This window comes from Adiantum capillus-veneris, chromosome 8 (genome assembly GCF_014529385.1).
Source record: "Adiantum capillus-veneris isolate H3 chromosome 8, ASM1452938v2, whole genome shotgun sequence".
NCBI classification, from domain to species: domain Eukaryota; kingdom Viridiplantae; phylum Streptophyta; class Polypodiopsida; order Polypodiales; family Pteridaceae; genus Adiantum; species Adiantum capillus-veneris.
Genome location: NC_140938.1, coordinates 12612347 through 12684435, shown reverse-complemented (window position 1 = coordinate 12684435; position 72089 = coordinate 12612347). Strand labels below are relative to the sequence as shown.

At 43.5% G+C, this 72089-nt stretch overlaps 1 protein-coding gene across 5 annotated transcripts; it reads left to right on the top strand.

Annotated features, from left to right (window-relative positions):
* The first annotated feature begins 17060 nt into the window (after window positions 1-17060).
* Window positions 17061-71070, top strand: CPD (Cytochrome P450 superfamily protein). 5 transcript variants are annotated; one of them, XR_015188815.1, is made up of 12 exons: window positions 17070-17531; window positions 45868-46056; window positions 46629-46916; window positions 46990-47332; window positions 47568-47720; window positions 47924-48166; window positions 48252-48338; window positions 48725-48803; window positions 48888-48994; window positions 49194-49324; window positions 70381-70613; window positions 70699-71070. XR_015188815.1 is itself a non-coding variant. In XM_086517580.1 (11 exons), the coding sequence occupies exons 3-11, from the start codon at window positions 46729-46731 to the stop codon at window positions 70393-70395; spliced, it is 1302 nt and encodes a 433-aa protein (XP_086373706.1). In that variant the 5' UTR covers window positions 17061-17531; window positions 45868-46056; window positions 46629-46728; the 3' UTR covers window positions 70396-70684. The 5 variants fall into 5 exon arrangements, 4 of the variants coding, with proteins under 4 accessions (XP_086373706.1, XP_086373705.1, XP_086373704.1 ...); XM_086517580.1 differs by lacking the exon at window positions 70699-71070 and having other exon boundaries at window positions 17061-17531; window positions 49194-49280; window positions 70381-70684; XM_086517577.1 differs by lacking the exon at window positions 70699-71070 and having other exon boundaries at window positions 70381-70684.
* Window positions 71071-72089: the final 1019 nt, after the last annotated feature.

Here is a 72089-nt window from a genome sequence, read left to right as displayed (position 1 = left end):
GGGACTTGCGAATGTGTAGCCGCCTACGATGTGGTCCGGCCCAGTATAGCTACCGTACGGCATAGTAAATGAGGGTAGTAATCAGTATTTAGCCACGCCTTGTAACTATCATAACATTTTAAGGGTTCTATCCCGTAGATGGATGTTCATCTAGTAAAAGGGTGTGGAAATTTTAAAGCCAGAGTGTCGACAATCTATGGCATATTATAGCCTAATTCGATGCTGAAAAAACTACAAGCAAGTAGTGAAGTGTGTGTGTGTGTGTGTGTGTCTGTGCGTGTGCGTGCGTGTGTGTGTGTGTGTGTGTGTGTGTGTGTGTGTGTGTGTGTGTGTGTGTGTGTGTGTGTGTGTGTGTGTGTGTGTAAAGCATGTTTGCTTGGTATGGTTTTTGGTTTTTTCATGTTATGTTTGATTGTTTTTTTTTCTTTTTGTGTTGGCTTGTGTGGGGTTTCTGGGTTCTTGCTCCTATCCATCTACCTGGTTTTCTGCTCCTGGATATGTCTTATGTCGGGGCTCACAGTTTCTTCTTTTGTTTTCCTGGAGTTCCCTCACTAGCTCTAGTTTTTAGGAGCCATTTTTAGGTTGAAGCAGTCTCCTTGTGCTTGGTATGAGAAAGATGACACTCATTTGGTCAAACGAGGCTTTTGTAACAGTCCAACAGAAATCACTTTGTATGTACATCGTGAGGGTGATACAATCCTCATTGTTGTTCTATATTTGGATGATTTGCTGATCAGTTCCAAATGAGACACATATTGTTGAATTTAAGGCTGATTTGAATGCTACCTTCAAGATGAAAGATTTGGGGTTGTTGCATCATTACTTGGGTATACAGGCTGAGCAGTGTGATGGTGGTATTGCCTTGTGTTAAACAAATTTGTACTTGAGGACTATAAACCTATTGCCTTTCCCATGGAAATAAGTTTGAAGTTGAGTCTTTATGATTTTGGTGATCCTGCCGAAGTCACTCTTTACCAAACTATTGCTAGATGCCTTATTTATGTATGCAATACGAGACCAGATATTCAGTTTGTAGTCTCACAAGTCGGCAAATTTATGCATAGCCAAGGTCTAAGCATGTCATAATAACTAATATCTAATTCTCCTAAATGATTTCTCATGTTAAACTGATCATTTAATATGGGGAAGTGTCAGGGGAGAAAAAGCTAGAATATTGGTTAAGCTGGCAGACTGGCCACAGTATGGATCCAAAGGAGGGAAAATAGGGATCCAAAGGGGGGGGCATCTGTAAAAGAGCAAGGTGCAACAATGGGCCTAAAAGACCCTAAGGTTCAACCCATTAAGACGTCCAAAATGCTAAGGTTCCAAAATTCAATAAGTCAATAAAGAGCTCTATTTCCGTGTACATGATTTTTATTAAAGATTCTCAAAATGAACCTAATGTTTTAGCAAAAGAAAATATACACACTCGTAAGGAATTAGAGTTATCCAATTTTCTCAAGGGGTTTCAAGATGTCTTTATTGACGACATCCCTTGTGAACTACCTCCTAGACGAGGCAATGATTATGCGGCAAGTGCATGAGTTAGTTGAGAAGGGCATGGTTAGGCCTAGCTCATCTTCATTTTTCTCACCCGTGTTACTAGTGAAAAGGAAAGACGGCACATATTGAATGTGTGTCAACTATAGAGCACTAAATAGGATCACTATCAAGAATAGGTTTCTCATTCCATGGGTAGAAGACCTATTTGATAAGTTACAAGGATCGACCTACTTCAGTAGGATTGACCTAAAAAGTGGCTACCATCAAATAAGGATAGTTGATCAAGACATTATAAAGACCGCATTGCGCACTACGTTTGGTCTTTACGAATACATTGTCATGCCTTTTGGCTTGACCAATGCACCAGCCACATTCAACTCCTTGATGGAGAATCTATTCAGGCCTCACCAAACCTTTATTGGAGTGTTCTTTGATGATATCATCATCTACTCTATTCATTAGACAAACACAAGAAACACCTCCAGGTAATATTTCAAGTTCTAAGAGAGAATAAACTTTTATGTTAATCGAAAGAAAGTGAATTTTTCCTACAAGAGATTCAGTATTTAGGTCACATTATTTCTCAAGATGGCATCCAAATGGATCCATCAAAATTAGAGGTAATAAAAGGATGGCCTAAACCAAGGAATCTTCATGAACTAAGAAGCTTTATAGGTATGGGTGCATACTATAGACGCTTCATAGAAAAGTTCTCACAAATTGCAGAACCATTACATGACCTAACAAAGAAAAATGTTAGGTATACATGGTCTGCCAAGGAGAACAATGCGAAAAGCTTAAAGAAAAGCTTATCTCTCAACTTGTGCTTACATTACCGGATCTCTGAAAGCCATTTGAGGTCCAATGTGACGCTTGTGGTGATTGCCTTGGAGCTGTTTTGCTCCAAGAACGGCACGACATAGCCTATGAAAGTCGAAGGCTCAACCCTGTTGAGCAAGCTCTAGGCATATATGAAAAGGAACTCCTCATAGTTCTACATGCCTTAGACTCATGGAAGCACTATTTATTTGGGACTCCTTTCATTCTGAGAACGGATCACCAAAGTCTTAAGTACTTCATGACGCAGAACAAGCTCTCTGACAAACAAATGAGGTGGGCAAATTTCCTTTCGCAATTTCATTTTCATATTGCTCACATTGCTGGCAAGCATAATCAGGTAGCCGATGCACTCTCAAGACGGCCGAGAGTGAATGCGGTTTCCATAGCAACTCACAATGATCTATCTTCTATGATAGATGAGTATGCTATTGATCTCGATTTTAGAGATGTGATTTCAGCCCTTGCACTAGGGAAGAAAGAGGAACCATTTACTTTACAAGATGGTTATCTTCTCTATGGCAATAGACTATGTGCTAGCCCACTACATGAGAAAATAATGTAGGAATCTCATGCTCCTCCTTATGCAGGGCATAGAGGGATTCAGTCTACCCTAAAAGGGGTTGAAATATATTTCTACTGGCCTACCATGAAAGCAAACATACAAGAGTATGTTTCTTAATGTATGGTATGCCAAAAGACAAATTTTGATAGAGGGAAGCAACCTGGATTGCTTCAACCTTTGCCAATCCCTAATTCACCATGGGAGAGCATATCCATGGATTTTATCTTTGGATTGCCTAAGTCTATCCATGGGAATACAGGAATATGGACGATAGTAGACAGGTTCAGTAAACAAGCTCATTTTATACCTGTCAAAAAGACTATCAAAGCCCATCAAATGGCAGCCCTCTTCATTTCACAAATCTTGAAGTACCATGGCTTGCCAATGTCCATATTGTCGGATAGAGATCCTAGAATGAACAGTAATTTATGGAAGGGTCTCTTTAAGAATTTAGGAACAAGGCTAAACTTCTCTTTGGCCTATCACCCGCAAACGGATGGCCAAAGTGAAATAGCTAACCTAACAATTCTCAATCTACTAAAAGCCTATGTAACGGAAGTAGATCAAAGATCCCAATGGGAGAAATACTTACCCTTAGTGGAGTATGCCTACAATAACAATGTACATGCTCCCACGAGAAAAACACCTTTTGAGGTAATTGAGGAAAGATCAATAAGTCCCCTGCTACTTAAGGTACACGGGAAGGTCTTCGCTGTAGATGAGTATAGCCAAGACCTACAAGAATCTTTCCAAAAGATTAAGGATGCTATCTCTATCTCACAACAAAGGCAAAAGGCTGCTGCTGATAAGCACAGAAGAGCCCAAGCCTTTAAAGAAAATGATTGGGTCTTACTCAAATTTCCCAAGGCTCGATTAAGGCACACGACGGGCAAGAATCCTACAGGACACCAAAAGTACTATGCTAAGTTAGCAAAAAGGTACTATGGTCCCTTCCGGATTCTTAGGCCAATCAATGAGATGGCCTATCAACTCAAGTTGCCCAGCCATTGGCTCATACACAATGATTTCCATGTGAGCCTTCTAAAGCCTTACAAAGGAGAGCCACCACAAGAACCAACTAATGAAGACCCACCGAAGATCGAGGACCAAGAAGAGGTGTTGCAGCCCGAGTCCATTCTCCGACATGAAGACAAGGTACTAAGAGGTGGTAAGACTATCCGACGATATCTTATTAAGTTTAAGAATTATCCTTTTGAAGATGCTAGATGGATGCAAGGCATACAACTAAAGGATAACCTAAACCTTGTCAATGCTTCCCTAGAGTAAGAAAATGTACAAATGTTTAAATGAACAAAGTTTTTGTCTTATAAGACTCTCCTTTTCTTTATTGTGCACAAAAATGAAGTAGTAAGCATGCTTAGATCAAGTTTGTGGAGATGACATCTCCCAAATACCAAGTAGAGCTTGTCACTCTACTATGAAGATTGATAAGACTAATGTGCAGACATGCTTGCGGCAGCTATGAGGCTCGACTTGTTGCAAAGTGTTATGCACAGCAAAAAGGAATATATTATGAAGAGACTTTTGCTCCCACTTGTTGTATGACTACTGTGCATTTTCTGTGTGCATTGGCAAATCATTTTGGTTGGGATGTACACCAATCAAACATTTTTATTGCTTTCTTGAATGGTGACATGTTTGAGGAAGTTTATGTAACACAACTCACGGTTTTGTCAAGAAAGGACAAGAGGATAAAGTGTGCAAATGTAGCAAAGCTTTCTATGGGTTGAAGAAATCTCATCGTGCTTGGTATGAGAAGGCTGACACTCATTTGGTCAAATGAGGCTTTCGTAACAGTCCAACAGAAAGCACATTGTATATAAAGCGTGAGAGTGATGTACTTCTCATTGTGGTTCTCTGCATGGATGATTTGTTGATCACTGGACCAAATTCATATTGTTGAATTTAAGACTGAATTGATTGCTATTTTCAAGATGAAAGATTTGGGGTTGTTGCATCATTACTTGGGTATACAGTTTAAGCAGTGTGATGGTGATATTGCCTTGTGTCAAAAAGTAACATAGAGACATTGCTATGTAAGTTTGGACTTGAGGATTGCAAACCTATTGCCACTCCCATGGAAAGAGGTTTGAAATTGATTCTTCATTATGGTGGTGATCCTGCAGATGTCACTCTTTATCGAACTGCTATTGGATGCCTCATTTATGTATGCAACACGAGGCCGAATATTTAGTTTGCAGTCTCACAGGTCAGCAAATTTATGCATAGCCCAGGGTCTAAGCCTTGGCAGGCTGTCATGAGGATTTTCCGCTACTTGAGTGGCACTTTAAATCTTGGCTTGTTTCATCCCAAGGGGGGGTCATTTCCGCCAGACTTACATGCTTTTACAAACTTAGATTGGGCTGGTTGTTTTGACATGCGAGTGTCCACAAGTCGTTTTTATTTCATGCTTGGCACTTCATGGATATCATGGTTGAACAAAGCAACCTACTGTGGCCACTTCTAGTTGTGAGGTTGAGTACATGGCAGTCTTCGCAGATATGGTTGAATGTGTATGGCTCAGACGCCTTATGATTGATTTGGGTGTTGGACAGGACACTGCCAACACTATCTACATTGACAATCAGAGCGCATTGGCAGTTGCAAGAAACCCAATTTTTCATGCTCACACGAAGCACATTGAGGTGCATTACCACTATGTCAAGGATCAACTTGGCTTATGTGCCAACACAGTACCACCTTGCAAATCTTTTCACAAAGGCATTGTCTCGTGAAAAGTTTGAAGCTTTTCGCAAAGCTTTGGGCTTACTCCCCTTTGTGGACTGATAATGTCCTCAGGGCATGGCACTTCCCTTTACTCTATGTGCCAACTCTTGTTCACTACATCACTCCAAGGGGGAATTGTTACCATATACATGTGGTAGTGATGTGTGCGAACACACTTAGGACTACTGGAGCATTTTTTCCCTCACTAGAAAGTTTTTTCCCCCGTGGATTGTATATGTGCCCATCACTCTAGGGCTATCTATCTTTCCATAGACACTAAGTAATACACTCTCTGTTGTGTGCCTTGAGCTTCCTTCGTCTTCTCCAAGGTGTGTGTGTGTTCCTGCAACTCTATTCCAACAATATCTTCAGGCACTCCTGCACAAAATTGTTGCTTTTTTTCGGTGAAGTTTATCTTTTGGTAGATTGTAGCTTTGAGATGTAAGTCCCAAAACTTGTCCATATACTTGCGGATAGACTCATTGGGAGATAGCTTCAAACTTCACTATGAGGTAAGTACTTTGTCTTTGGCATCGCTTACAGGAAATTGCTTCATTATGGAAACTCGTAGAGTTTCCATGTCTCTGAAGCTTTGTTATTACCTTGTAGACTAGCCCACCATTGTCTGACAGACTTTTGGAAATGCATAGCTACATGGCGTAGCTTAGAGGACCCCGTGAAGCCCTCATCTCCAAAGGCCACATCAAATTGTTAAAACTTTGTCTGTAGCACCAAAGGTGCCATCATAGGTGAAAAAATAGATGCTCTTTCCTCCCTCCTTGAACTTGTAAAGCTTTTAGGACCTTTTCCAAGCAGCATAGGAGTTGCGATGTCCTCTCCTCTTGTACTCTCTAGGAGAAAAACCGCTGCTTTCATCAAAACAGGAGGAAGATGGAGAAGAGGGTGACCTCTTTCTCACCTTTTTCTTCTTTTGATTCCTATCTTCCTGCTCAAAATGACGAGGAGAAGGACTATATGATAAACTTTTTCTCTTGGAAGGAGTTGGGGATCGTCTTGACTGCCGCCTTCGCACAGCCACATTTTCCAAAAAACTTGGAGATTCACTTCTTTCTCTTTCATAGAATTCTTTCTCTTGTCTCACCGGAGAGAGTCTTCTTTTGGAAGTCTCTACAAGAGGCTTCCTAGGCTCTCTCTCTCTTCTTGGGGAGTTTGGATAATGCCATGGGGTGTGAAGTTGTTGGGCAACTTCGGCGTGTAAAGCGGGGTTGCCCATGGCTTGTTGCAACCTAGTAACAAGATAGTTCACAAACACGGGGGCAACATTAATAGCACCTTCATGTGCAAAATCAAAGTCGTCAATATTCATTCTACCCTCTTTATTATTGTCAGCCATGCTAACTAAATTTATATATATGCTACTTTGTGCTTGGTAACCTCAAAACTTTAGTTGATACTCTTCTTAACTTTTGAAAATTAACTCTCAAGCAGTCACACCCATGGTTTAGAAACTGTTGATTGCAAAGAATAGAGAGAGTCTTACATTGCTCGGTTGATTATGGTTCCTATTGAGCTTGCTAGTAGCTCAATAATGGTTATGCTAAAGGCAAGCCTCAAAAGAATCCATTATTAGGTCTATAGTTTCCAACGGTGTACCTTGAACTTAGTTCATTCCAATTGGGATAATAAACCCCTATCCCACTTACCCTCTTGCAATGAACAACTCCAACCTTTCATGGACAACTCAAGGACCTCCCTTATTAAGCAAAAAAAAGACAAACCAATAGCATGTAACGGAATATGGCTAATAACATGGATTGTAGCGAAATTAAAGTAACAATAGTAAGCATTTTCTTAAGAGGATTCTTAATGAACATAAGGAGAGTACTTGATTGAAGGTAGTAAAATAAGCATTATGCCTAGTTAGCTTGGCGTGAACAATACTTGAAAAAGAGAGAGAGCATTAGAGAAATTGACAACAGTAGAGGACCATATTTTAGTTGGAGCTGGTCCCCCCTCCTAAAGGCTTTTGTATCATAGATTCTCCCTTGAAGAGAGACTTGGTATAATACATGCTTTGTGTTCCTTGAGACCTTGTTGATGCCATGAATATGGTAAGCTTCATGCACCAATATTATGGCCGTAACTAACTTACAAAAGCATTAAATTGTCCTCGGCCTCAATCCCAAGACCTCAAACACCTTCAAAGGTGGAGAGAGCTAGCATGAGTGAGGAAGATGAAGAGAAGAAGATGTATCCCTACGAGAAAGAAGTAGTCTATAATCACTCTTAGAGCATAGATTAGCATAGTGATAATGAAGATAGAGAGATTGATCAGCATTGATTTGAACATAACTCTTGGTTGGATTTGCATTCCATAGCCAAGGGATGTTGGTGTAGGCTCTCCACTTCTCAAGCTTGGAGAAGGAGATGACTTGTGTGCACAACACACAATGGGGGAGTGTGTGTGTGTGTGTGTGTGTAGCTTGTGGAGTATAAGAGAGAGAGAATTTGATTTTGCTACTTTACTCTTGCTACAAGCCTATTGGCTCAAGATTTGGGCTAGCCAATGAATGGCTCTAGTCATAACAAGCAAGGGGTGTAGCAGTTGGGACAATTGTCCTCCTTTCCCCCTTTGGAGAAAGATCTTAATTTATATAATTGTAGCATTTGTGCAAGTGTCCTCCTTCCCCCTTTAAGAAAAAGATCTTAATTATTTAATTCTAGCATTTGGACAAATGTCCTCCTTTCCCCCTTTAAGAGAAAGACCTTAATTATTTAATTGAATCTAAATTCTATGGGGACTGACATGTGGCCTTAATGCCTCTTAAGTCTTGGGCTTGCCTTGAGTGTGTGTGTGTGTGTGTGTGTGTGTGTGTGTGTGTGTGTGTGTGTGTGTGTGTGTGTGTGTGTGTGTGTGTGTGTGTGTGTGTGAGTGTTTTGTCTCATGCCCCTACCTTTAGGGCTCATCTTTGACTTGAACACCCCAAGCACCTTAGTCATTAAGCATGACAAGAACCTTAGGCATTAAGCACATCAAGCACCTTAGTCATTAAGCACGACAAGCACCTCAAGCACATGCCTAGCTTGCCTAAGGTCTAAGGACTTTTAACACTAACCTTTGGAGGTCTTCAATGAAGCTAACCCTAAGGTCTTTAAAGCTCCATCATATGCTCATTGCTCTTTGGTAGACCATCTCCTTTTTGGACCATCAATGACATGTAGCTTTCTCTCCCTTTGGTCCCGTGTTGAGGTAAGTCTAAAAGCACATATCTATATTCTAACTCTTGTTCCCATTCATTTTCCCACATTAAATGATCAGTTCAATATGAGAAAATCATTTGGGATATGTAGATATTAGATTTTATGACAGTTTCTCCACATCTTCAACCACGAGATCTTCCTACACACATTTCTCTCACAAAACCACAATGTTGACTCTTGATTGTGATGCTCATTTCCGTAATTCTTCATAATTGAGAGTCACTTAACAGCTCTTGGGGCCGTCACTCCTCAATAGCTCCTTATATCACACAAGCTTATGATATATTTAATGTATCCCAATATAAATGTCATATTTACAATGTGGGCCTATTTAAAAAACTTACACCTCCCTCTAATTTTAGGTTTTGTGCCTAGCTCACACCATGGAGCACCACCCCTAGCACAACTTGATTAGATAAATGCACTTGGACTAGAGAGACCTTTGCCACTTTTGGTCGATTCTTGCACATTGGAAACATCATCAATGATGTCAATATGAGCTCACCTCCTGAGCATGTATAATGGCCCTTGTACTTGGTTTATTTTTATTTAATTAATTAAGCCTACTTGTCTCTCTCTAATTATCATTAGCTTGTTCTAATTAACTACAACGAAACATCAATAGACACAACACCATTCAATATGGTCTTTGGCCTTAATGCTATATCACTCTTGGAATTCTTAATTTCTACGTGTAGATACAAAGTTAGAGTGGACTAGGCATGATGTGAGAAAGGATTAATTAGCTTGATGAAACATGGCTTAGAGCCATTGCAGGAATATATGCTCAAAAAAGATGCATGAAGGAATTCCATGGTGAGGATGTGAAAAGCAAATATTTTTCAATAAGTGGTCACGTCCTAGTATACACATTAAAAGAACATGCAAAGAAATTAAAAAAGCAAAAAAATGGACCTTTGTGATTCAATTTATATCACCAAGTGGTGCCATTAAACTTGCTACATTAGAGGGAGAAGAAATGCCTAGCTGAATTTGTGGTTGCAAGGTTAAGAAGTATCATCTAATGCTTGAAAATACACATGTTGCTAAAAAAATAGAAGGTTGAACAATGACGTTAACTTTGTGAAGCTTAAGAGGAGACCAAAATCTATATTCTCAATCACAAATATTTTGAACCATAGTAGCAATAATTCATGCAGTTAAAGTAACAAAGGACTGTCCAGGAGGAACGAATGTCAGAGTCAATGTTCAATTTCTAGACATATCTTCGGAAAGAGCATTAATGGATACTGGATCCAGAGAAAATGCCAATAGCTATTCCACTTATTGGCTACATGACTATAATCCTCTATATTATCTGCAAGTGAAGCTAAAAATAGCCAACAAGGGCATCATAGTTAGTTTAGGATGTGCAAATGCCAATATCAATGTTGATGGTTTTAATTGTTCACATTAATTTCACATCATGGCTTACCACAACATCAATGAACCAATCATTCTAAGAGTATCTTGGATGCACACATATCAAGCAACACCAATTGGTTGAAGGATATTTTATAGTTTGTTCACAATGGTCTTCCTTCAAGAAGTACCATAGATTAAAACAAATCACATATATGTCAGCACTATGGGTGAATACAGAATTCATAAGCTCTAAAAATATATGCAAACCACTAGTAGCAAGCATGTGGAGAACCAAGCAAATGTGGATTTTCAAATCATCACTTCAAAGCTCAACTATTTCTCTTTGGGTGCCAAAGATTACAACGAACGCTATAACAAGAGCCCTATCAAAGCCCAAGCAGCTAAATCGCAAATCACCTTGCAAGCCTACCAACCAACCACCACGCTAGCCAATCTACAAATGGATGCCTATAAACCGCGATAAGAAACAACTACAAGAACCCAAGGAACAATGGGTATGGCTGCCAAAGAAACGACAACCACAATCACCAGGTTAACCTCAAGGAAGTCACAATGGTACAATAGTGATATGGAGGAAAAAGAACTTTGAAAACTAGTAATGGTCATGAAAATCAATATCTTGACTACCAACATTAGTCATGGTATGGGTGAATACAAAATTCATAAGCTCTAAAAATATATGCAAACCACTAGTAGCAAGCATGTGGAGAACCAAGAAAATGTGGATTTTCAAATCATCACTTCAAAGCTCAACTATTTCTCTTTGGGTTCCAAAGATTACAACGAACGCTATAACAAGAGCCCTATCAAAGCCCAAGCAGCTAAATCGCAAATCACCTTGCAAGCCTACCAACCAACCATCACGCTAGCCAATCTACAAATGGATGCCTATAAACCGCGAGAAGAAACAACTACAAGAACCCAAGGAACAATGGGTATGGCTGCCAAAGAAACGACAACCACAATCACCAGGTTAACCTCAAGGAAGTCACAATGGTACAATAGTGATATGGAGGAAAAAGAACTTTGAAAACCATTAATGGTCTTGAAAATCAATATCTTGACTACCAACATTAGTCATGGTATGGAAACCCATGCCTAGTAATGCCAACATACCCCTTATTAGACCTGCCATAACGGAATGAGCATTGCACTTGAAAACTTTACTCTTCAGAAGACCAATCTCCAAGTAGGAAGTCTCACCATGGAACAACCCTAAGCACATTTCTCAAGACCCACTTCTTGCACCATATATCTTTGTAAATTGCATTGTTGTGAATCTCATGATATTGCCACATTACAAGGCCATGCATAGACATAACTTTTTTTCCATGCACAACACTCCATCTTTGAAATGTTGTCATCTAAAAGGACTTCAAATAGATGGGGGAAGGCATAAAATATAAGCAAAGCATGTGACAGATGAATAAGTGATCAAAATTATACATATTGTAAATGCATGTATTTAAATGATTTTTTTTCCAATTTTTCTCTTAATGTCGCATAAGAATGAGCCAAACAAGCCAAATCTTATTGAACATGGAGATCTCGATTGTTTACTATTTTAGGGAATAATCTATTTTTCTATTCAATAATAATCTGCGTTTTGATTTTTTGCTAATAATAACAAAATTCATTCAAAATTTAATAAAAATCACATGGAAGTTCGGAACTCAATTCTAGAAGCAAATACAAAATCTTCAAAACAAGAACTTTAAGCATGTCAAATTACAAAAAAAAATGGAAGTGTCAAATTTTGGGCCTATCCTAATTTGGCATGAAGGGTCGGAATTTCGGCATGCAATCATTGGAAATTAGAATGATGAGCCTTTTGAGCCATAAGTAGTATGAGCAGGGCAATGAAATCATTAAAATAGAATGTAAAAATCATCAGTCAAGCAAGTAGGTAACATATAGGTAAATAGGCACAACATAGAACATTTGTACACTCACACTTTGTGGGTGTGTGAGAGACAGAGCTTTGTGACCATGAGTGAATTGTGCATGTTTTCACACCATATGGAAGACCAGAGCCACCAGACCTTACTAGTAAGCTCCTCACACATTAATCCAGCATGTGCATGGTCAAGCACCACATGCAAAAGTGATAGAGTGCACACACATTCAACAAAAAATCACACAAAAACAATGCCCGTTTATGTTGCATGGAAGGCCTCTGGGACTCTCATTCACACAAGAATGTCACCAGGTGCTCACAACAAGGTCACCTACATGGTGGTATCATCAAATCTTGAAAAGCTGATGGTACATGGATCTTGATCCATGTGCTTCCAAACAGTTCAAGGTGAAAGGTTGTCAGCACATGCATGGAATGATGCTAGATGCATTTCCATAAGTGTCTCGATCTTAAAACCTATTATCAAAGCAAAAACCACAAATATGTATGGTGACCAACCAAAAACTAGTTGCCTACATGCTAGTATGATCACATTTTGAAACGTTGATGGTACATGGATCGTGATCCATGTGCCTCCAAATAGTGCAACGTGAAAGGTTGTCAGCAAATGCATGGAATGATGCTAGATGCATTTCCATAAGTGTTTTGCTCTTAAAACCTATTATCAGGGCAAAAATACAGATATGGGTAGTGAGCAACCTCTTAAAACCTATTATCAAGGCAAAAACTACAAATATGGGTAGTGAGCAACCAAAAACTAGACCTCCAAATGACTTACCATCCAAAATCGTGGGAATTTAGTGTCAAATTGCCTAAAATAGCATGGAGATTGCATGGTATAAACCCAAATGCAAAACACCACAAATGATGGATCACTGTCCATCATCCCTGGTAAACATTGGCAAATCATGCAACACTTAGCAAGCAATGATCAAACAAGCAGAAGAGCTGACTAACACTTCAAGACCACAAAAACACTAACAATGAACTAACAAAATGCTTTAGAGTTGGTGGGATTTCAGAAAGTTGGTATTAGTAGCGGGAGGACTCTCATTGCAATGGAATTCGAGTGTAATCTCCATCACAAAGTCAACTAGCCAAGGAGGCTAAGTGCCCCAAGAAGCACGCATCTCAAATAGTCATTTTCACTTGTAGAAAGTGCCAAGAGAGAAGGAGATAGTGCAAAAAATGCAAACTTATGGCCATAAAGCCAAAATTTGTACTAACTTATGTAATTTTTAGTTTGAACTTCACAATTAGGCTTATAATAGCATGAGAATTAGGTGTATAAGTCCTAGCCCAAGATGTGATCGATGTGGATTGCGATCCATGTCCCCAGCACTTTGTAAAAATTGACCAAGTTTGTGATATGGATTATCAATATAGGCCAATCCTAGCATCTTTTCACATTTAAAGTCTAAAACTCTAGGCAAAAGTCGATTCTTGACTAAAATCCTTGAAATTTGCAAAATCTCATCCAAAGTCCAAACCAGTGATCTAAACCAGTCCAAAATTTACTACCCATGTTGATCCAAACCCTATTTTCAAATGTTGATTTGGAAAAAAAATGATCAAATGATGGATCGCGATACATCACCCACAACCTCATTTTCACCTACCACCTTGTCCACTTGTCCCTAGGACTAGTTTAAGTCCACTAGTGAGGCTTGGTCAAGTTTGGGTTGAAATTGCTCAAGCTATGTTCAGTTTTGTCCTATGGTCAAGGTCATCGAAGCAAAAAATTAGATTCCAGTCACTTGGGTTGGACTGCTAGTTCGGGGCTATTCCAAAAACATGACTTGCTTGGTAGTTCCCTGATCGACTGTATGCCAAATGTGGTATTCTCACAAAAGCAAGAAAGTTGTTGACGAGCTTCCTATTTGGGATGTCTTTACGTGCAAATTGTTCATTGTAGGATGTGCTCGACATGGATGTAGCAAGGAGGCTCTTGATTGGTTCCACCAAATGTGAAATGATAGTTTCTTGCCAAATGAAGCCTTTTGGAATGCACTTTCAGGAGGGCTTGCCATATAATGCCTTGCTGAGAAAGATCTAGAGGACTGTTTTTGGCAAATGTGAGTTCCCAATTGCAGTCACTTCTACTAGAGTGCTCAATGCATGTAGTCACCCATTTTTAATTTCTTCATGAGCTTCCCATGTAGATATCTCTTGGATTGCTCCTTTTGCAAGATACGCCCAACTTGACTATTGCAAAGAAGCTCTGGGTTGTCTACCAACACATGTGAAGTGAAGGCATTTCTAAGGTTTGATCACCCGTGGATGCACCTTGAACGCCTTTGGCATTGTGAAAGATGTTGAAGTGGATAAGAGAATCTGTGTTGAGATTGCTAGTCAAAAGCTATTGCAGAAACATTTTGCCGGTATCGACATTTAGGTCACATGTGGTCTCCTCACAAAAGCATGACAAGTATTGAAATTTATGTCCAATATGTCTTCACTTAGAGCTTGTTCATTGCAAGATGTGCCCAACATGGCTATGGTGAGAGACAAAGATAATGGAATATAGAGAGATGTCAATAGAGAGACAAACATAGGTGCTTTTGTTATTGGCCATCTGCACCCGAGTCAATGGCCTGCAAGTGATACACGTGACTATGGCATGCGAGGATGCATGTGATATGGATTAATTTTTTGTACAAGCAACAACTACAATATATGATGTTTCAAACATCAATGCTAAACTAGTTAGAAAATGTAGGTGGAAGTAGTCAAGAATTCGAGCAATATAAAGAGGTAATTGCAGACACAAGGAAAAAGATAGATAGAGATAGTTAGATATACACATAGAGGCTTATCAGTATGACCACTACAAATCAAACTCTGACTTAATGTAAAAAAGCATAATAGAGACATATAGAGAGTATGCACACCTAATAGAACATACTAAAATGTTGACATCACTCTAAAATTTACAATTAGAAACTTGCCTATATTCATACAAAATGTTACGAATAAAATTTCACATAAGAATATATTTGTTAGAATGAAAATAATTAACCCTCTAACACTAGAGGAGAAGCATAAATGACCCTTCAACACCTAAGGAGAAAACAAGTATACGGGGGAAGGGCATGTTCCCTATGGTTTATAAAATCTGGGCGAGGACACTACCACCTCCCCACCATATGCACAAATGGTTCTTTCTTTCCTTTCTAGGCACAAACATGCAAGCACATATTGCATTGTTCTTCAATGACAATTATGACAAATTAGAATGAACCTCCCTTCCCAAAAAAAAAAACACTAAAAGTATTATCACAATAATATACATCTACATATCAATATTAGTTTAATCTTTTCCTATTAAAACTTTCATTTCAATATGAAACTTTTTCTATCGCTTAGAATATGTTACCACTAATATTCGTTAATTCAATTGTTCTTTTTAGTTGAACTTAACTGTTTACCTATCGCAAAGTGTTTTGTATGATGTTGCTTGATGTGTTCATCATTGCCGATCAATAAAACTAAATTATACATATCACTTATCGAAACCCATTGCTGCAACTAGCAATCAAGGCACACTAGTTCTTTTATGCTCAACCCTCTCTCCTTGATCTCATTTCTCCGCCATATCTCATACATCCTTGCATAATTCTCTCTCTCTCTCAAGAAAAAAAAGAAAAGAAAACACTCCACATTATCAATGAATGTCCACATTTAATATATATGCGTGACTCACACTCCAACATCACACTTCTTCCTAGGCTCACACGAATCGAAATAGTAGTAACAATGGATCTTGAACCCCGAACCTTCATGACATTATTGAAGCACCTTAGCGATTAATCGATTTACTTAATTGCTTGGTACTTTCTCAAATTCCAAGTATTTTTTGGAAGCTTGGAGCACAAACTTATTTCCAAGCAAGTGATGGCACCCTATCTTTGGTACTCATTAGGAGCCAACATATCAAGGTCACATTCCTTCTTGTTTGGTGGGGTGTTTCTTCCTCCACAACAACCAAATGTTTTAGTATAATTCAAGCACTCAAAGCAACGTGCATGGTGGAGATGCATAGCATGAGCTTTGATTCATTTGCTTTAGTTGTGAGCTTGTAAGATACTAGTTTGCATCATTGCCAATATCAACTTTTTGCATACAAAAGCTTTTGAGTTAACATCGTGGAGCTCAAAGCATCTTTTGGGCTTTGCAATCTTTGGAAGCACATTGTGAAGTTGGGGATTCTTTTGTAGGTATGTTGAAAAGTGAACGATCATACTACATAAAGGCACAGGGGAAAAGGCACCTTTATGAGGCAAAGGACCATGTGCAAACTCACCTCATTTCCCTCTCTCTCAATTTTTTTTTTGAAAAAACAAAAATTGTGCGCAGCTCTTTCAACATACATAAAGCCTCTCTCCCTCCCCACAATGAGAATTTCTCTTTCTATACATAGGAAAAAGCTTTAGGTTTATGGTTCTCTCCCTTTCAGTGTCTCTCTCTCATATCTACACAATATTTGCAAGTCCCTTTCATACACACAAACTAATCTCTCTCTCTCTATCTCTCTCTCGTGTGGCATTGGGCACATGTCCGGTTGTTGATTTTTTGTCTTTACTCTTTCACATAAATCTATACTCCCTTTTCTCATCTCTTTCTCCATCTTCAATTGTATGCATTAGGCTTCAACAGTTCAACTTATGCACTAACCTTGAGAAGATTGGATATGTGAGTGTGCCAATCTATGTTGGGATGAGACTCCATGATCTTGGCAATAGGCATAGTGAATGAGTAAAGTGTGCTTTGTTATTATCTGTGGTGGACTCACTGATTTCTACTAACACTCGTTCTATTGGTCTCTTTGTGATTTTGAGAGAGAGAGAGAGAGAGAGAGAGAGAGAGAGAGAGAGAGAGAGAGAGAGAGAGTGAGTGAATTGCACCTTGCACTAGAAAGCATGCAAAGCCTTCATAGGGTGCTCAACTCTTGCTAACCATAACCCAACTCCAATTTGCACTTGTTCTTCCAAAGTTAACATGATTGCTTGCATAGAGCCGCCCAAGCTTAAGGTTGCGAACTTCGAAGCGGTGTGGCCAAATTTCTAAACTTCGTTTTCCTCCCTTGTAATGGGTTGTTATGATGTTTGTGCGGTGGCCATGTAGCTAACTTAAAACTTTCAATCGAGGGGCGGGGACAACTAAAATCATGGGCGGACCGCTAATCGTAAGCGACCCAATTCTCACCAAGGACATTTTTCTAAACCAATGGGGAGTACTAGAAGCCAAGTGTTCGGACATTTTGACCTCACAGTAGTTTTTTCCACACTCGCTTCTCTCATCAGCTGCCCTGCATCCCAAACGTTCTCGACCACCAGGGTTGTCGCACATCAGGTAAGCCCTGCAGGTTATGTTGCGCACCTTCATTGTCATTTATACCCACAGACAGGCAGAGAGAGAGAGAGAGAGAGAGAGAGAGAGAGAGAGAGAGAGAGAGAGAGAGAGAGAGAGAGAGAGAGAGCAATTTGCGTTTTGGCTTTCTTAGCTGTCAATATTCGTAGTCACATTTCTTCATAAACCGGCACACACCAACTCACTCCACACAGTGCGGATGCACACATACACATAGTTAATGAATTTGAAAATTGCTGACCTTTGTGCTAGGCCTCAAGCTTTGATCTCCTTAGATTTGCTAGTAGTTTATCACTCATTGGCCCAAAATAAGACCGAGTCCCTTATGCAAAGCATTGACATTATGACATCCTGATTCCTCACTAATACCATTATTAGGACTGTGGGTGTAGCACTAGCTATCAACATTTACTCCTAAGAGGTTTGATGTCCTAGAATACTTGATTGCGTGAGACCTCAACAAATGGTACGATGGGACAAAGGCACATGTTGAAGTTGTATTAGCAGACATGCTGATTTTACATGATGGAGTGGTTGTTTGGCTTGTCCCTAGTTAATTCGTGGAGATTCTTCCTATCTTTAGTGGTGAGTATGCCCTATCCAGTTCTTCATCAATATGGTCGATATAATGCTTTTGTTTAGTGCTACACTTCATATGACTGCGATTCTTGTGCATTTTTGGAGTCATGACAGAACCTGAGTACACAGACCTTTGTGTTTCTCATGTTGTGTGTGTGTGTGTGCGCATTTACAAAAAAAAGTGTGTGTGTGCGCATGCATTGTGTTAAAAGGGCATGCATGATATTCGAGGGAATGTCTAGCCCCAATAGGAGCTATTCACTTGTCATCATAAGAAATCTCCCCAGGATTATGGATATCTTCGCATGCTTGTCATAAGATCTCAAATGTTGAGGCACTACTGTCGAGAATTAATTTAGTGAGTCACCAACAAAAAGAAAAAGAACAGTCTCCACCTTTTGAGCCATAGGAATCAGATCTTTGGAGCTCACCTCCATATGAGCAAAGGCAATGGTTGTAAGTATTGCTTAGGACTCACTTTACTGTTGAGGACACTTTCTTTAATAATGGACTTTCTCCCCATAGGAATTGATTATTGTAGTGTCTTTGAGCCTTCAAGGCTTCTTGATCAATGCGAGTCTTCATATTCCTTTTTCCAGCCTTCTTTTTCCTTTGGCATTTGAACTTGTTTAAGCCTTGGGGCGAGACCTCTTTTGGGTAATAGTCTTGGTCGTAGTTGTAAACTGTTCTTCTAGGTTCAACCAATGTGGAACCATGTGTAGTGTACAATATGTATTCGGTACATAAGGTACCTAGTAGTATGTGGATGGGGTTGTAAAGTAAGTAAAAACACGTACCTTTGTAGAAAATCATTATTTATAAAACACTTTAAGACTTTTTCAATATAAATCTAGAAATACATATGATGTCTACACTTATTTAGAGAGACTGTCACAAATTAGTGATGTGGCACACACAAGGGGTTAGAGTTTTAAAACTCCAACCTGACCAACTTGGACTTCCCGGCTAGACTTACACCACTCTGCAAGTTTTAGGCGCGAGACTTACACCACTTTGCTGCTTCATAGGTCTAGGGCATACATGTACGGCTAGTGTGCCTCCGGGCTGGCTACCCTTTGCATATGCGTTTTCTCTGCACTGTCCGACCGCCCACCTTGTCTGGCCACCCTCATATATTTCCTATATTTACAACCTAGGAAGTGTTATGGCACTCTTGTGAGCATGTACATAGGATGTGCATGTCTAGGCATTTTAGAATAGTTGCATACCCATTGATTGCACGTGAGCACTGCTAGTGTCTGCGAGGTGTAGGCACTGGGGAGTGTTCCCATTCTCTAGTATTAGTACCCGACTTAGGTAGTTTAGCATGTGAAGCATCTCTTGTTAGTAGGTTCATTAACTTATAATTGACATTGTAAGCCAAGTCGGGGGGTCCATCTAGAGATCTACTCGATCCAGCTTATTAGCACTATAAAGGTGACCCCAGGATCACCACTTGATCATCAAATGCAGTTTCCAACACCCTTGGGCACAAGCGCCCTAGAACCATCAGCCTACCCCTAGCGTTTTAGCCTCTCCCTTCAGCATGGCAATTTCCAGCCCGTCGCTACCAAGACCAGCACTTCAGCCCTGGTGTTTTTGTAACAGACTTGGACACTCCAAGTCAAGAATCAATCACCACAGCACCAAATAACCACTTCAAAACAATTCACAGATCACAATAGATTTGCATTGGCCCGACGGAGTTCCGTGCCTAGAGATATTGGCCCCAAAGACTGGCTCCCCTTTCGGTATTTCTTTATGTATTAAAATCAATGTCAAAGTACAAAGAGCGGTTAGGGTTTCACTCTCAGACTCTGCGTCCAGATGCTCTGAGAAGTGAGCCCCTCACCGCGTATTTAAAGATTACAAGGGATGCCCAAAAGCAGAGCCCCAAAAGCTTCCAGTTCAAAAGCAATTTCTCTCTCTCTCTCAAGAGAGCAAAATAAAGCAAACTCTCTCTCTCTCTCTCTCTCTCTCTCTCTCTCTCTCTCTCTCTCTCTCTCTCTCTCTCTCTCTCTCTCTCTCTCTCTCTAATTTCCTCTTGCGTAGCCAAAAGCAGGCAAAATTGCGTCGCTAGGCTGCTTATTCCACCTCCGTAAAATCCGGAAATCTGTACATTGCTGCCACGTGGCATTTGGCACCTGTTTTAGGGTTTCCAGCCACTTTAGGGTTTCAGCCAAAAGTTAGGGTTAGGTTTTCCAGAAATTAGGGTTTTTGCAAATTAGGGTTTTTGGCAGAAATTAGGGTTTTTGCTGTCGGTAGCCACATCATCACTTTGTGACATACCCCCCTCTTGATTGTAATCGACCGCGATTACGCCTGCAAAACCAACAAAAGCCATAAACCATCTTAGCAGACACTGACTGTTAGTACCTATGTACTAGGAACACACATCTAGCACATGTACCAAATCGACAGTCACATCACAGGACATCACTAGACATCACAGGACATCACATGACATTCAACATTCATTCGGATCTTAGACCATGATTTATCGGCAATGTAGCTAGCAATCGCATCTAGGTCCAATCGGGACCTCATCGATGTCCAATTGACTAACCCCTATTGCAACCATGTCTATTCGAGATCAATCAGACCAAAATGTTGCAGGCATTTCGTCTATCAGTTCCTGCACTTAAAAGAAGTCAAGAACAAATCAATATCATAATCAGGAATTCCATTTCATTAAAGTCATACAGCAGAATACTGTCAGCTTTCAGTATCCCTGAAGCTCAAAGAGACATCAGTGACTCTAGTGTCTAAATCAAGGCATCTGTTGACAAAGGAGCGGAGTGACTCCCCTCTTGTGCATCCCACTGCACCAGATCTCCGGGCAAGCTGAATTCTGGGTTCCGTTTGGAATAGACTATGCTAAACCAAAAGCATCGAGGTAAAGTTTCACAATCTGAGGAGTATCTGCTAGGTCCTCCTCTTCCATCCACTTCGCATCCAATGCAGGATAGTTCTTGAACTTAATTAAGAACCGCCTTCGGACTTTACCTTTATTCTTCGTATCCTTATGTGCCAAAATCTGTTCAGGAACAAGGATCTCCTCATTTTCTTCCACTTCGGGTTGCTCATCAGGCTCCCCATCATCAGGCACATCACCCTTAAAAGGTTTCAAGAGACTCACATGGAATGCATTGTGAATCCTCCAAGTATCTGGCAGTTTCAATCGGAAGGAGACATCATTTATCTTTTCAGTGATCTGGAAAGGTCCGTAGTATCACATACTGAGCTTTGGAAAAAGCCTCTCCTCTCCCTTTTTCTTTCTTAGGCGTGCTTCTCAAAACGTAAGAGCACCCAATCATCCTTCTTCAATTTCAAGTCGCGACGATGGTGATCCGCTGCCTTTTTCTGTCGTTCTTGAGACTTCTGCAAAGTCTCGCGAACCTTGGCAAAAGCCGTATCCAAATCTCGTGTATATTCATCCGCTTCAAAGATCTTATCTTTCGTGCTTAGGAAGGGTGGACCCTTCGCAGCACCTTCAACAATCTCAAATGGCGCCTTCCCCATCGAAGAGTGTATCGTGTTATTGTAGGCAAAGGAAAATTCCACTAAAGGTAGGTACTTTTCCCATTGAGTCTTCTGATCCGAGATATAAGACTTCAATAAATCTAGAACCATTGAATTTGCAATCTCAAATTTCCCATCAGTCTGCGGGTGGAACGATGACGAGAACTGCAACCGCGTGCCAATGTTCTTCCAAATTGCCTTCCAAAACAAACTCGTAAATCTGGGGTCTCTGTCGAAGACAATCGTCTCAGGCATGCCATGTGATTTGACGATCTGGGCCACAAACAGTCTCGCTAAGTGATCCAGCTTGAATGTTTTCTTCACTGGAATGAAATGAGCCTGTTTGCTAAATCTGTCAATAACAGTCTAGATACCATCGTGACCACTCTGTGTTCTCGGGAGATTAAAAATGAAATCCATTGCAATACTTTCCCAGGGGCGGGTGGGTATGAGTAAAGGTTGTAACAATCCCTATGCCTTATGCCTGTCAAACTTGACCTTCTGGCATACTAAGCAACTGCGCACGAACTCTTCCACATCCTTTTTGAGTCTCGGCCAAAAGAAGTATCTCTCTACCCCCTTCATGGTGGTAGCAATGCCGCGGTGACCCGTAAAAGATGGACAGTGGCATTCAGTCATAACCTTTTCCCTCAACGGCTGTGTAACGCACAACATGGTTTTTCTCATCAAGTAGCCTTCCCGAATGGAGTATCCTGCTACTGTCTCCCCATCCCGTATCCGTGTGAAAATATCCGCAAAATCTGTATCTGTGGTATATTGGTCGACCATATCCTCGAAGCTCCTATGATGTATCACGGAAATAGCCAGAACCAACGGCTTCCGAGACAAAGCATTTGCCACCACATTCTTCTGTCCTTGCACATGGACAATCTGGAAGTGGAATTGTGACAAGATGTTCGCCCACCGCATCTGCTTTTCCGAAAGCTGCTTTTGTAACAAGAAGTAGCGCAAACTCTGATGGTCTGTAAAGACAGTAAAATCCGCTCCGAGTAGGTAATGCCGCCACTGAGTAAGAGCATGGATAACCGCCAAAAGCTCTTTCTCATAAATCTGTGCTGTCATCTCCGGCCTAGAGAACAATCGGCTCTCGTAAGCAATGACATGGCCTTCTTGCATTAAGACCGCACGCAGAGTACGACCACAAGCATCACAATATACCTTAAATGACTTCTGCAAGTTCGGCAAAGTCAAAACTGGTCCCGTAGTCAATTTCTCTTTCAATGTCCGAAAGGCAGTCACCTCTGTGGATCCCCACGAGAAAGGGACTGCTTTATGTGTCAAGATATGCAAAGGGGAAGCAACCTCTGCAAACTTTCCTATGAACCGCCTGGAGTATGAACACAGTCCCAAGAAGCTTCTAACTTCATGGACATTCTTCAAATCGAGCCAAGTCTCTATCTTGGCCGGATCCATTTGCACTCTTGTTGCTGTTGAGACAATGTGTCCCACAAAGTGTATCTCTGGTAGGAAAAATTCACTTTTCTTTGCATTAATCACTAACTTGTGATCTCGTAATGCCCGAAAGACCTGAAGCAAATGATCTCTGTGTTCTGCCTCATTCTTGGAGAAAACAATGATGTCGTCAAAGAAAGTGCCAACAAATAGCTTGTACTCTCGAAAAATCCTGTCCATCATCCGGTTAAATGTCGCAGGAGCATTGGTTAAGCCAAAAGGCATCACCAAAAATTAAATATCCCAAAAGTAGTCCGAAAGGTTGTCTTGTAGACGTCTCCCGGCGCGATTCGGATATGATGATATCCACTCTTCAGGTCAATCCTGCTAAAGCACGAGGATCCTTGTAACCTGTCGAGTATATCATCGATCCTAGGAATCGGAAATCTGTGCTTGATGGTGATTTTGTTGAGAGCTCTATAATCGATGCACATCCTCCAAGATCCGTCTTTCTTCAAAACCAACAACACTGGAGAGCAATACGGTGAAGTACTAGGCTGGACAAGACCCTTTTCCAAGAAGTCTTTCACTTGGTTCATAATCTCTTCATTCTGTGCTCGGCTCACACGGTAAGGTGGCCGGTTCGGTGGTGTGCTTCCAGGTATCAGATCAATGGTATGATCTTCAGGACGAGCAGGTGGTAACTCACCTGGTAGGCCTTCTAAGAAGCAATCGGCGTGAGAGTGGAGAAAATCTTGGCGTTCTTTATCAAGTTTAGACATATCTGTCCTATCATTATCGCTCAATTCTTTCATAAAGATCGAGTAAACAAACAGACTGGATTTCATTAATTTTGAAATGGCCGAAGCTGATACAATAGGGACAGACTCGCCCTTCAGTTTAATATCAAGTACAATTGTTTTGTCCTTCTCTGTAGTCAAAGTCGCCTGCCTCGCCCGATACTCGACCACGGCGTTGTTCTTGTGGTACCAGGGAATCCCTAAGAGAACATCACAACCCTCCAAAGGCATTATGAAGAAGTTCTCGTGCCCCAAATACCCCTGACAATGCAACCGAAGTTTGCCAATGACAGGTGAAATGGCTACGTCCCTGTCGGGTGCCGGTAGAACTGCCTCCGCAAGTGGTCCCATCCAATCGGGAGTGATTTCGAGCCGCGCCGCCAATTCCGGTGAAATGAAGTTGGCCTTGGTTCCTCCATCAAAGAAGATCAGGGCCTCTTGATCTTTCACTTTGCCCCAAGCTCGGCAAAGTTCTGTACTCTCGTCCATGGTGTCGGGATTGGCACCCACAGAATCTGGAACCAGTCCTGTTTTCATCTTGCCTTTTCGTCCACGTTCCTCAACTGCTCTCAAACTCTCAAGCCTGTCGTCGTCCTTATCATTTTGTTCTTTCTATGCCTTTTTAGGGCACTTCGCGGAGATATGTCCATGTTCCCCGCATCCAAAGCACTTCCCCTCCTTGATGAATCGAGCTCGCTCCTGAGGAGTAATCTTGGGTCGTGCATCCTTTTTCTCTGGGTTGCTCTTTTTCTTTCTACTTTCATTCCCAGAAGTCTGTTCGGCTCGTTGTGTCATGGCCTCATATGTGGGGTAGGTCAGACTGCTAGAGTGAATGGCAAAGCCCCGCTATGCATGACTCATCAACTCCTGAATAGAATCTGACTTAGAAACGAGCTCCAGAATCTTTCACAGTAAGCATTGATTGTATCTTTCTTGGTCATCCGAAGATGGTTCCAAGCAACTTGTATATCTCGTTCATATTCTTGCATCAACCAAGAAGAAATAAAAAGCTTCTCAAATTTCAGCCATTTAATTGGTCTTGTTTAGAAGAAGCGTGAACCACCAAGTGCGAGCATTCCCCTTAAAGTAAGAGACTTTCTTGCTTTTATCTTCAAGAAAGTCATACTGGTTGGCTTTATAAAAATTCTTCTTGTTCGCATAAAAGTTTCCGTCATCAGAATCTGAGCTGTCTGTAGACGAGTCCTCAGTAGAACTGTCAGTTTCTGGGCCAGATTTAGCCTCCTTTGTCTTTTTCTTGCCCTTTCCGAAGAGTTGTTTCTTGCTTCGCTTTTGACCTTTTCTGTCTTCTTCGCTCGAATCTGAAGAGCTAGAAGAACTGTCAGAAGAAGTAGAAGAAGAACTGGGTACTCCTTCAAAGTGAACACGCTTCTTCTGTTTCTTTGCTTTGGTCAAATGTCGACTGACGACCCAAATATCCCGGGAAGTCAGTGCTTTTCTTCTGCTTTTTGCCGTGCTTTTTGGCTTTCCTTTGCACATCAAAAAGCTGAGCAATCCGTGCATCAACCACCTCTTGTAATTCCTTCTCTGAATATTTCTTATGAGCAGAAGGTTTCTTGAGAGCGGGTTTCGAAGGTGGTGTAGTGGTTTTCTGCCACTGCTCATGCACTTCTTGAAAAGAAGTCTCGCTCATATACTTTGCAAATTTTGGGTCCTTCGCAAAATTGAGCATCATCTTCGTTGCATCGCTGATCAATTTACGACGCTCCATCTCTCGTCGCTCCGCCCGAGTAGGCCGAGGCGGGCCATATTCTCTGCCGGAATCTTCGTTGTGATCCCTGCCCGCATCTCGAGATGCAGAGGGAGTCGACTGATCCTTGCGTGAAGCCATAGGTGCCGCGGAAAAAAAATTGGGGATTGGATTTCCCGTAGAAGAAAAATCGGCCGTGCTCTGATACCACTGTAACAGACTTGGACACTCCAAGTCAAGAATCAATCACCACAGCACCAAATAACCACTTCAAAACAATTCACAAATCACAATAGATTTGCACTGGCCCGGCGGAGTTCCGTGCCTAGAGATATTGGCCCCAAAGACTGGCGCCCCTTTCGGTATTTCTTTGTATTAAAATCAATGTCAAAGTACAAAGAGCGGTTAGGGTTTCACTCTCAGACTTTGCGTCCAGATGCTTTGAGAAGTGAGCCCCTCACCGCGTATTTAAAGATTACAAGGGATGCCCAAAAGCAGAGCCCCAAAAGCTTCCAGTTCAAAAGCAATTTCTCTCTCTCTCTCAAGAAAGCAAAATAAAGCAAATTCTCTCTCTCTCTCTCTCTCTCTCTCTCTCTCTCTCTCTCTCTCTCCAATTTCCTCTTGCGTAGCCAAAAGCAAGCAAAATTGCGTCGCTAGGCTGTTTTTTCCACCTCCGTAAAATCCGGAAATCCGTTCACTGCTGCCATGTGGCATTTGGTGCCTGTTTTAGGGTTTTCAGCCACTTTAGGGTTTCAGCCAGCAGTTAGGGTTAGGGTTTCCAGAAATTAGGGTTTCTGCAAATTAGGGTTTATGGCAGAAAAATTAGGGTTTGCAGGAATTTTAGGGTTTTTGGCAGAAATTAGGGTTTCTGTTGTCGGTAGCCACATCATCACTTTGTGACAGTTTTTATTACCAAGCCTCTGTCATCTGTCTGCAGATCCTCCCTTAGCGTTTTCAGCCTACAATAGTAGATTAGCCTCGCAGTATAAGATCAGCACCGCAAAGGAATTCAGCCCTCTTTCAGCACCAGCGTTTTCAAATTTCAACACTAGATCCATAGCGTTTTTGCATACCAGATCAGCCTTGTAGATTTCAGCCCATACTCTCATCAACACCCTTGACATCGACGATAGCAAATTAGCCCATAGCCTCGCCAATTTGCAGATTGAGATTCAGTTCTACTAGCGTTTTGCATTTTCAGCCCTTAGCCTCGCAGATCCAAGCATCCATAGCCAAATAGAGAGGAGGGCCCTTGGAGGGGGGTTTGGTGTCAGAGTTTTGGCATCTCAAGTGAACTGCCCAATGTAATCCCATTATTTAGTTTGGCTCTTAGGTATTTAATTTACTTATTTGTCAAAGTCTTGGGTAGGAAAATTTACTGAGGTTGCTATATGAGCAACCTCTTGCCTCCATTGTATACACTTTCAGTTATTCATTGCCAAGGTTGATTGGTTCCGGAGACTCTCTCTCTCTCTCTCTCTCTCTCTCTCTCTCTCTCTCTCTCGCGCGGGTCACTCCCCTTGGTCTCTACACTTCCGCACGTCTTTGACATGGTATCAGAGCAGTGTCGACATTGAAGACCTTGGCATGGAGGAGCGGTCTTGAAGAGGAATAGAGTCTACCCGTCGCCGGCATTCCACTCCATCTCCCTCTGTCGCTACCATCCCCATCTGCCCTTGTGTTGTGAAACGCAGCCAACAGCGACGCCGTCCTTCCCCTTTGTCGCAAGCGTTTCAGAACGCCAGTCCTTGGCTGCGCCTGGCCATCTCCAGAACTACCACCCCCCCCCCCCCCCCCCCCCAACAGGTCTACTGCGTTTTAAAATGCTGCTTCAGCCAAGCTAGGCAACGGCTCATCCTTGTACTGGCCAGTGTTTTGAAACACTGAAGGCCACATTCCTTGGAGGTTAACGCCCACTCCCTCCCTTCCCAAAGAACCTAGCGTTTTGAAACGCCATAGGTTGAGGTGATAGGGCAATTCTTTGGAGAGGAAGGCTTGTCATGGTGCCTTCGGGAGTAAGAAAGCGGCCTTGCAAATGAAAGCGAGTGGGGAGCTTGGAGTTTGGAGCGGCTTGAGAGGTGCGGAGCCACTTGGAGCCCAAGAGAGGAATAGTGTGTAGACTTTGCGGCTTGGGGATTTTTTGCGGCCTATTGGAGTGCGAGAAGGTACGAGATTACCAGGTTTTGCAACTTCAACATGGCACCCCCTTGCTCTAGCGCCCCTCTTGGAGCCCAAGAGAGGGATAGTGTGGAGACTTTGCGGCTTGGGGATTTTTTGCGGCCTATTGGAGTGTGAGAAGGTACGAGATTACCAGGTTTTGCAACTTCAACATGGCACCCCCTTGCTTGAGCGCCCTCGACAACATCAACCAAAAGCTATGGATAATGGATCGTCAACCATCCAATTAGCAACCTATGCACCGGCACAATTCTCAAGGAACCTGGCAAATTGTTTGGCTCAAGTTTGTGTAGTCAAAAGCAAATGGCAGAGTTTGCTAGAGGACAATGACAAAGGTCAGTTGGACAAGGATGGAAGTACAAGTACTCAGCTGCCTTGGTACCCACGAGGTACGACCACAATTGTTATAAATGTGACTTGATGCTTTGTTTGGCTCGGGAGTTTAAAGCCAAAGGCAAAAGCAAGAACTCATAGATAGACAATGACAAAGGCAAGTTGGACAGAGATTACGGTATTAAAGATTTGACAGAGGAGATCGGCATGGCACATGTGGCGGCGGCCACAGTGGCCTCGACGTCAGATTTCTAGTCAAATGACAGGTATCACCACTAGCTTCAGCCAAAGAGAGGCGTGTGAGTGGCAGAGAGGGGCAATGAATGCTCCCTATAATTAATTTGGACCCTTGTGTTGGAGTTCAAGTTATTGGTGGACCCGTAGGTCGGAGTTCAATACACATGCATCTGGCAGGGAACCAATCAGACGTCGAGAACACTATGGATGAGTGCACCAATCCATTGTTGTTGGTCAGATTATGGACAGGATGTGTTCCAACAGTTCATTATCTTGGAGTTTTATATTTTGGACATGATGTGTTCGCAGTTCATGAATGGGGATTATTGGCCGTAGTGTGGTCTACAGTTCAAAGTTTCTACAAAGGCAACCGATGCTCAAGATGGCATTACTTTCAGGTACAAAGTTGAGGAGAGAAACACCGAGGTGTATCCAGTCGATGGCCACTTTTGGGGTGTCCATGGTAGCTTCTTCATCGACTTGGTCTCACTATTGATGTCCACTATGAGCTGCAGAGAGGGTGTTAGAAATTTGGCATCTCAAGTGAATTGCCCAATGTGATCCGATTATTTAGTTTGGCTTTTAGGTATTTATTTTACTTATTTGTCAAAAGTCGTGGGTAGGGAAATTTATTGAGGTTGCTATATAAGCAACCCCTTGCCTACATTGTATACACGTTTAGTTATTCATTGCCAAGGTTGATTGGTTCAGGAGACTCTCTCTCTCTCTCTCTCTCTCTCTCTCTCGTGCTCACTCCCCTTGGTCTTTACGCTTCTGCATCGTCGACTTTTGACATTTCGGACTCTATCTGGTGTTACTCTTCTTCTCTCTCACTCATAGAATCTTTGTTACAGACTTGGGTACCCCAAGTCGGAAATCGGGCATGACACACAAGAGAATCGCTTAAATTACTTCACAACTTCAAAATTTGAGTCGACAGGGCCTTGCGTAGTTCCGTGCCCAGAGGTATTGGCTCCAAAATTTGGCGCCCCTTTCGGCATTTATTTTTATATTAATGCTTGAGCAAAGTACGACACTCGCGAGACCTTTGCTCTCAGACTTCGCGTCTGGATACTTTGAAGAGTGAGGCCCCTTGGGTATATTTATTCTTACAAGGGATGCCCCAAAAGCAGTAAACTTAAAAGCAAATTGTCCCAAAAGCATATGGTCCCAAAATCTGCCATAAAAAGCAGTCAGCGGAAACTACGGAATTTCGTAAAGTCTGCCACGTCATCAGTTGTGAGTGCATAACGCGGAAATCCGTATCGTTTGCCACGTCAGCCTGTCAGCGCAAATCCCAGGCTTGTCCGTACAACGTGCTGCCACGTCAACTTTCCTCTGTCCCGAGCAGTACTGCCATGTCATGATTTTGTGACATACCCCCCTCTTGAAAGAATTGTAATTGCCCTCGATTACGTCTGCAAAATCATACATAAGCCATAAACCAGTTCAGCAGACACTGACTCTTAAGTACCGATGCACTAGATGACACAAATTCAGTACTTATACAAAGACGACAGTCACATCACATTCAGATCATCTCACATAGAATCCATTAGGACTATGATTCCTGGCAACGTATTTAGCAATTGCATCTAGATCCGCACCGGACCTCATTGATGTTGGATTAACTAATTCCATATTGTGATCATGTCCATAGATTTCTCGAGACCGAAATGTTGCAGGCATTTTGTCAATCATTCCATCTTCACTCAAACCACTTATGTGCGAGTAACGTTTTCGGGAATCCCAATCCATCAATCAGACACTGAGTTCATACTGACCAGAGTGTTTCAATCATTCAATTCTAGTTGTGTGGCCATCTCATCCCTCGGGAACTTTTGATGCGCTCACGATAGTTCCATTCAATCATTTATCATGATTCAAAATTCATGATTCTTATCGTATCAGGTTCATTCTGGAGCTGTCATTGCTCCAAATTCATCATCCTCATCTCATTCTCGATCCTGTTATGTGTTCACAAATAGCAAGATCTTCCATAAAACATTAGTTTCATATGTAAATTAAAGTCATCTTTAAAAAAGTTCTACTTCAAAAATTATTCATTCATAAATTCACAAAGCAAAAATAATGCCAGTTCATGCGTAATTTTCTATCTACTATCCGTACTGGAATGAGTATCTCTTTGCCTAGTTCTATTTTCAATCTGGCAGTCATTCTCATTCTTGTGCCTTTTTGGGGCAGTGTGCAGAGATATGTCCTTGTTCCCCACATTCAAAACACTAGCCCGCTTTGAAATATTCGTCTTTCTGTTCTTCTGTCAGTCGAGGTCGTGTATCTCTCTGTCGTTTGCTTCTGCTATGACTTGTTGAAGGTTCATCTGATGGATAACAAATGCGTAGCAAAGCCTTGCTTAGCATGTCCCATCAACTGCTCTATGGACTTGAATTTTTGTAACAAGCAATAGTCTCGTATCTCTTGAGACAGTCCACAACAGAATGGCTCTCGATTTGCTGCTTGAAACCGATCTTCTTAAAGGATGAATCAGGTAGAAAAGCATCCTAGAATGTGTCACAGTAAGTATCCCCAACGTTTCTGCCTTGATCATCCGAAGATGATTCCAATGAGTAATCACGTCTCGTTCGTATTCTTGAGTGAGCCACGAAGAAATAAAGAGTCTCTTGAACTTCAACCACTTTGTCGGTTGATGCATGCTTTTTGCGACCCTCCCTCGAAAGCGCCTTCTGTTATGATCAGCAGCTAGAAACTACTCCAGACCAAGGAGGCTCCCACACGGGTGGAATCGCACTTATTGGCACCTTAGGATAAGGTGGGACACTGTTAGAAAGTGCCATGGGCAATAAACCTCATAAAGACCATCTTGGTGGCACCATCAAAAGAGAGACTAGCTATGGAGTATCTAGGACAATGGCAAGGAACGCTACCAAATGTCATCATATGAGCCAAGGTCTATTTTTCTTATGCAACCACCTATGCCTGCACCTTTAGAGAATATGGTACAACTCAAGCATCTCTGCAGATTCGATCGTCAACATCTTCAGGATGTGTTGCGCTATTTGAGGTGCCAATATGGGCATTAGAATTCATGATGGTATTGGTGGGTTAATGTGACAATAGGTGAGCAGGTGACACATTAATGCCAAGTGTGGTGCACTCAACACGGGAAGCTCGACAAGTAAGGAGGGAGCTGCCTCTGAACTGGGAGGGTTTTCGTGTCCTCGCCCCCGGCTTTGGAATTGACTCCAAGGGGGAGGCTGTCAACCATTTAAAAGGTGCCATTGTGCTCGAATTGTGATCATTAAGTCAGGGTTATGCATGGGAGATAACTATTGTAGAAGGAGGATGGGATTTAGATGTCCCTCTGAGGTCTTGAATTGCTGTAATATGGTAACCAATGGTGTTGATGTGGATGATTGGAATCCGTACCGGTGCTTTGGAAATATAAAGATGCAAGGAGTATCTTAGCTATACATAATTTGGTGCACCAGCATGTGGAAGCGGCAACTATTGCCAAGGGATTGGTATGGAGCACTTGAAGGGGGTTCTCAACTTGGGCAAGAACACATGCTTGATAAGGGGAAGCCTTATAAAAATAAACAAATAAAAAAGCGTTTTTGTTACAGAAAGGTGCCCCCCCCCCCCCCCCCCCCCTCTCTCTCTCTCTCTCTCATCCGGGTAGCCTTGGCACCAGCCCCGCCCATGTACCACATCTTACATCCCCCCATTTGTACAGGATGGAGCTAGAGAGCTTGATGCATTCTCATGATTGTACTACCTTGAGCATATAGACATGCATATACCCCTAGAGATAGAGCCCCATCCCTCCTCAGATACTCCATTACCTACATTCAGTTCAGTTTTGTATCAGTTTTGTTTCATTTGTCTTTCCGATAGACGGATGACATACACGCCATGTACATTTGATTTGTCTCATAGGCCGATTTCGGCCTGACATAGACGTTAAAAATCTTTCTTTCTTTCTTTCTTTCTTTCTCTCTCTCTCTCTCTTGCATCAACAGTGTCGTCCACCATGTAAGCGCATTGCCTTATCAAATTGCTGGAGGAAAGTAAGAGCTTTTGCCTTATCCTCAAAGCCATTGAAAGTTTCAAACTTCACAGCTGCACTACCTTCTTTGTATGCTTTTGGCTTTTCCAATGCTCCCAAATTGTCATAGGGAAGCATCTGCAACATGGGCACTGCAATAGGGATCATCGGCGCCCCATTGGCCATTGACATTCTGCGTCAGTGGTGTCATATGTGGCTATTGGTCGGAAATACCAGCCATACCAAAATTGCCTTGTGGCACCCCAAATTGGCCCGGATTGCACTGAAACCCATGCTGTATGCCAATATTTCCATACATGGGGTTTGGCATTATGCCTTGCATACCCCCAAACATTGTTCTTGGCATGTATTGTTGGTTTCCAGGTGCATAACCAGCCATGCTTTGAAACATCGATCCACCCCCAAAATACGCAAAATGTACTGTGGGTTGTGGAAAAACCTCTTGCATAGCCTGGAAACTGGTTCCCTGTCCATTTAATACAACATGCGGGCTTTGAAAGGTGGTTGGATGAACTGGTAAAGCTTGTGGAATAGGCATCCTAACCACCTGTTCGTGGACCGAAGGAACTTGTCTTGAAGCCCCACGTGACTTTGCAACATGCGAGTGCTCCCCGCCCTTCTCGGACGCACAAGGGACGTGGGCTTGAGCCTGAAGAGGCTCTACTGCATGAGACGGTTGCCTTGTCTGTTGTGGCACTGGCGGCGCTTGCAGATATTCCATAAACCTAGGATTCTACACCAACCGAGAGAACAAATCATAGCAGCAACCAACTGTCCTGAACGCATCCTCATCTAGTTGCCCAGTCATATACTCTTGACCTTGTGGAGCATTCAAATCAACAAGAGGTACAGACAGGGGTGGCCGTGAACTCTCACCAACCTCAAACATTGGAGGAATAGCCTGTTTGTCTTGTGAAGAGGAAACCTCTTTCCTGGCATTGTTTGTCTTGTCAGCCATAGTGTAATCCCGAGTTCCTATGATGTGTGTCTTCGCCGCAATCCAACCAAGGCTCACTCTTTGAGGAAAAAGTGATTCTGTCCGGCAATGGAACCGTGAAACCGGCCCGTAGGGCGGTAGACTTTAGCTTTCACCCGATCTTTACGTAAACTTTACGACACAAAGGAACTTCACGGGTAAACCTGTGATTGGAACTTAACACTTCAAATGAACACACGGCTTGGCAGCTAGATTGCTTCCAAGCAGGCAGCGACACCCTATAGGCCCCAAAGATTGGCGCCCCTTTCGGTATTTCTTTATTCTTATTAAACTTGAGATAAAACCTACGAGTTCCTATGAGCTGTCCCACTTTTACTGGGTTGAAAATGGCCAACTCTAGCCCGATTTTGGCAGCATAACCGTAGTAGGAGGCTTTACAGACACAATCCCCATGCCAAAGGTGACTTTCCTGGCGCATACGGACACTTTCCCAAACCTGGCAAGAATCTGCAGCACGCTGAATTCTCTGTTTTCTGCCCTGAAAATGCACCAGATCACTTGTACAGTGATCCCATCACCTCCCCGAAGGTCCTAAGGATATTAGGGATCAATTAGCATCGAAACCCTAAACTTGTAAAAATACACAGCAGGCTGTAATTCACTGTTTCGGGCTCCGTTTCGCGTGCCGGTCGCATCCGTAGCAAGCCCTCGAGCTCCTGCGCCTGTAGGGCTACTTGCCCTTTGAATTGGTCGAGATTTCTCGTGTGAAATCTCTCCGAATTCACCTGTGCCTGTGGGGAATTAGCAACTAGCTAATCCAGTACTTGTGCAAGAGGCTCTTGTCTCGGCAATCGCGCATGAACCCACACAACTGTACATACAAATGAAAAGCCCTCGAGCGGGGCATCACGTTTCTGTATTCAAAGGGGGAGAGGGATGCACGAGAGCGAAATCATCGTGCTACATAGAGCAAGGGAGAAGGCAAGCTTTCCATAAAAGCTATGATCACTTGCACCCACCCACCATCTGCAAATCTTCCCTTAGCGTTTTCTGTCAGCCACAAGCTCCTAGCGTGTTCAGCCTAGAATAGCTGATGAGCCTTGTAGTACAAGATCAGCACCACAATAGAATTCAGTCCTATTCAGTAGCACCAGCGTTTTTAGATTTCAACACCATACCCATAGGTTTTTTGCATTCCAGATCAGCCTTGCAGATTTCAGCCCATAGCCTCATCAACACCCTCGACATCGACCATAGCAAATTAGCCCATAGACTTGCCAGTTTGCAGATCCAGACTCAGTTCTACTAGCGTTTTGCATTTTCAGCCCTTAGTCTCGCAGATCCATAGCCAGGTCCCATCTTCGCATCTAGATCCATTGTATCAACATTTGTGCAATCTAAGAAAATACCTCTCTAGGAATAGAGAGGGGGGCTCTTGGAGGGGGTTTGGGACCCCATTTGGTGTTAGTCTTCTTTCTTTCTCTCACTCACGGAACCTTCACTCACAATATCATTCTCTTCTCTCTCGAGTCTGTTGCACATCTTTCTCATGAACTGAAAGGAATCTTGTGTATGTTTTAAGCACTCATACTGAGTTATCACTATAAATCACTTCTGTTGCACATTATTATTGCAGTTTCGTTTGTGTGTTGCTACTGATTTCTCACTTGGGTGTCAAGCTTGTAACAATGGTATCGGAGCTCAGTCACTTATTCTTCTACAGAGGATCTGATCCTTTTTTTGGCTAAATATATGAGTTTTAGCAGTGAATCTGGCAGAGACGACACACCTTTGACCACGTGTCTGCGGGGAGATGAAGAGCACTCCAATCCCTGCAGGGACCAAAGGAAATCAATGGAGATTGCAACGGAAGCAAGCCTTCTTCTGAGGACTTGGGAGATCATGGCAAGTTTTGGACAGGGGACCTCAACAAGACGGAGTACCAATGTCAACTGTAGGTTGACACGTGCGTGAAAAGAATGATCAAGTATTTCAATGACCCGAAATATGTGAAGTACCTAGAGAATCATCTTTATGATGAGGTTCACTCTAGATGGCTAGAAGCTGTCTACTCACCTCTCAGATCATCCATGAAGACAAAAAGCAAAGTCGGGTGCAGAAAAGCAGAAACTGTACTTGCAAGAAGAGTTTGACAAACCTCTTGAACAAAAGATCGGTCGGTTGATGAAAATCACAAAGCACTCCCGGAAGAAAAGAAAATTTGAGGGTTACCTTGGTTATTTGGGATGGAAATCGACTTTTGAGGTGGCTAGCAGATCCATGAAGCGTATTTGTTTCAGAGAGTGCTGACAGTTCCTCTTCCTCTAGTTCCAGCGAGGACGAGAAAAGGCGGAAGAAAAGCAAGTCCAAGAAAAAGTCTAGAAACCACAGAACACGATCTACCAGCTCAAAGGAAGAAACCTCGTCTTCTTCAGACAGTTCAAACAGTGAGCAGAAGAAAAAGAAGACTAAAGAGTTCAAGGATGGGTGTCAAGCAGTAAAGTTTGACACTTTTTCAGGCCTTAGGGATTCCCACCGAAATCTTTCATGCGTATAGTAGTTTGACATTGCTTTTTTAGGGGTAGGTTTCTCCGAAGCCTCTAAGGTACGAGAGGTGGCGTCTTTTCCGAAGGGTAATGCACAGACATGGTGGCCTACCCTGCTTTAGCACGAAAGACATGGGTAAAGTTCAAAAGGCTTTCCTTTGGCATGGTTGATGGAGGAGTATGAAGAGGATGTCATCATGGCTTGGAACCATCTGAGGATGACGAAAGACGATACTTTGGCAACATATTGTCAACGATTTTGGAACGCCTTTTTTGCTAATTGCTTCTTTTTGGAAGATGCCTTTTTTTGGAGCTAATGGAGTGAGTACTTCAAAGAGGGCAAGTGTTATGGCTGCAGTTAAATGGGACATGGCTTCTTGAAGTGTCCAAAGAAAGAACCAAGGGAACCAGTTGATAGCTCATCAGAGAGTTCCGAAGATTCAAAATGATGTTTCGGTCGACAGGAAATCAAGATAGCTACCATCAGGGTCCAGGGCACAAACAAAAGAACAGAAGGGTAAGCTAGGTCCATCAATAATTTGGTCAAGGGCAAGAACTTTCCGGCTCTCGATGCAAAGTGGATGGAGAAGGACTTCACAGATTCTCCTCAATTTTGAGCTGTATCTTTAGGATTTTGGATTTTGCTGTGCTATGCTTTCTAGAAGTAGATTTTATGTAAGTTTGTAAAATATATACGCTCGGCCCTTGGCCTTGGCAATTTGAGGGGTTGTGTACTTGAGGATACTCGATTGATCTTGTAAAAAAGATGGGAGCTATTTGCAAACTTTAGGCCTGGTGTATAGCTCGGAAATTTTGTTCAAGAACTTATTAAACATAAAGAATAATTAACAAAAAATTGAATTGCTTTTACAAATCCTTGTTAAAAAATTGGATAGAACCTATAGATAATAAGTCTTAAAACTTCATAACTTGTCTGATGTCCTTAATAGAACATGGTACATAATCGGGACTTGTTAGGCTTACTAAAACTCTGATTGGGTTACTATATACTTTCTCTGATTTGACTTCATAATTGGTAAGCGTGGTTGAGGAAGGTAACAACTGTTGATAACTTTGGTTATGCCACTTAAATCAACGGGGTAAATGGCCTTTTGATCCATATAATAATAAAAAATATTTTTCATGTTGTAAGACAAGTACATAACTTATCTGGATATTCCAAGACCATAATTCAAAAAAAAGTTTAACAAGTAACCCATTTTGATTAAATTTGAAAGAAAAACTATTGAAACTTTGGCTATGCCACTTGAATTAGAAGGGGGTGATGGCCTTTTGATCCACATAAAAGATATATATATATATATATATATTTCAGATGATAGTTTAAGTTAAAATATTTATAAGTAGGACAAGGATACAACTGATAGGTTCGTCGACACCTGTAATACGTATTCAAGGCTAATGAATTTGTTGTCTTGTTTATATGGATGCACGTGAGAATGCTATCTTTACTTAAAAGTTTTTTGGCTTAGCTGCTGTCCGTCTTCGAAGATCCCTGTTGATTAGAACGTGGATGACCTTCACAGCTCTTTATCTTTTGTATAGGATCATTGGAATGATGCCTCATTCTTATTATATTGTACGAAAATGAATCTAAGTCTAAAGCTAGTTGTCTTTTAAACGTTATGTTCTTTTGTGTATATGTATTTAGTTTAATATAGCGACACACATACACTTGCACTAGTTGAAACCGGCCTGTTTAATCCAAAAAGGGCGGTAGACCTTAGACTTAAACCTTATTTGCTTTCACCCATTTAAATTGTTGCCCACTTTACCTGTACTTTCAAGACACAACAAAGGGGAAAGGGATACAGGTTGCTAGATTGCACCTGTATGAGAAGACCGACACCAGATTGGCCCCTAAATAGGCGCCCCTTTCGGTATTTCTTTCTTCTTTAAAAGAGGGAATAAACGTTGTGGTTCCCTACAAGCTGCCCCGCACAACCTTGGCTGAATTTCAACTGTTCTGGCCCGATTTCGGCAGCATAATTGTACTAGGACCCTTCACAGTCAGTATTCCCACGCATTGGATGACTTTCCCGACGCATACGGACACTTCGCAAAACCTGGCGAGAATGTGCATTTGCCTGAGTCTTTTCCAAGGCCACTTTGACCTTCTTGTACATTTCATCCATGTCCTGAACATACTTATCTGCTTCAAATATCTTGTCCTTTGTATGCAGTATGGGAGGAACTTTCTTGCCACCTTCAACTATCTCAAAAGGTGCCTTGCCAGTTGATGAATGCACTGTATTATTGTATGCATACTCCACCAATGGCTACTCCCACTTTCCTTTATGCTCTGACACGTAGCACTTTAGCAGATCTAGGACACTAGAATTTGCCTCTTCTGACTGCCCATCTGTTTGAGGATGAAATGACGAAGAGAATTTGAGCGTGGTGCCCATATTCTCAAACAAGCCTCTCTAGAACAAACTTGTCATGCGTGGATCACGGTCGCTAACAATCGACTGTGGCATGCCATGATACTTGAAAATATTGCTCATAAACAAGCGTGCCATCTGATCTGGCTTTATCTTCTTCCTGAAAGGAATAAAATGAGCCTGCTTGCTGAATCTGCAAATGATGGTCCAAATACCATCGTTTCCTGTCTGCGTTCTCGGAAGATCAAAGATAAAATCCATAGCAATACTTTCCCATGGTTTATCTGGAATAGGTAGTGGTTGCAATAACCCTGGTGCCTTTTGCCTGTCAAACTTGACCTTCTGGCATATTAGGCATTCTCGCACAAAGGCATCCACATCTCTTCTCAATGTAGGCCAGTAGAAGAATGTCTCAACCGCTTTAACTGTAGCATCGATACCACGATGCCCTGCATACGGTGGGACATGACTCTCTTCCATAACTTTGGGTCGCAATGGCTTTGTGACACACAATCTGCCATGCATCATCATGAACCCCATCTTTGAGAAGATAGTGTTCATGACGTTGTCCATCCATTAGCTACTCGAAGACTCTTGCAAAATCTTCATCATTTGCATATTGTTCCCTCATATCATCAAGTTCATGATGATAAGGAATTGACACAGCTGAAATTTGTGGCTTCCTTGACAAGGCATCAGCCACAATGTTCTTCTTGCCTTCCACATGCACAATCTGAAAATGGAACATGTCCATCGCATATGCTTCTCAGATAACTTTGCCTGTGTCAAGAAGTATCGCAAGGTCTGATGATCCGTTTGGACAACGAAATCTGCACCCAGCAGGTAGTGTTTCGAACTTAAGAGGGCATGAATCACGGCCTGGAGTTCTTTTTCATAGACTTGCATAGTCTTTTGTGGCCCTTGCAAGATTCTACTCTCATAGGCTACTACCCTGCCATCTTGCATTAGCACTGCACCAATGCTAACTACCGTAGGCGTCGTACTGTACCACAAATGACTTCCTAAGATCTGGCAACACAATGACTGGATGTGAAGTCATCTTTTCCTTTAAGAGATTAAAAGCTGAAATCTCTTTCTGTGTCCATCTAAAGGTGACTCCTTCTTTTGAAGAGCATGTAAAGGTGAAGCAATCTCAGTGAAATTTCGGATAAACCTTCTATAATAGGAGCATAGTCCGAAGAAGCTTCAGACATTGTGCACCGTCTTCAAATCTGGCCATGACTTGATCGCTTCAACTTTAGCAGGATCCATTCTGACACCATCCTTTGAGACAATGTGTCCCAGAAAGTGAATCTCTTCCAGAAAAAATTCACTTTTCTTTGCATTGATGAGCAACCTATGGCTGCATAGCTCTTTGAACACAATGGCCAAGCGATGCCTATGCTCCTCTTCATTTTTTGAGTAGACTATCATGTCATCAAAGAATGTACCAACAAACTGCTGGTGTGGACGGAAAATTCTGTCCATCATCCTATTGAACGTAGCAGGAGCATTTGTGAGACCAAAGGGCATCACTAAAAATTCGTAAAGACCAAAAGTTGTTTTAAAAGCTGTCTTGTGCACATCTTGCGATCTAATGCTGATCTGATGGTACCCACTCTTTAGATCTATCCTGCTAAACATAGCTGCTCCTTCTAATTTGTCCAGAATATCATCAATTCTAGGTATAGGGAAACCTATTCTTGATGGTATTCTTGTTCAGTGCATGGTAGTCGATGCACATACGCCATGAGCCATCCTTTTTCTGCACCAACAACACTGGAGAACAGAATGGAGATGAACTGGGCTGAATCAGCCCCTTTTCTAACAGCTCCTGTACTTGGCTCATTATCTCTTTCTGCTGAGCCGCACTAACCATGTACGGAGGCTTATTTGGTGGGCTACTGCCTGGCACCAAATCTATCGCATGGTCCTCAGGTCTCTCTAGCGGTAATTGAGACGGTAATGAATCAGAAAAACAGTCACTATACTGTTGTAAAAACATTGATCTTTCTTTATCTAACACAGATAAATTTGATTCATCACAATCTGACACTTCACGTGCAAAAACCAAGTACGCAGAAAGATGCTTTTTCATTACAGAAGTAATAGCAGAAGTTGATACAGTGGGAATAGACTCCTCTTTAAGCTTTACATCCAGAATGTGAGTCTTTCCCCTGCTCTGTACAGTGATCTTTTTGTTGTAGGCATCCATAATTCCCTGTACACGAAACAACCAAGGAATACCTAGCAACACATCACATCCGTCCAATGGCATGATGTAAAATTTTGCAGCATCTACATAGGACTGGATATGTAGGCGCAACTTTCCTATGATGGGTGTCACAGCCTCTGTATGGCCAAGACATGCAAAACCTGCCTCTGCTGTTATTAGGGTCCGTTTAGGGCCAAAACCCTAAACCTGCAAAAATACACAGCAGGCTGTAATTCACTGTTTCGGGCTCCGTTTTGCGTGCCGGTCACATCCGTAGCAAGTCCTTGAGCTCCCGCACTTGTAGGGCTACTTGCCCTTTGAATCGGACGAGATTTCGCACGTGAAACCTCTCCGAATCACCTGTACCTGCAGGGGATTAGCCGCTAGCTAATCCAGTACCTGTGCAAGAGGCTCTTGCCTCGGCAATCGCGCATGAACCCACACAACTGTACATTGGTCAATTGAAAAGCCCACGAGAGGGGCATAACATACTGCCATAGGGGAGAGAGAGAGCAGTGCGTAGCGTGCAGGGCATCACTCCTGGCACCGCACTGTACATAAGAGGGAAAGGAAGCACTCCATAGCTCTCAACCTGTGACAAAAACTGAAAATGAGCCTCCCTTCTCCTAAAATCAGCACCACTTCTTCCTGCATGAGGAAAGTGCACAGAAATGTGCCAAGTGGCACATTTACAGGCTATTTCCCGTTTCGGGGTTGCCGCCTAAAAATCTCCCGATCGGTTGCCTAGTTGACTTTACGGCAGAGTAATAAAATGTTCCCCTTGTCATTCCGGAGGTAATGACGCTAACACATTTTCAGGTCCCAAAATAGCAGTTCCCTAAATTTTAGGAGATGCTGCCATTGTATCTTTCTAGGTCATCTGGCCCTCTTTGTACACTGCAGCCACACCAAGAACTGAAATGTAGCCTCTGTAGCAAAGGATTCCACTTTGGCTAGTCAATGACCCCACTTTGGCTAACCATAGTCCTTGTCCAACCTTAGTGCTCTCTTGCCCTCAGGCCTGGACTCCCTCTGAACAGTTCCACACTAGCTATGCAATGCAGGGCAGTTAGATTTCCCGAGGGGTGTTTCCAAAAAGTGAAAATGAATAAATAAATAAGAAAGAAATCAACAAAAAGGATAGATAGTAGTCACACGTTGGTGACACTAGTTCACACACACTCCCTCCTCATGCTCACGTATGAGAGAGGGAAGTCACTTTAATTGAACACTCCCATGAAATCAAGCAAGAAGGGAACGAAGGACGATAGGATGGGCCAAGGATAGGTGGAGACGGCCATTAAGAAAGCCATTTTTCCCCACAAGAAAGAGACGAATAGTGCCCTCGACATTGTCAATAGGGCCCTATCGGAGAAGATCATGGCTCTAGAGGCAGAGTGTGCCTCTCTCAAAAGCAAAGTAGACAACCTAAAGGAAGAGTTGGAGGACATGCGCTCCTTCCAAGCTTGAAGAAGGAGAAATTCAACCATTTATGGTTGAAGAGTTGAATACCATTAAGGTGCAAGTGCTCACCATTCAAGTAGAGAAGAAGAAGAAGGCACGGGAGACCTCTTCATGGGTAGAGGTGCTCACCTGCACCAAGAAGCAACATATGGGTATGGAAGTATGTTATAAGTATGTTTCAAAGGGGCTGTCTGAAACATACGTGACCCTAAATTCTATCTAATTTTGTGGGTAAATATGCTATCAATAAAGCCATTAAAAGTTGAAACAATGTTGAAACTTACAAGCTACAAGCTAACAGTGAACATTTAATACTAGCTTTCATTGCTTATAAAGCTTGAGAGTTCAAAATTTTGAAGTTGTAAGGTTTGTTAGACTTTTAAAAAAGAGAAGAAAACATTCTCCAAAAGTATCGGATGTTTGCATACGACGGTCTGAAAGCACGCATCAAAATAGTTGGTATGATGATGAGTGTCGAGAGACGAGCTCGACTACAGAGAGAGGTGGCTTTGGGAGACATCACACATAAGCAGTTGCGTATACTCTTTCTTAGCTTAGCTGGAGAGAGATATTTATCAGATACTCAAGAGCCAAGACTCTAGGGAGGCTTGGTGACTCTTTAGAGAGCACTCACTCTCTCCAGTCATGACCTCTACAGAGACATGGACGTTGTAGAGGCGAGATTGACCAGGGGATATGCAACATCACAAGGATTAGAGAGGATACGTTCACAGGTGCAGTTTTAGGAGCCACGCACTAGGCTGTGGCTATTTGGCACTTTGGTCACTTCTACCATGCTTTATGGAGTGAGATATGGGGGCCTAGCATGGATCATCATAGTAGATCAGGGCGCACATATGATGGATGGAGATCCATGGAGAGACCATTTGGGTGAAAGCCTTAGTGCCACATGAGATTATTAAAGGTGAGATGAGTGCACCATCGATTGTAGTGGAGGCTCTTGCTAGATGAGTGTCTTTCATTCATAGCACATGGGAGCTACCACGTGATAGATATGCATGACTAGTGTTTTGAGTCATCGCGACAGCTAGCTAGTGATGGTGATACTTCATGTTCGTTCACATAGTTGTCATCTTGGTTTGAGCTACATGGATTTAGTATGGATAGGCTGCCCCCTTTTTAGTATTCCCTGGATACACCATCCCTCACCTTCACACATTCAGAGATTAGCAGGATTATTAGACATGATCTCATTTAGCTGGATACTAGGAGGACTTGCTGTTTCCGTCACATGAGTTGGGGACGAAGTTGGATTTTTATCGAGACCATTTTCTCTGCACGACAGATGATGGGTTTATTTGTTTATGAACACCCACCTATCTCATGGCATTATATGCGCTAACGGTCAGCTATGCACCTCATGATTCATCTCACCAGTTGGAGATCGAGATTGGCTGATTGTCACAAACTGCTGACGTGTCAAAGCCCTGAAGAATGGAGCCAACTTGCAGATGCCGGCCGAGGGGCCTAAACCCTAAGGAGAACAAGTAATAGAAGAAGAAGTCCTACCAACTTACGGGGACCCCATCCGATGGGGCCCCAAGTGACATAAAGGATTAAAATAAAGCAGGACCCACACACATAGACCCACACACACAGAAAAAATTGCGCTGGCATGATGACATGGCAGATTGTATGGATTTCCGCATTTTGCGCAAACTGCTGTACGGAATTTTTGTGATTTACGTTGGCAGCTTTTGGGCATTGCTTTTGGACTAGATGCTTTTGAGTTTGAAGAAGGCTTTTCACTATATATTGCTTTTGGGGCCTAGGGCCTTTAAATATGAGGCCATGGGCTCATTCTCCGGCATGCTTCCTTGAGAAGGTGCAGAGTCTGGAGTATCGGCTTGTACTGAGTTGATGCAATATAAAGAAATACCGAAAGGGGCGCCAAGGTTTGGGGCCAATACTCTCTGGGGTGGAATTCTGCCAATCCGTGTCGCGTGTTCTCTCTCTCTTTCAGTTCAACTGTTATTGAAGTGCTGAAAGTCTGTTCAATCTGTTCTTTTCTATTGGCACGTGGTGCCCGTCTTGTGACATTGATACAGAGGTATACTCCCAGAGGAGAGATTATGCCAGGTTTGCTAGAGAGAGCCAGAGACTGATGAGCATTATATATGGCAGTGCATAGCATACTACGAGATCCGCAGGCGTTTTCATTTGCTTATTCAGATAGGGCTTTGGCCCCTTATCCCGCATCATGGAATACTATGATTAGAGGTGCCTAGGCCCTAGATCTCTTCTTGCTGGAGATCCGTAGACTCAGAGAGACTACCCTTAGGAGCAGAGGCCCTACACATAGAGGATCCAAACAGAGGCAGATCGCTACTTTTACATGGGGACTACTCGGGATGGCCCACTGCAAGTTACCCAATCACACCCTCATTGGGGCATCATTCTTGATCGAGCCATCCAGCTTGGCTGCTCGAGATGCCCGAGGATGCGAGGATCTTCACATTGTAGACGAGGTCTACATTGGAGGCTATGGAGCATCATTGAGAGACATCAAGCAACAACCCCCCCAACCCACAAGAGCTGACCATGGAGGGTATTGAGGCCATATTGCAGAAACCAGATGATCACCATTGTCTACTCTCTCCATTGTGCACTTCATTAGCCCTCATCTGATTGTACCCCTCCCCGTATGTTTTGAGTTGATGTATTATGTGATGAGGATGTAGGCTAGGCTAACATACCTACCCACGCTAGGTACCCTCATTTATTTTTATATTTATGTTCCCCAGACATTGTACCGAGTCACACATGGATGTAACCTTTTTGTCTCCTAGGGCATTTTGGCCTTTCGAAAATGCTAATTTAATATTTCATTTCATCTCTCTCTCTCTCTCTCTCTCTCTCTCTCTCTCTCTCTCTCTCTCTCTCTCTCTCTCTCTCTCTCTCTCTCTCGTTCAACTCTCGTCGGGTAGATCTTTGAGGTCTCTTGGGATAGTTTCCTACGACGTTAAAATCCTCTCTCTCTCTCTCTCTCTCTCTCTCTCCCCCCAGCTGGCCTTTTTGGCTTGATTTCTCGCTGGAAACCACCTCCATACACTTGCCTCCCTGTGCTTTTACCAGGTTGCATCGTTTTTATTTGAAGAGGGGGCAGTGCTGCGCGCAAACCCTTTGCAGATCATGTTGATCTTCTCTTCCCTGGTTCGGTTAGGCATCCGGATTCTGGTGTCTTGACCAAAGTTGGCACCCTTCCTTTTTTCACTTTTTGTGGTACTAAGCTGCTGTTTTCTCTCTTTTTTTGGCCTTCCAGAGGTTGAGGACCGTGAGATGTACCCTCTACGCACCTCTGCAGCGTACCAGCACCCAACCTCTATGTACGAGCACACTGAATTCGCTGTACAGCAGCGTTTTCAGCCTCCTGCAGGTGGTTTCTTGAGTGGACAGCGGGCTGAAAGGTTCCCTTTGTGCCTTGGATTTGTCTACCTATTGACAGGACAGTATCAGGTGGTAGTCCGTGTGGTCTATTGGTGACTGGTGCAGCATACGTTAGCCTCTATTTCGGCTTGATCTCCTGTTTGGGCATGTCATAGTATTTAGTCTATGCATTATGGAGCTGGAAGTTATATTGTCTTGTGGAGAACTACCTCGAGTCTATACCTTGGACTTTCCTTCAAAAGTGAATACTTCTGTATTCATGTAGATATGTGCTAGTCTTATTAGCAGACATGCAGATTTCACATTGTGAAGTTTTTGTCGAAGTTGCGAGCAATTGACATTGTCGTAATTTTGCCTATTTGTCGTGGTGTATATGCCTTATCACTACCTTTTCATTGTATTGATTCTTCCTATCTAATGCTTTTATTTAGTACAAGGATATGGCTGAGCCTATCCTGCATCTTTTGAGACTCCATGCAGAAACAATCGAATTTTGTTTTAATGTATGTCGTGTTTTTTGTATAGGCGAACATATATGGCTCTTAGTTCTACTCCCACAGTTGGGCACATATGACGTTAGCGGCGATTTGCAGTGTAGTCAATACCACAAGAGTGATCCAGCTGAAGTTATATTAGCTTGTGGAGGACTGCCGTGAGTCTAAAACTGGCACTTCCTTCGGTGGGGAATTTGTGCTTTTCTCGAGTTTACTAGGGGTATCTCAACTTCCTCTGCCACTTCAAGTTTGTCATTGGTGTGGACATTATAAACTGCAAAACTGAAGTTTTATTTTGATTGAGAGAACTTCCTCAGGCAGGCATCATACTTAGCAAGCCGATGATTGATTGTGCTATGCGGAGGTATTGTGATTGCCAGCATCCTTTGAACACGTTCATACTGGACGTTCCATACTGCATACAAATGATAATATTGCATGAGCAATCAGTGCACATGAGATTCTCAGTTTAACTTTCTTCTTAGAGGCTTTACTTACGATGTTTTCTTTTCTTGTTTAACTGGCCAATGTGGAAGGCAATCATTTTTAAGAGCACGGCATAATATTATAAGATATATGTTTCCTTCAGTCGGTGATTTGTGAGTAAGAATCTCAAGTACAATTAAGCCGACTGAGAGCTTGGGAGATCACTCTTATATAGGGTTGTGTATTTCAGTTTCGTATGTTTGTTTTGGGTATGTGCTCTTTGTGGGCCATTATGTTGTTCCAGTCCTTGATTGACATTTTGCTTGTCTTTCTTTGAGATCTTCATAGTGCTCTCCTGCTTTGCAGATTGCACGTGCATGTAATGAAGGTGTTCCTAGGTGGTTGAACTCAGATCCTGATCACAGTGGTAGAGTCATATCCGCCTATACTGTGCGCTCGGTCCATTATGGCTTTTTACTATGTCGTGGGCTTTCTTTGCTTGCTGTTACTGCTGAAATTGTGGAAAGGCCCTAGAAGAAGGGCAAACCTGCCACCAGGAAGAATGGGATGGCCTCTTATCGGAGAAACACTGGAACTAATAGCAGCACACAAGACGCCCAATCCAGAACCTTTTACAGAAAGTCGACGAGCCAGGTATGCATCTTGAACAGTGTGATTGTGCTTATATGCATGTGCGCATTTCAAAACTGTTTGATTATCCATGCAGGTTTGGCCCCGTCTTTAGAACACACCTTCTTGGGAAGCCGACCATATATTCTACAGATTCAGAAGTTAACAAATTTGTGCTTCACAATGAAGGTCGGCTTTTTGCCTCCAGCTACCCCATGTCACTGGTGAGCCTTTTAGGCAAGAATTCTCTGCTGCTAACGCACGGGCATCTGCACAAGCAGCTCTATTCTCTTACTTGGAGCTTCACAAGCTCTAGTGTACTGAGAGACCATCTAATGGCAGAAGTAGAAGAAATTGTATGCTCAACTTTGAGCACATGGAGATCCTCTGCTGGTGGGCCAGAGCAGAAGGTGATCTATGTACAGGATGAAGCAAAAAAGGTTAACTCTTTGGCCATTTTTGTAGGTAAAAAGTGTCAAAATTCTGACTGCATATGCTGCATAACCATGTGAAATTATATTCGACTGATTTTGCTCCTCCAAACTTAGAAACTGACATTCTCAGAACTTAACAGATCTCTATGTTTTCTTTCTGGCAAATTGTGCTAGGCAATTGATTTCTCTAGTGTGCTGGCATTGATATGCAGTATTGAGTGCAAGAATAATTATTTTGCAGGTAACATTCAACTTGAGTGTAAATCAGCTGTTGAGTTCAAGTGTGGATAGTGAGTGGACCGAGGCATTGAGAAAAGAATACTTGCTGCTTGTTGAGGGATTTTTCTCTCTCCCTTTCAATCTACCAGGAACTACGTATGGCAGGGCTTTACAGGTTTGATTTAAATGGATATTTTGACAGATTTGAGGTGCATATAAAGAATTTCACAGTTTTTTTCTTGCTCTTGATTAGTGCATTTTGTGTAAGCAGCATTTTTTTTTGAGGCTGAATGTGCTAGGAACCTTGCAGTATTTGCTTCATTTAAGCATGACTATTGACAGCTTTGTGTTTAGTCTCATACTGTTTATTTGTGGCAGGCACGTATTGAGATCGCAAAGAGGATAAAGGAAGTAGTGGATCGAAGGAAGGTGCTGGAAAGTCGAGCTCCTGGTGATTATTGTGACCTCCTTGCAGCATTTCTGAGGCAAAAACTGACAGACGAGCAGATTGTGGACATGGTCATTTCATTGTTAGTTGCTGGCTATGAAACCACGTCCATGATCATCACTCTTGCAGTCAAGTTTCTTACTGATAATCCTCCAGCTTTAGAGGAAATTCAAGTAGGGTTTGTTTTCACACCTTCACACAGATCTTTTTGTGGTTTGTTCTTGAGTTTATTTTTCTTCCTCGTTTGAGTCTGCATAGGCGGAGCATAAAGCTATCAAAGATGGGAAGAAAATTGGAGAAAAGCTTTCGTGGAGTGACGTGAAATCCATGACCTTCACACAATGTGTAAGTGTCCTCTCTCTTAGTTATATATATGTGTATTTTTTTCTCAGTTGAACGACCAAAGGATTGAAAAAAAGCTATGGGATGTACATCTGATGTTAACTTATCTGACTGCTTCTGTGCATGGCACATCTAATCCTAAGTACGGTCATTCTTGGTGCATAGCTTAAAAGCATTACGGAATTTTTTCCTGAGCTTTGCATTAATTACTGTGAAACAGTTTGTATACAATAAAACATTCATTTTGCACATAAATTGTAAAAGCATATCATTATCTTACCTATGTGGCCTTGCGTAAAGTACAGTGAATCGGTAATCATAGGCATTTACTGGCGTAGTATTCATAAAATGCCCAATATGTCACCAAATTATTTGTGTCTTCATTGCAGGTTATCAATGAAACCCTTAGAATGGGAAACATGGTGGGGGGAGTATTTAGAAAGGCCTTGGAAGATGTGGATATTCAAGGTACCTTTTTTGCAGGAGATGGCCACAGTAATGTCAGCCTGAATGAAAGTAGTGAGAAATTTATAATATTTTGATTTGCTACAGGCTTTACTATACCAAGAGGATGGATTGTTTTTACATCATTTCGGGCTGTGCATTTGGACGAGGCTAACTATGTAGATGCACATGTTTTTAATCCTTGGAGATGGCTTGTAAGTTGTTTCTGGCTCTGCTGAAAGTGCAATGAGAGTTGCTGTTACTCTTTTCTTGTCAATCATTATTTCTGAGTATTGTAAGTCACAAGTCATCACAATTCATTTGTGTGAGGAATTCTTTGTTTGTTGATTGAGTGGGCCATGCCATTCCAGCTTGATGAATTTAACGAACTTTTTTTGTATTGGTTTCTAAAAGGATTGCAACTCCGGCTCCAACCTCAACTTTAAGTTCACTCCTTTTGGAGGCGGACCTCGTTTCTGCCCAGGGCATGAGCTTGCAAAGGTGGAGATTTCATTGTTTCTCTATTACTTGACCACACAATTCAGGTAGAATGACAAGACTGTGCAGCATATTAAGGTTTTGAACTGTAATCCCAAGTATGGGAAATTGCGAGAATCCTTGTGGAATTAGGTATATAATGCTTTTTATTTTACAGTCAGTGTGTGAAATGTATTGTAGCATCTGCTAGAAAATAACGAAATCGTTACAACCATCTGAAAGTTGGTTTTTGTGTGTGTGTGTGTGTGTGTGTGTGTGTGTGTGTGTGAGAGAGAGAGAGAGAGAGAGAGATGATGAAATGAAATGTCATATTAACGTCTTCAAAAGGCCATAATGACCTATGAGACCCAAAAGTTACAAAGTGGTGGATCTGATACAGAGTCAGAGTAACAAAATAACCTAACAACAGTACAAAACAAAGAGAGAGAGAGAGAGAGAGAGAGAGAGAGAGAGAGAGAGAGAGAGAGAGAGAGAGAGAGAGAGAGAGAGAGAGAGAGAGTGCAGCTGATGACTCTAGAGGCAAGTTCATTTGATGAGAAAATAGCAATGAAGGTACCTCTGCCTAGCAAGATGATGTCCTCCACGTTGCCTTCATCCGAACCGGCTAGAGTGCACGTGAGCCACTCCCAGGCATTGACATGAGGGTAGGATCACCCCACTAGCGGTTGACAGCCCTCTTTGAGAGAGCACCTCAATACGATTACCAATCTTGCGCTGTAGATCGTTTGAAATAGACATTACTCAGATTGGTTGCAGGAAGAGACAACCCTCACAGCCACAATAGACTCAGTAGGTCCCTGCTCAGAGTCCACAGCAGTAGAGTGCTCAACAACATCATAGTGTTGAGCAGATACAGAAATAGAGACAGAGATAGACAGGCAGACAGGTACATGTACAGCCTGTCCTTGTTGACAGATGAGTAGTGAGACAGAGGTTGCCAGAGGCAGAACAGTCCCCAGAAAGGCCTCTAGAGAAGAGGCTACCAGATCAAGATTGAGAGAAGGTTCCAGGGCAGTTGGACAAAGGGAGAGAGGAGAATCAGCAGTCGATGGCAATTCAAGAGTAGCCTGTGTTGTCCCCCCAGGGTAGACCAGTCGAGCAGACTCTGAATCTGTTGGAGATTCAGTCGCAGGTACTTCTCACAGTAGGCACTGTCAATGGGAGCAGGAGAGTGAGTCTTCGCACTTTGCAGAGGATTTTGACTATTCAGCATGCTTTACATCTCCAGCAGATGTCCACGTTTCTAATATCTTTCCTGCTTAGTTCTTTGCGGTTAGTCCATGGAGATCTTTTAGATGTTTCTTTGAGGAGTGGACCACTATGTGTAGAGTCTAGACACAGTTGTCAGGAGCACGCCTCGGTCCAGAGAGAGCTCCCATGATCAGATTTAGAGTGTAGGTTTTACATGATGACTCCTTTTGGACGAGGGAGAATTTCTATGATATCATATAGGAGCAAACAATGGTCGAGGCCAATTACTTTATGGATATCAGACATTATGCGAGTTTTATTTGTTGTTTTTCTTTTCCTCGGGGTTGGCTTTAGTGGTTTCTTCAATGTGGTGTTTTCCTTCCAACAACGACAGCTTGATGGGTTTGGCCGAGATGAGGGACTCCACTCCTGCCTTTAAACTGGTGGTTTGCTTCACATTGTTGCCGCTCATCCTCCAGTCATCCTCATTGTTCGTCCTTAGATTCGGTAGTGATTGTTGTGCCTGCTTTTGCCGTTGACTGGCTGGCTCCTTTTTGCGGTGGTGCTTATCAACGGCTACTTGGTGGTTGCTCCGCATTCTCCTTGATTTCCTTGATGGCACTTCATTGATGGTTCCTTTGCTTTGCTGGGGTTTGCTCTATTGGCTTTCTGTGCCGACCTTGTAGGATCCTTGTTGCGGTGGTGCTTTTTTAGCAGCTACATGGTGGTTGACCCATGGTCCCCTCAATTTCCTTGATGGCTTGTACTGGCAGGTTTTCTTCTACAGCTGGGATGGGCACCTTCCATGGCAGCGGTTTTGGTCATCCCCTTTAGTCTCCTCTCTCCCATCCTTCACCCTCTCCTACACAGTGGTTGCCTCTCTGTGCGTCTTTTGATAATGTCTAGGGCTTCTCAGTTATGCTCCACACCTTCTAGGTGGTGTTCCTCTTCGTAGCAATTTGGAGGTGCCTATCTTTTAGAGGCTTTGGTGGATACCCTCTCCCTCTTCTTTCCTACTACAGTAATTAGGAGGGAACTTTTAACCCTCACTAGGAGGGGTTTTCCCTTGGCGTTATTTCAATATGTTTTGGCCATTGGCCTTATGTAACAATTTTTTATTCCCTTGGGGTAGGTGCCATTTTGGATGCTCCAAGGGGGTTAAGTAATAGAGTGTAGTTATGCTTTTCTTCTCACACATTTTTAGGGTAAATCTTGATTTAATTTACAAGTGGGAAACCCCAAAGCGAGGAAAACCCACAGTAAAAGTACAAAAGACGGAGCATTGTGATGCTTCGAAAGCTAGAAACAATCAAAGAAAATCCTGTAGGCTTCAAGAGAGATATCTCCCACATCATAAACATAATGTAGGGCCAAGTGAAAAGTTGAAGTAAGGGAAAGGATCAATTTCGAATGCATGAAACATCTGAGAGCTACGTTGGTGCCATACGGTCCCCATAACTCAAAATCTGACCCAATTGAAGAAGACCTCAAATAAAGATTATTGCGGTTGAAGAACTCAAAAAATCCAAAACCTTCCGTGAAAGATTCCGGATGGGAAACGAAGGCGCCGAGCAAAGGACACTTGCCTAATGAAAGTGCAAGAGCAGCGACAATCCCAAAGCAAATGTGTAATAGACTCATCAGTCCCATGACATCGGACACAATGAGAGGAGGCAATGCGCCGTACATGCAACAAAGTACCAACCGGTAGAGCACCCACCATGCATCGTGATAAGAAAATGCGTTTCTTGAGTGGTAAGTGATTCGTTCTTTGCCACCACAATTAAGATTTGGAGAGTAACCACAATTGATTTCCACGAGCCACAATCCATGCATCATCTGCAGGCAAAGCATAAACGGACCCAACGGATATGCAGTCCATCTTAGTATGGGCGAGATGCCAATCGGAAACCCAAGAGTCCCCAAGTAATGGAGGCACTGGAAAAACATCGGCAAGTAACTGCTGAATTTGCTGTCACAAATGCCGATAATGAGGTCCTAACTCATAACGAAGAGCAGCAACCGAAAAAGAAAGAACTGTTCGAGGTTATCCACCACTTAATCAACTTGACAAATCCCTTTTTGCGAAAGAAAATAAGCTTGTCGAGGAGAGCACTGAATCAAAGTAAGAGAATGCTTTGCTCCAATGGATGCTCTCCAACCGAAGTGAGTTTCCTTGAGGGGATTCACGACCATGCCAAGATAAGTGTGAGGTAAGAGAGAGAGAGAGAGAGAGAGAGAGAGAGAGAGAGAGAGAGAGAGAGAGATGATCAGCAACCCTGCGCGAAACAGCAGCCCTGCGCGAACTCTGAACCAGCAAGCCTGCGCGCAAACCAGCACCCCTGCGCAAACCCTAATTCTGCCTACCTGCTGCCGCTGCTACCTGCCCTACGCAAACTGTGCGCTGCTATCATGCCCGCTGCTGCACGCGCCCCACCTGCCTGCGCGAACCTGCTGCCCTGCGCGGCAAAACCCTGATTCCCCGCAACCCTAACTGCCAGAAAAACCCTAACTGCCTCCAACCCTACCTGTCACACACCCTAACTGTGAACCTTCTTCTATCACCTGCAAGAGACAGAGAGAACGAGAGAAAGAGAGAGCGAGCGAAAGAGTCCATCATTCACTTCAGGTCTTGCTTTTCCTGTTTGCCAGTCTCCCCCATTCTTCATGGCGGCTTTGCCGGTCCCGAGTGCTACACACGGCTCTCCATCACCACTTGCCTGTCGCGTGGACTGTACTGGCGACCTGTTGACACGCATTGACTCCAAAGTTCAACACTTGGCACAGCATGCCTTGGTTGGCCGGATGATTGGATAGTCTCCACCTCGCTCTTCTATACGTGATTGGTGTCAGACTGCATTGGGCACTACTCAGGGACGGATCTCGGAGCTTACATTCCTTGGCAGGGGCATATTTATGGTGCGTCTTTCTGATCCCGCCACTGCCTCAGCTCGCTTGGCTCGCTCTCCGATACTCTCTGATCGCAGGATGCTATACTTGACGAGGTGGTATCCCGAGTTTACTACTGAGGAGTTTGACAGTCCACACCTTATTCCCAGATTCCCTTTGACGCTCTCCTTCCCGGATATGCCTCTCCATTTTATAGATGAGCATCTTCTTCAGATGATTGCTGCTCATTTTGGCACCGTAGTTCCAGGATCCTGCATATTCTCCTTTGGTCCACCTCGCATTCAGGTCTTGGTGTTTGGGGACACTTCACTACCAGATACAGTGACTGTGGTTGTGCGCGATCGAGACTACTCTTGCCGAATGGTAGTCACTGGACGTCTAGGACAGTGCTTACGCTGTCCAGAGATAGGACACTTGGCGCGTGCATGCCCCACCCAGCCACGTCATCGGCAGCAGCAACAACAGCCGGCTCGTGGCTCTCATGCTCAGCCACGTGATCAGCGTCAACCACCGGCCCCTCCTACTTCTACTCGAGGACCTCAGCAGCCTGCACAAGATCACTTACCTTTGCTACCAGCTCCTCCTTCACCTGCCGTTCCCCCACCCGCTGCTTCCCCTCTTCCCAAGGTCCCTATTCCCATGCAGATGGATCATCCACCGCTATTGCCTCTCCCTTTCCCTCCTCTTGCTCTCGCCCTTACTCCCCCCCCTCCATCTTCTGGTCCTCCCCCTCCCTCAGCCGCCCATACTTACGTCCCACGCAGTTTTCTCAGCTCTTGCCCTCTTTCCTGGGGCACTCATCGGGTTGAAATGTGTGGTGACTCAAAAGGGTCATTGCGGGTGCAGCTCTACCTTATGCATTACAAGACAGGTTGTGTTCCCTCTTTAATAGGCAGTCGGTCTCAGCCTACCCATTCCTTTTTCCTCCCATTCCACGCGGCTCAGGAATGGTCCGAGGATCAGGTTCTACATTTTGTGCATGCACAAACTATGGCTCAGCTTCATTTATGGTTGTCTACTTCAGCTCCGGATGTATTGTCTCCCCACTTCCCTTCATGTATTGGTGCTATGGAGTGGAGTGATGTTTATGCTTGCTATTCCTTGCCTATGGTCATTCATGTATCCTCAGATGTGGTGCTTCCTATGTCTATGCGCATTTGGGGTGTCAAAGCTGCAGCATCGGTAATGCAATGTAAACAAGCTGAGGTCCGCAGTTGGTGTAATGAGACACCATATTTTAGAGAGGGCTTGCGGGTTGCTTTCTTACCGCCCGAAGCTCACCCCTTGGATGGCCCAGCTGCCTCCAAGAAGATGCGCAGTTAGTCAGATGCTCTACAAATTCTTTCATGCAGACTATGGATTTACATGTAGTTTCTTGGAATGCTAATGGTTTACAGACTTCTCGGGTAAGAGGCTCCCGCAAGCTTTTACTTCGCAGAGATTTACACGCTCATGTAGTGGGTACTGTGGATATCTTACTAGTACAGGAGCATAAGACTGCCACTCCCTTTGGTAATCTCATGCCTTCGGGCGCCCACACTTTTTGGGAGCCTGCTCTAGGCCTTCATGGACAGAGTTGCGGTGTATGCATCTCAGTGGGGCCACGTTACTTGGCCGCAGTTCAGCAGCATGGCACACTTGTCGCTGGCAGAGCAGTCTATGTTTCTATTCGGATTCGGGACTCTATCATTGGTTTTATGTCAGTTTATGCACCCACTACTCCTCGGGAGAGGGCTACTTTTTGGTCCTCCTTGGCTGTTGTTCTACCAGCTGTAGACTCTTGGGTTGTTGGAGGCGACTTCAACAACGTCGAGAGCGACTCTGATTGGCGATCCCTCACACCTCCAGTTCTATCATCCATTTCTCCCAATGAGCAGCCAGCTTGGGATAGATTTCTTCTAGCTATTCAAGGTGTTGACGCCTGGCACTTACCCTCTTTTGGTCATCATCCTGCTACTCTTCATTACTCGTGGGGATTTCAGAGACAACAGGGGAGATTATTAGAGCGACTTGATCGTTTTTACATTGGCCCTTGGGCAGCAGCTCTAGGTGGATTTACTACGATTTGGAGAGGGACCAGCCTCTCAGATCATTTTCCCATCTCTTTGTTTATCTCCTTCACTAGATCCTTTGCACAGAGACGAGGCTGTCGCATCCCTGACAGTGTTTTCACCACTGAAGTCTTACAACAGCAGATTCGTGACTTATGGTCCACAAGTGCTTCTTATTGTGGTCCCCTTGGAGAGTTCCTTGCTCATTGCATTACTCAGTCTAGTATTTACTGCCGTGATCAGATTGCTATTATTCATCGTCAGTTGAGAGTACGCGAGTCTGATCTTCACATTCCTCTTGGTTCCACCCAGCGCTTGCTTGAGGAGTGGCCTCAGGATTCTTATCTCGCTGCTAGACAGACAGAGCTCACAGAAGAGATTCGTCGCATACAGGAGGCTAGGTCTGAGTTCACTCATCATGCTTCAGTCTCTCATTGGATAGCTAAAGTTGATCGAATGAATAAAGACTTCTTTGCTGCGCATAAAGAGCGCCCTCCTGGCACCATCCTTCGGACTTTGTGCGATGCTCAGGGGACACTACATCTACATCCTGATGTTATTCTTGATATGTCTGCCGATTATTTTAAGACTTTGTTTATTGCTGATGTATGCACTTCTGAGGTTTTACTTGCCCGTGAACAAATCTGGCATCACACCCGACACCGTTGTACAGACACTATGGCAGAGATCTTGTTGGCGCCTTTTACACTTGCAGAGCTCCGTGATGCCATCGAGAGTCTTGATCCATCCTCCTGTCCAGGAGAGGATGGCCTCACTAGAGCTTTCTTTTTGACTTATTGGGATGTATTGCATTTACCACTGCTTCGCGGTTGTGAGGACATCTTTGCATCAGGGTATATGCATCCGGATCTTTGTTCAGGTCTCATATCTCTTATTCCGAAAGGGGGTGACACCACTCAGCTCTGCCAATGGAGACCTATTACCCTACTCCCTTCGGTCTATAAGATATTAGCATTACTGATTAGTCATCGCTTGCGACCGTTCTTACCAGATATTATTCATACTTCTCAGACAGGCTTTGTCATGGATCGATGCATACTGGATAATATCTTCACTTTTTATGAGGCAGTAGAGTGGGCCAGATCATCTTCTGAACCGCTCGCTTTTTTCATCCTTGACTTCGAGAAAGCATATGATCGTGTTGAGTGGGACTTTCTCGAAGGATCTTTAGCCAAGATGGGTTTCCCTTTGAGATGGATCTCTGGCATTTCTGCTCTCTTCAAGACTGCAAGCAGTGCGATTACTATTGGTGGCCGAGTCAGTCGCAGTTTTGAGCTTTCTCGATCTGTCCGTCAGGGATGTCCTTTAGCAGCATATCTGTATCTGTTTGTAAGAGAGACTCTATCCGATTTTCTTCGTGCTCAGAGCCATGCATTTCGTGGTTTAGCCATGCCAGTACCTTCAACTCCGGACCTTATCGATCAGGAGTTTGCTGATGACACTATGGTGATGTTGCGTTATTTGCTAGCTGCACTTGATGCCATGCGGGAGACCCTCGAAGTTTTTTGCATTGCAAGTGGTACACGCATTAATTGGCATAAATCCTATGGGTTACTGGTAGGCAGTGATGACATACCTACTTGGGGTGGCTGATGGTTTCACTTGGCTGCAGCCGGGTCAGACATGCAGATATCTGGGCTTTCAGATTGGATTTGACGTTTCCTCACAGCAGCAGTTTGCACCTGTACTGCAGTCTATTCGCAGGAAGCTATGTCATTGGTCTTCACGTCATCAGTCGTTGGCTGGCCGTGCATTGGTCGCCAATCAGGTCATCCTAGCTACAGTATGGTATACGGCCTCTTGTTGGATGTTACATTCTGGTGTGATAGCTCAGCTCCGCCGACTAGTGCGGAACTTTTTATGGACTGGCACAGATGGGACTACTGATACTCGTGCTCGAGTTCGCTGGTCCACGATTATTCGTCCTCGGTCAGAAGGAGGCCTTGGCATTATTGATCCAGAGTTACAGAGCAGCGCCCTTCTTACCAAGCTTATTGGGGCCTTTTTCCCGAGCAAGAACCTTGGAAGATGCTTCTTCAGGCTGCTATTTGTACTGCGACTCCACGTCTCGGCACTAGAGATGGTCATACTTGGCATGCAGGGTATCGTTTTCTCTTTACAGATGCTCCCTTGTCCACCAGCACTCTATCACCCTTCATCCGATCGCTCCTTCAGATTTGGGTCTCCATGCGACGGGCTATCATACGCTCACCTCCCTCATGTCGTGAGGAGATTGAGCGCCAGCCTCTCATTTGGAATGATGCAGTTCTTGATTCTTCGGTTAATCCCCCTCGTCAGCTTGGAGAGAGGACTCACATTGATTGGGCTGCTTGGGACACTGGCCCTGCTGCCTCTATGCGGTTGTTTCATGAGACACGAATGCTGGATGCAGATTTTGTGGCAGAACATTATGACATTGGTCGCGGGGTGACAGACAGACTGCTTGAGATTGACCCCGCCGTTCCTTCACAGTGGGATGCAGTTATGCGAGGCACGGTTCAAATGCCTCCACATTGTGGCTGGGAAGGCCTCTTTGCTCAGAGTACTCTCTTATTAGTTCGTTTAGACACCATGTTGTTCACAGTTGACATTGACTACTCACAAGGGATTCATCCTAGATTGACATATGCTACCACCTCTCCACACCTTGTCTACCCCAGCACTCGATGGGCGGCCATACGAGTAGTTGGCTCCCGTGGGAAGCGTCGTTGTGTTGACCCCCGTTTCGCCTCCGCTGATGCCGTACTTTGGAGGCTTTGGGTGTGGGAGGGTCGTGCCCTATCTCAGCTTTATTGGGACCCAGGAGAGTGGCATTGGCCTCACTCTAACCCCACCAGTGCACCTGTATCATTCTTTGAGTACACTGTCAGAATTGGAAGATTAGCATTGATGAGACAGCACCCAGCGCAGCCCACTCGTATGCGTTTCTGGTTACATTCAGGTCTCTCCCATGCCTATCTGCTACAGTTTTGGTCAACCATCTGGGATTTCCATGCGGTTCGTCGTATTTCTTATTTCATGTGGATGATTGCACATGCAGGACTTCTAGTTGGGACTTGGTTAGCTACTATGGGTCATGATCCGTTATGTACTCGCTGTCCTCTGCGACTACTTGAGTCTCCTGCACACTGTCTTTGGTCATGCTCAACTTCTCATGCAGTGTGGCTAGCAGTTTGCTTTTTACTCAGCAGAGCTGGTGTTCAACATGGATTTCTCACTTGGGGATCTGTCTCATGGTTGATGCCGATGCCCGGACCGCATCTTTTCTACGAGGGCTCAGACACAGATCCAGCTCTTATGCTTACCTCGACTGGTTATCGGCGAGGAACTTTGGCTATGTTACCACAGATTGCTTGGCAAGGGGATCCTCAGACACGTGATGAAGTATTTTCAGTCATCACTAGCATTACACTATGGAATGTTTGGCGAGCTCGTTGTCTTCACATTCTCAATGCGGCTCCACAGCTCCTTCAGGATACCCTCACTACCATCTTGCTGGACATCATTCACACCCTGATTTGGCAGTGGGATTCTTCCTCAGGTACATCTCGAGCAGCCTAGGGGCGTTGCTTTGCCTTCCTTAGGCGTTGGGCCCGATCCCCACTCTTCTTCACACTTACAGGTAGCCAAATTACATGGCATTATGCTCCCCCTCGGTGGTTTCTTCTCCACTCATCACATAGACCACCATGAGATTGTTCTAGTTGAGTTGTCACTATAGTGGCTCTCACCCTTACATACAGCTTGTACACCCCACGTGATTGGCTATTTTGGCATCCGCTGGGGATTATATTGTACTCAGTAATATACAGCCCTGACTTTCTCCACAAAAAAAAAAAAGTGCGAGGTAACAGCCTTCCAATCTGCAACAAGAGACGAAGTGAAGGGACATCCCGGAATATGGCCATTCAACTGCCCAAAAATGGCATCCCAGTAAGAAGGATGCCAATGACCAAAAGACTGCGTGACAATACTATCACTTAAATGTGAAACCATGAGCGTCCAAGGCCGTCGCTGATCCACCAACGTAGGCAGCATAGCTTTCCAAGCCAAACATGCCGACGTAAATCCAAAGTATTAATCTCTCCCAGTCGTTTAGGCGTGCATAACTTATCCATAGATATAAACTGCAATCCCTTCTTGCGGGAGGATCTACGCCAGAAATGTTCCAACATACATGATATAAGAGACCCAACTTCACCCAAGGCGCTGCTAGGGCCAGCATTAAAGTGGTAAATTGAACTGCACATAAGCCATCATGATGAATTGGACAATTCTGAGTCGCACATGTAATGGCCAAGTTGATAATTTCCAATAGCGGAGCTTTAAGTGCATTCTTTGGTGCACCCAATCAAGTTTTGCACCGCGGACACATTCCAACCGAGCAGATATCCCAGATGGCATACTATGTCTTAAGGGGGAACAACCTCCCCTAGCCATAGAAGAATCTGGCAAGGCATCAAGAATAATCTGCACAAGGGAACTGTCTGAAATGACTTCACCTGCACAAATAAGTTGCTCATTGATATCCTTGACACTAGCAAGAAAAGTGTCCATATCATCTTCCTGATGCATAATCTTCGATTCCAGCTCTTTAGGCAGCAATGCAATTTTAGCCTCATTGCGACTTGCATAAAGACGTGCCAGAATATCCCAAGCCTATTTTGCAGATTTCGCTGAACAAATGTGAGGAGTAATGGTGTGCTTCACAGACAACACAATCAACGCATGAGCATGCGCATCCTTTACATCCCAACGAGCTTGTTCTGCCGTAAGAAAAACAACTCTAACAGCAACAATCCTTGCAGCAAGACTTGCAACATCCTCAACATCGCCTGTACCCTCGGAACCAGGACGTACATCAATGCCCTGCACAATGTTCCAAACGCCCTTCGACACAAGAACATGTTGCATCATATAAGCCCACATAGGGTAATTGTCCCCACCTAATCTGTCCTCAGCAGCAAACATCTTGAACACATTTGTGTTGTTGTTAGCCATGCTAAATGCTGCACTTGATGTGAAAAGTGCCCGAAAAGAGGAGAAGGAGAGCGGGAACAACACGTACTATATAGCACAAACCGTAGAAGACCATAAGGGACCTGTTATGCAGAAAATGGCACTGACATAATTTCTGCACAAAATGACAAAATAGCCTGTGCAGTACTGCCTGTAGTGGAAACGGAGGTCAAAATGAGTCCAAAATTTTTGTCGACCTGTGAACGCTCGCCAAAGCACACAGAAATCGGAGAAAGTGAGTAGGCGTATGTTGGAGTTGCTAGCGACTAAGCCTGGGAGGATCCAATCTGCTCTGGTACCAATTGTTGGAATTAGGGTTGCAGGAAAAAACACAGCTTGGAGAAGATGAAGGAAGCTCAAGGCACACAACAGAGAATGTATTACTTAGTGTGCAATGGAAAGATTAAGTTAGCCCTAGAGTGATGGGCATATATACAATGCACGGGGGAAAAAACCTTCTAGAGAGGGAAAAAATGCCTCGGCGATCCTAAGTGTGTTCACACACATCACTACCACATGTATATGGTAACATTTTCATTAAGTAGCCTTTCAACTTGGTTTGCCAAGTATGAAATCCCTCCCCGTTAAATTTCCCAAGCCCCTTCTCTTCCATTGCGCTAATAGAGGGGTCTTAGCTTAAGAGACTCTCCTAGCCAGTGTCTTATCTCTTTACACGAGCATTAATTCTCCTTAGGAAATGATAGGAAACCTATTTGCAAGTTATTGTGCTTGGCTGCAAGAATTTCAATTTTAATTTGCACTTCAAACTTTTCCTTCAATGTGAAGTACCTCTTCACTCGAGGTGAAGTCACTCTTCACAATAGGAATAAAACACTTGATGGTGGGGAATCCTTGCTTGATTATGCCCTTTTGAAAGCCTTGGTAGCTTTGATGTCGAGGCTTTGAAGTTTGGAGGACTCAACAATAGTGCCGGTGGGACGCTCCCCTTATGGAGAGCTTGAGAGTCCTTATGCGGTTGAGCCTTTGAAACAATGGAGCAACGGGTTGGAGCTCGTGAGAATTGCCCCTTTCAAGGGCTTGATGATTTTATATATATATATATATTATTTATTTATTTATTTATTTATATTTTATTTTTCTCTTCTGCTGGCATGGGACTGCACTCCAAGTTAGGCCTTTGATGGGAAGGCTCCCTTTGCAGACCGCGGGAAAGCCCTCTATGTAGGGCCGAAGGAAGTTAGCGGGTGTTCAGTCTTGCAAGCTGTGGGAACAAGGGCTTCAATAGTGGGCTCCAAATAAAAGGATATTACACATTGAAATAAAACAAAAAAGGGAAGCTTTACAAGCGGCAGGTAACGAGGACTACCACGTGGGCACTGGGCGGCAAAGCCAGCAGGTCGACAACGGCAGAAGATCAGCGTGCGGGTTTGAGCAGGGATGATGTGGCAACGAGGTGATGACGAGGCAGGTGCAAGGAGCATCGGATTGAGTCGAGAGCTTTTGCGACTTGCGAGGCTTGTGCACGCGACTGCATGTGCGCACTGGACCGGTTGAGCAACTGAGGTAGTTGATGGCAAATGCAGGTGTTGTCGAGAGCTGTTAGCAAGGGGAATTCCAGCTTGGCTTGTGCAGCTCTAGGATGTCGCGGAGTGCTGCTTTGGATTCTTGGAGGCCTGCCCCATGCGAGTATGGCCCTCCCCAAACAAAATTCAAAAACCCTTGAGATGGGGCCCTTCCACGTGCTCAAAAGGCAAATCCAAACAACACACACACCTATTCTTTTAGTTGGGCACACATGTCACACACAAATCTCACAGAGTGAAGCAGCACTACTCGTCGAAATTAATCGATCAATTACAGCCCATACCTATTGTGTTACAAGCATCATTGTGCTCTGAAGGCTCCTCTGCCCTGAGAAAGTTACTGTAAAAAGCCTCTAATCTCCATCGGCTCTTGAGCCAAAGACCCATCCTGTCTCTATAGCTGGAAGATCCCAGAGCATGAGTGCCTAGGACTCATAATCTCATGAGTGACCCAATCCCCAATCTGAGTCTATCAAGAAGCCTGCCTATGAAAATAAAAATTAGTGAGAGCGGAGGCTCTATCCACGCGCACTCTGGCTCTCTCTCTTGCATTTGGTATAGTGAGGTGAGGCCCTGCCGAAAAGGGTGTGCACGCTCCCGTATCTTTGCCAGCCTGTCACGGGCAATTGTGCGGTAGACCCTACTCACCTCTGTTATGCCTGTCATTGCCCGTTGCGCTACATCATCCTCCAAGCACAGCGCTATCTGCCAGATCTCCTCCACTGTCTGAGTCAGACTCTTATCCAACAGCACACCCTTAGGGACCCCGAGTATCTGACTCGCCTCTCTTGCTTCCTCATTAACTAGCATAATTAGTGCATGGTCCGAGGAGTCGTCATCTTCTAATATGGTTGTGGAGCCTCCGTCTTACCAAGGAAGTAATTTGCTAACTTGTGATCCTCAAAAACCGAATCCACCACTCGTTAATAGGACCGCCCTAATGCAACCTTCTAGGATGTTTGCCAGTAGACTGTGAACAATATTGTCGGTGAATTCTACTAATGGCAAATGCTGCTCTTAGTGACTTGGATCATCAGACAATTAATGAAAGGTCTTAGGCCACTGAATTGACAATCCTGATTCCTCGACTGCCTTTGTGTGTGAATGTTGCATGGACGAGAACTACAAAGTGGTATGCAAGTTGTCACGTGACACATCCAACCCTATGTGTCCGTGGACAAGCTACAGCATAATCATGGTTCAGTCAGTCCAGTCAGTCTAGATTAGAAGTGATCTGGCACTTTTGTGAGTCTATTCGTAGACCGTGCATGCCCAGTCACTTAGTGTAGATGCATATCCTCTAGTTGCACACAGCATGATCATAAGCATTCCCATCAGAATCCTTAGGGGAATTTTCTAGTGCATTTAGCCTATTTTGCCTATTTTTGACATTTTTCACTTATTATTTTTAAGTGACTTTTGTTGGAAAGTAGGTAGGGCAAATTGAGTAAGTTTGTATATAAGCAAACCTAGACTAGCACTAATTGGCAGAAGAGGCAATAGGAGCCAAGCTCAGCAGGCAACTTCTTAACAAGACCCCTTGGCGGTTCCCCCCTCCAAGCAAGAAGAACCATCAGACCCTTGCCCCTAGCGTTTTCTCATTAGCAGATCATCGCCAGAAGCAAGCTCAGACCTAGCGTTTTGCTTCAGCATCCATCGCCAGTAGGAACTCAGACCTAGCGTTTTCTGCAAACTCCCATACCTAGCGTTTTTGCAGATCATAGCGTTTGCAGATTTGCAGCGTTTTCAGCAATGAAGTACCTGCAAGATCAGCCCATAAAAGAGTAGCAGAATCAGCCCAGAAATACCATCAGTTTTCAGCCTAAAGAAACCTGCAGATTTTCAACGACAAAGACCCACAGAAACAGCCCCCCAAATGAGCATTTTTGGATTGTAGCAGATTTCAGTCCATAGCGTTTTTGGACAGCAGATACAAGATTGCAGATTTCAGCCCTTAGGTCGGTCTTGTTATTCCTGTCGTCATCGCCAACATAGCCTAGACTTGCATCAGTCACATGCATTCCCATTGTACCAGGTTGTGCAGTCATAAGTAGATCACTCTCGCCGACCAGAGTGGGGCCTTCGGAGAAGGGTTTTACAACGTCTCTAGTGTCTTATCTCTCTTCTCTCTCTATCTCTCAGTCTCATACACTTGCACGCACAGAGTCCATTCACTTTGTTTGTGATCATAGCATTCTCATTAAGAACGGAAGGCTCTACCTTCCATAAGAACAAAAGGAACCTTGAGCACAGTTCGGAGCACTCAACTTGAGCAAAGCGCAAACAATCATTTCGCTGCACCTAACATTGGTATCAGAGCTTTGGCAGTGTTCTATATCACTCAAGGAAAGAACCACAAGAATCACAAGAAAGTTTTTTTGCTTGTTGAGGTCGCACGAACCCAAGTTTGCGTGGGCGTGTCGATTCCTAATCGTGTTTTTGAAGAGTGACAGGAATCCCAAGAAAGAAGGGCTTGTCCAACCTCCCCTTGTGCCTCTTTTTTCTCATTGAGAGCGGACTGTGCACTTAGCGGCCGGCCAGTCGACGTGAGGTGGGAAAAAGCAACCTTGGTGTGAGCGCAAGGCCGCCAAGGGGTGCGCCCGCGGAAAAGAGTAGAACTCGGGTGAAGAGAAGATCCTTCTCAAACACAGATTGCAAGCGAAAGAAAACCTCAAGACCCTCAAGAACCCAAGACCCCCAAGAACCCAAGAACCCATGACTCCCAAGACCACAAGAACCCAAGACTTCAGTGGATGGTCATCATTGGAAGCGGAATGGATACTTCGCTTGGAGGTGATGAGCATGAGAGAGGCGAAGAAGAATTTTCCCCACCAAGAGGTTTTTCCGACCCTTCCCCTTCCCCATCTACGTCAAGGATTGCACTAACTCCTATGGAGGCTTTAGACCAGATGTTTATGGAAAGGAAGTTAGAACGCGAAGCAAGAAATACAGAAAGAATGGCAGAAATGGAACGCAGACACGCAGAAAGAAAAGCAGAAATGGAGCGCTAACACCAAGAAAGAATGGTAGCCGCCGTCAAAGGAAAGAGCGATCAACACATGAAAGAGTTCTTGCGACTCTTTTCTCAAGCTCTGGCATAGATGCAAGAGATTCGGGAAAAGGAGACTCTCTCAGTCTCTTCTTCTCCAAAGCATGACACATAGGATTTGCATGATTATGAGAAGCATGATGAATTGAATGATAATAATGAGCATGATGATTTGAATGATAATGATTTGCATGATGATTTGGATGACAATGACAAGCATGATGATTTGCATGAAGATGACGTGATTGTTCACAAGGATGATGAGTTAGTTGATGCTTTTTCTAAAGAACAACCCTTACAGAAAGTATTATGTGTTCGCATGATTGATACACACGCATTGTTCGAGTGTTTCATTCGTGATCGTTTCCTGTATTTTAGTCAACGTCTTATGTGATCCCTTTTCCTAGGCATGACATATTGTACGTTAAGCACGTTTCACTCATGAATGAGCACGAATGTATGCGGATTGTTCATGAAAAGCTGAAAAGTATGCATTCAAGGAAGTCACATTTCATGTCTCTTCCTTGGCATGACACATTCGTAGAACGTGCACATGAAAGTAAGAGCACCAAGCATGCACATTTCCGTTGTGAATTGCCACGGTTGATTGCTCTAAATCAAAAGAGAAAGATTCGATCTCATTGTTTGCGTGTGTGTGGTGAATGGTTTGGCACTCCGTCTCGTTGTTCATCTACATTGCATGCACAGTCTTTGAGGAAGACAAGATTTTTTCCACTCACTTTACATGGAATAGGTATGTGCATGATTTTGTGTTGGAAGTGGTTTCAGGAATTTTCAGCTGTGGAGATTCTTGAAAGAAGAAAGAAGCATGACTCTCGAAGAAGTTAAAGCATCGAAGGAGCCACATAAGACTTTGTGTCGCTTTCGGCGCGGCCCAAAGAAGCAAGCATTGCAGACCTTTATGAAGTTCAAGTACCGTACGACCCACACATCAGAGTGGACCGGCAAAGAGTCCCTTCCAGGATTCTGGATACTATTGGCAATTTCCCTCGACGCCATACAGTTCGGTACCAATACCTCACTTTGAAAAAGAGGGGATGTCACGTGACACATCCAACCCTATGTGTCCATGGACAAGCTACAGCATAATCAGGGTTCAGTCAGTCCAGTCAGTCTAGATTAGAAGTGATCTGGCACTTTTGTGAGTCTATTCGTAGACCGTGCATGCCCAGTCACTTAGTGTAGATGCATATCCTCTGGTTGCACGAATCCATCAAAATCCTTAGGGGAATTTTTCAGTGCCTTTAGCCTATTTTACCTATTTTTGACATTTTTCACTTATAATTTTTAAGTGACTTTTGTTGGAAAGTAGGTAGGGCAAATTGAGTAAGTTTGTATATAAGCAAACCTAGACTAGCACTAATTGGCAGAAGAGGCAACAGGAGCCAAGCTCAGCAGGCAACTTCTCAACAAGACCCCTTGGCGATTCCCCCCTCCAAGCAAGAAGAACCATCAGACCCTTGCCCCTAGCGTTTTCTCATGAGCAGATCATCGCCAGAAGCAAGCTCAGACCTAGCGTTTTGCATCAACATCCATCGCTAGTAGGAACTCAGACCTAGCGTTTTCTGCAAACTCCCATACCTAGCGTTTTTGCAGAGTTTTCCCTAGCGTTTTTGCAGATCATAGCGTTTGCAGATTTGCAGCGTTTTCAGCAATGAAGTACCTGCAAGATCAGCCCCTATAAGAGTAGCAGAATCAGCCCAGAAAGACCATCAGTTTTCAGCCTAAAGAAACCTCAGTTTTCAGCCCTAAACCTGCAGATTTTCAGCGACAAAGACCCACAGAAACAGCCTCCCAAATTGGCGTTTTTGGATTGTAGCAGATTTCAGTCTATAGCGTTTTTGGACAGCAGATACAAGATTGCAGATTTCAGCCCTTAGGTCGGTCTTGTCGTCCCCGTCGTCATCGCCAACATAGCCTAGACTTGCATCAGTCACATGCATTCCCATTGTACCAGATTGTGCAATCATAAGTAGACCACTCTCGTCGACGAGAGTGGGGCCTTCGGAGGAGGGTTTTACAACGTCTCTGGTGTCGATCTCTCTTCTCTCTCTATCTCTCAGTCTCATACACTTGCACGCACAGTGTTCATTCACTTTGTTTGTGATCATAGCATTCTCTCATTAAGAACGGAAGGCTCTACCTTCCATAAGAACAAAAGGAACTTGAGCACAGTTCGGAGCACTCATCTTGAGCAAAGCGCAAACAATCATTCTGCTGCACCTGACACAAGTTCTTCAAAAGCTCTCAAAAACAAGCTCTCATCCGTGGATCCCTCTCATTATTGACTATACTCCACGTCTTCTAGCCATTTGGACTGTTATAATCATGTTCCTGCCTGGAATGAAGTGTGTCTGCTTATTAAACCGCTCTACAATAGTCCATATAACATCATTCCCTGTACGAGTTCCTTGAGGCTCAAAGATAAGGTCCATGGTAATACTATCCCCGGTTCTCGTATGGATCGGAGGGCCTGAAGTAGAAACCACTATACTTTTTGGTAAGGGCCTCGGGCGCAGTCAAGGGCTGTTATGTGTGTGCTGTTTGTATTGTCAAAGTCGACGATGTGGAAGCGTAGAGACCAAGGAGAGAGAGAGAGAGAGAGAGAGAGAGAGAGAGAGAGAGAGAGAGAGAGAGAGAGAGTCTCCTGAACCAATCAACCTTGGCAATGAATAACTGATGTGAATACAATGGGGGCTGAGGGTTGCTTATATAGCAACCTCAGTAAATTGCCCTACCAAGGCTTTGACAAATAAGTAAAATAAATACCTAAAACCCAAACTAAATAATGGGATCACATTGGGTAGTTCACTTGAGATGCCAAAGTTCTTAACACCCTCTGTGCAGGTCATAGTGGACATAAATAGTGAGACCAAGTCGATAAAGAAGCTACCATGGACACCCCAATAGCTGCAGACTACTGGATACACCTCGGATTTGCTACCCTCAACTTTGTACCTTAGAAGAATGCCATCTTGAGCATCTGTTGCCTTGTAGAAAATTGAGGGTAGACCACACTATGTCCAAGAATCCCCATTCGTGTGAACACATCACATCCAAAACTTTCCAGAAACACATCGTGTCCATAATCCGACCAACAATAATGGATTGGTGCACTCATCCATAGTGTTTTAGATACGTCTGATTGGCTCCTTACCAAATGCACGTGCCTTGAACTTTGACCTATGGGTTCAAACACCGATAACTTGAACTCCAACACAAGGGTCCAAATTAATTATATGGAGCACTTCTTGCCCCTCTCTGCCACTCACAAGCCTCTCTGGCTGAAGCTAGTGGCGGCATCTGCCCTCTGACTAGAAATCTAGTGTCGTGGCCACTGTGGTCGCCACCACGTGTGCCATGCCGATCTCCTTTGTCAAATTTTTATTACCATTATCTCTATCCAGCTTGCCTTTGCCTTTGTCTCTTTGTGAGTTCTTTCTTTTGTCTTTGGCTTCAGACTCCTGAGCCAAACAAAGCGTCATGTCACATTTATAACATTGGTTGTCGGACCTCGTGGTGGGTACCGAGGCAACTAACTGAGTACTGGTATTGCCATCCTTGTCAAGCTTGCCTTTGCCTCTTTCCTCTAGCGAACTCCTCCATTTGCTTTTGGCTTCCTAATCAAAATTTCTGGTTTCCTTGAGAATTGTGGTTGAGCATAGGCTGCTAACTGGATGGTTGATCTGCTATCCATAACCATTTTTTGGTCTTGGTTGATGTTACGGGCGCTTGAGCAAGGGTGGGCCATGTTTTGTATGTACAAGATCTGGAAATGTTGTTGTTTCCTTCTTGTACTCCAAAAGGTTGCCGCTCAAAAATCCACCAAGCCACATCAAATAAACTGCTCTCCATTGAGGTCGAAGCTAGGCGAGAACCCCCGTTGAGAGGCTCAAAGAAATTTCCCCGAGGCACATGACTTCTCCCCATGCATTTAAAAACGCAAAAGGTGGCCATCGTTGTCAGTAGCAACCTCAGCTTCATGTCGCTGTTGAGAGAATCAGTTACTTCAAGCGTCTCAGAGCGCTGTCCAGCAGCTACTCCCTCATCCCGCTTTTATTGAAGTCTAGTCGCTTGAGTGGCAAGCCCGTCACAGCGTTTCAGAACGCAATCAAATTTGACCCGTCCCGCGCGGCCGATCGCTGTCTATGCACCATGCATCTCAAGACGCTGGCTGCATTGGACTAGTCGGCTCTGCACACGTCCTCTCAACATAGAATCGGAATGCCTCCCTTGGGCTTGCAGTTTAGAGCGCTACGAATTTTATGCAAGTCAAGACTGCGGCAATGTCCGCGTGTGTCTCAGAATGCCTGCCGATCAACTCCTTCACTTGCGTTTTGGGAAGCACAGCACAGATAGTTCCTCGCCTTGCTCCTCCTATTCCTCCTCTCCTCGTTCGGTTCTCCTCCCTTGCAATCAAGGAGCTTTAGGCTTTGATACCATGTCAAAGTCGACGATGCGGAAGCATAGAGACCAAGGGGAGAAAGCACGAGAACGAGCGAGAGAGAGAGAGAGAGAGAGAGAGAGAGAGAGAGAGAGAGAGAGAGAGATAGATTGAATTATCGTCCACGGAGGTCATATATGACCAATGGGACCAAAAAGGAGCACTACAACAATTTCTTCTTGGAGAGAGAGAGAGAGAGAGAGAGAGAGAGAGAGAGAGAGTCTCCTGAATCAATCAACCGTGGCAATGAATAACTGATGTGAATACAATGGGGGCTGAGGGTTGCTTATATAGCAACCTCAGTAAATTACCGTACCCAGACTTTGACAAATAAGTAAAATAAACACCTAAAAGCCAAACTAAATAAATGGGATCACATTGGGCAGTTCACTTGAGATGCCAAAACTCCAACATGTTTGTCCTGGTTCTTGTTTTTGTGTGTTTGATGTCGGGTTGTGTATGGTGTGTGGGCTCTGGGAGATTGGGTTGTAGCTTCCTCTCTGTACCTTGCCAGCCTGCGTCTCCTTGTCGAGCCTCTCCTATTGTAAATTTTGCAAGAGGAATCCCCCCCCCCCCCCCTCTCGGGGCAAAAAAAACCCCAGGTTTTCCAGCTTACTGCCAGATTGTTGTTTCCAGTGATTTCAGTTGTGTGTTTTTAGCCAAGTTTGTGTTGGCATCTTGCGGGCATAGCTGTTTTTAGGGGTTGCTTCTTTGTTACTTTGACTTCAGTAAAGCCTTTACTAATTGAAGAGGAAAGAGCTTTGATGAGTGAAAAGAAAATATGGTCTTCCTGAATGTTGCCTTTTGTTTCAAGGAAGAATTCTTTATGAATGTTTATTGTATTCACTTACAGATGGCAAGCAGCTGAGAATGATGAGCTAATCTTCTTTCCCACTACTCGCATGGTGAAGCGATTTCCCATCTACCTACAGCATGGTCCAGAGGCAGAAACAGGCAGCTAGCCTTCTCTCACATAATTTACCATTGCTTTAAAAAAGACAGATTTTGGGGATCAATCACCTGGCTTCAGTTTATCCGGCGCAATGCTTTGTCTTCATAAACATGTGCATTCACAATCCCCTACACGTATGTAATTATCTCGATTGCATGTGCAAGCTTTCTTTTTTTCTCTCCACTAAGTGGGTATGTTTTGGGGATGATCTTCTTTCAGTACTAGTCTAGTTCGTAGTTTGATCCAACAAGGTTTGCAAGTGGGGTCAAGAATCTCATTTTCTCTCGTGCGCCACGCACGCGCACACACACCGTTGTATTATCAGCTCATTGAGTTGGAAAGCTGCCAAGGCTTTGAGACATCCTGTATATTAGTACATGAGCTCACTTTACTCAAGACACAGAATCGAGCATTTGTCCCCATTTCTGCAGTATCCTAGCTGTTTGTTGACCCGGCAAAAAAGAGGTCAGTAATGCGGCTTTTGTGACTGCCTGACATTATTTGATGGTATGAATGTCGAATACCACAGGGATTTGTAAATGTCTCGACCAAGGACACAAAAAGACGCTTTGAAAGAGTCTTCTCTCTCTCTCTCTCTCTCTCTCTCTCTCTCTCTCTCTTTATAGAACATATGGACATGTACAAGCAGGCCACCACCCCTTGTTATAGAACTCGAGAAATAGGGGGCTGTAATGTCTTAAAATTTTTGCATTTAATTGGAAGGTTCTTTTTTAATCTCTAGGGGGCGAGCAGTAGTTGCGGGTACTTTCGAACTGGCCATCTCCATAGTGTCACAGATCAGTGTCACCCCAGGTGCTCCTAAATAGTTTTCAAAGTAATACCTTTGATGGTAACCTATGATGGAGCCAGTCTCATAAATTCTGGCCCACATGTGTAGAGTTATCTCTTGATCTCTCCACTTTTTTTTTTTTGGCTCTTGTTAACACTGGATGGATAACTCCGTGGAACATAAATGTTACCTTTCAGGGTTTTGGAAAGATTTATCTTAGTAGGCTTGCCATTCTTAAGTGTCTTACATTGGAATTAAAGTCTTCTTTTGGGAAAAAAAATTAAAGAAATAAAACAGTAGTGGTATGCTCGTAAGATTTGCTACATCTTGCCAAAAACAGTCAGTTGTCAAGGTCAAGGTTCTAAGGTTTCTTTTGTCCACAAACTTTAATGACATGTTTTTAAAAGAAAAGAATATAGTACGTAGTACTTCTAAAAAGTATCATGAATCAGTAATCAGATGCCAAAAAAATGGCTTGACTGACAAAATAGTCAAGTATCAATGAACTGTGTATCCTCTTAATGACATAAAGCAAAACTTATGCCTTAGCTTGTGTTGGTTCTACCATACCTTTGCAAGCCATTTAAGGCTCTTCATGATGCATGTGGTGATTGTTCAGGGCAGAAAACATGCCATAGCTCACCAAAGCCACCACCAATCACACCCCAAAAAAGAAGATAGTTGGTCTTTGTTATGCATGCACTCAATTCATGGAAAGCATTGCCTACTAATTGACACTCCCAACAAGCACAACCTATTTATTGGGCTTCCCTTTTAACATTTGGAAGAACCACATGAGCATCACATACTTTATGGTGAA

Bases quoted from the DNA above. Each gene is read 5' to 3' on its own strand.
- CPD (XM_086517578.1), top strand. From the start codon at position 46,729: ATGGCTTTTTACTATGTCGTGGGCTTTCTTTGCTTGCTGTTACTGCTG. The intron at 46,917-46,989 runs GTATGCATCTTG...TTATCCATGCAG, and splicing joins ACAGAAAGTCGACGAGCCAG to GTTTGGCCCCGTCTTTAGAA. The intron at 48,167-48,251 runs GTAGGGTTTGTT...GAGTCTGCATAG, and splicing joins CAGCTTTAGAGGAAATTCAA to GCGGAGCATAAAGCTATCAA.